Here is a 65,341-nt window from a genome sequence, read left to right as displayed (position 1 = left end):
ATAATTCTTATAGCTTCTTTTTATACCTTAAGGTAGTATCCTTAGTTAAATAAAGCTATATAGGCCCTATTAAAGACTATAGGGATAGCCTTATATATATATTAAATAGGGAGGAAGCTAAGGGAGTCTAGGCTAAGGGCTTTCTTCTTAAAAGAGCTAAAAATAGCCCTCCTAATCTTAGGGTCCTTTAGCTCTAACTAGTCTTACTTATCTATACCTTTACTACTTATATAGCCTAGAGGCTCTCCTTTTTCTAGGCTTTAAAGGGGGCTAAGGTAAGGGCTAGGGCTAGGGTCTAAGGTTAGGAAACGGGTCGTTAAAAAGGCCTTATATTTTTCTATAAAGGTATTAGCTCTTACCTCTATCCCTTTTTTTATATATAAGATACTAAGAAGGGTAGGGTTAGGTCTAGCCTTAGTATAGAAAAAGGCTATAAAATATCCTTTCCTATTACTTTTATTAAGAAACTCTCTTAGTATTACTTTTTAGTAGCTTTAATAGTATACTTAAAGCTATTTTAGGCTTTTATAAAGCTCCTTTAGCTCTCCTTATCTTAGGCTAGCTTATAAGCTTATTAGGCTAAGCTTAGGGCTTTTTAAAGGTAGGTTAGCTTATTAGTCTACTAAGGCTTAGATCTTTTATAAGGCCTCTTTTTTAGTATTACTATGTTTAAGGCCTCTATAAGGGTTCTTATTAAAAGGGAAGCTATTCCTTTTAAGTCGTTTCTTTTTATAGCCCTCTCTATAGCTTTAAGGAGGTTATATTCCTTCTTAGCTAAGTATTTTAAAAATACCTTTTAGTTTACTTTCCTATAATTATAAGTAGTAAGCTTAGCTAGTAAGGGTTTATTAGGGCCCTTTAAGCTAGCTTTAAAGGCTATAAGCTTATAATCTAAGCCTATAGCTTTTAGGAAGTAGAAGTTAGCCTAGGTTAGCTATTTAAAGGGGCTATAAAAAGTAAGGTCTATAACTAATACCTCTTTTAAGCCTTTTCTTTAATAGGTGCCTTTTATAGCTACCTTAAGGTCTATTAGTAAGGAAGCTTTATAGCGGTCGAGCTAGCTAATAAGGGCTTCTACCTTATAGGCCTTAAAGGGTTTTATAGATAGGTTCTACTAAGGGTAGTATAAGTTAAAGTCCCTTATTAATAGAAAGGGCTACTTTAAGAGCTAAGCTATTAATAGTAGCCTTTTTATTATAAGGGGCCCTTACTAGCCTTAGCTAGCTAAGGCCCCTTTAACTTCTTTTTTATTATATTAGTTAATAAAGGTAAATAGTTTAATACCTTTTACCTTTATATATTATAGAGTAGGTAGAGGCGTATATATAAGTACCGTTTATAAGATAATATTAATAAGCTATATAGAGCTCTTTTATATACGGCTAGCCCGCCCTTATATATATAAGATCCGGCCCTTTATATATAACTATATAGCTTAGGCTATAGCTTAAGCTTATTACCTATAATAGTTAAAGACTCTTATATAATACCCTCTCTTAAGTACGGTATAGGGCTGCCTTATTAATAGCTCTTATATAATTAAGCCTATACTACTAGCTCTTCCCTACCCTTTCCCGTTAATCGAGCTAGCCTTACTAGCCTTATTATCCTTACGCTTATTAGCCTAGGTAGCTAGAACCTAGCTTTATATTTATCGGCTAGCTAGCCGTTTAAATAAGGTCGTAACCTATTATATACGCCCTTAGGTAGCTAGCGGCCGGTCTAGACCTACGTAAGCCTTAGGTTGCCTATCCCTTTTACCTTAAGTAGTATCCTTTATTAAAGGGTATATAAAGCGGTATCCCTCCTATAAGAAGGTATAAGCAATAAGCATAGAATCGGGTAATTAATAACGTAAGCGGAAAGATCGGTCGAAGGAGTATAGGGTAGGATTTTATCTAGAGTTTATAACGAGTATATAAGGGGCCGAATAATATATTAAAAGAATAGCGTTATAAAAGATATATACGAACTTACTTTTTCTATCTACTACTCCTAGGGAAATCCTTCGTCTTTTATAGACTATTGCTCGCCTACTAGTAGACTAATTAGTTAGCTTTCTAGCATATTCTATAGTACTTAAAAAGCTCTATCTATAGTATATCTTCCTAACTTAGTAGGTGGTCTAATTATAGCGTGATAGTTAACGTAAGACTATAGGTTCTAGTATAAGTAGTAGATTTAACTAGAATGTTCTATGCCCTACCTATTCTTATATCGCGGATATCTTCGGAACCGCTAAGCTAAAATAGGCAATAGGGTATCCGTTCTACTTATAATTAATATATGTATTTTATATATATTCTTATTTATAAGGATAGGCTTATCCTAACCCGCTTTTCCTAGAGGAAGGTATAGATATCTAGTAGAGGTCTTTGTCTTTTAAGGGTTATTCCCTTAGACTATATTATAGAGCCTCTTTTTACTAGCTTATTCTATAAAGCCTCCCTATACCTATTATTTCTTTATAATAGTAAAATAAGAATATAAAGGTATATTCTTATACCTCCCTTTCCCCTTCCCTTCTTTTTCTCCCTTCTTTAACTATAGTAATAGTATTAATAGGTAAGTTCTACTCTACTTAAGGCGTTAGTTTATTCCTAGCTATATAGGCCGCTCTATTAATATATACTTATAGTAGTAGTAGTAGTAGTAGTAATAATAGCCTTAATAATAATAATAACTTTAACTAATAAGTTCCGCGCCCTATTAAGTAGGAGGCCGTATTTTATTATACTAACTTCCGTAATAGATATATCTACCTCTCCTTCTCCTACCTCCTCCTTCTTAGAGCGTATAGAGTTATTCGTCGACGCCGTGCTAGCCGCGGCTAATAACGACTCCGCTACTACTACCGCTTTTACCCGCGCTGCTACTACCGCTCCTACCGCCGCCGCCGCCGCCGCCTCTACTACGCTATTCGCCCTTACGTCGCCCCTTAGGGTAACGACGCCGTCCCCGCCGCTACCTATAATGCCCGGCCCCTTAGCCCCCGCCTCTATCTCCGCTACCTATATAAGTCTATAGTTAAGTAAGCGTAATAGACGTTATCCGCTAACCTCCTATAATATAAGCGCTAAGTATAGGCCGGCGCTACCTACTTAGCGCCCTATATACGTTATACGTCGTAGGAGCTTAACTACTCTAACTAGGCTAGGCGCTGCCGTAGCGGTAGCTACTACTAGTACGCGCGCGCTAGCCGCGCCTATAAGGCGGCGCCTCCTATCCTACTTACTACGGCGTTAGCTTAGAAGGCCGGCTTATATAAGTAAGCGTAGGGGGCTATTAAGAAGCGCCTTATTACCGCCGCCGCCGCCTACTATAACCTCTACGCCCTTAAGTAATAGGGCCTTATACTTAAGTAGGTCCTTACTCCTTTGCTCCCTTACTCCTACCTTTAATATACCCGGCGCTAGGGATACCGCCTCTATTACCTTATTAGCGGTCCCTTTAACCGTGCTTGCCTCCGCTACCGCCGCTGCCCTTACCGCTACCGCTAGCCGCCGCCCCTCTACCCTTAGAGCTACCGCCGCCGCTAACTAGCTTATAGGCTTAGAGGGCCGCCTTAGCGCCCTAGAGACCGCCGCCGCCGCTAGTAAAAAGGAGGAGGCTAACGAGGATAACGATAATAAAGATAATAATAAGGGTAACGATAATAATAAGGAATAGGCCTAGGTAATTTAAGGGCTTTACCTTATAATAAACGCTATTTTTATTTCCGCTTATACTATTACGCTTATATTACCTATATTATTATAACTACCCCTTTTACTTTACTTATTTTATAGTCTTAGCCTAAGCCGCTATTAGTAGTTTATTAGTTTATTATTCTTATCTATTAGTTTATATAAGGCATTAAACTTATCGAGGGCTATAGCTCCCGTAAACTTATATATAAGCTTTTATATAGGGTTAAGGTACTTATACTACTTAATAAGAACCTCTTAGCGTTTCCCTTAGCCTATATTCTTTTAGCGTATAGCCTATATCTTTTTAACCTTAAATTCGTTATCCCCCTCTACCTTAAATATAAGCGGTTAAGCGTCTACTAGTTCTTATTTAGGCAGCGGGTTAAAGGAGGCTTAGTAAAGGAGGTTAACGTTAACCTTATTATAAACCCTTATTAAGAGACTATTAAGCTTAACTACCTATAGGCTAACGACCCTTTATACTATAAACTTTATATATAATTAGTTTAGCTTCTTCTTTAGTCGCGCTAACCTATAATTATAAAGGTTAAGCTATACTTTATCTCTTACTATAAACCTATTTACTAACGCCTTAGTCTTATTAGCGTACTGCTTTTAATCTTATATTATAGCGGCTATTATAAATTAGTTATATTTTATAGTTTCTTATAGCTTTTATATAAACGCGGAAGCGCGGCTTTCTAGTAATATACTACTATACTACTATACTACTATATCCGCGGTAAATAAGATTAAGGAGGGCAGCTTAAAGCTATACGTTATAAAGAGGGGGGCTATTTTAATAGAGGTTTATAGTTTACTATTTAGCGTAAGCTAGGTAGTAGGGAGCTAGCGGTCTTAGTCTACTTAGTTATAGGCTATAACTACTTATAGGTATACCTATACTTCCTAGTTAACCCTCTTAGGTCCCTTATTAGTTTATAGGTAATAAGCTATACTAAGTAGCTATAGAATCTAAAGTAGCTAATATAAGTACTATTAAAAGTAGCTAGTTTAGTTTAACCCTCTATTACTTATAATAAAGGCTAGCTAGCTATATAAGCGGGCCTAGTACTAAAGGAAGCGCTTTATATAAGCTTTTATATCTATAAACGGTATTAGCTTTAATATTACTAATTTACTAAGTCGGTCCTTAATTACCTATATATAGCGGTTACCGCCCTTTATAAGCGGGAGGTCTATTATAAAGTCTATCTATATATATATATAGAACTAGTTTAGTATTAAAAGTTACTTTAATAGTACCTTAAGCTACGCCCTTTAGATCTTTATATAGCTATAAATATTATAGTTATAGAAAAAGTAATAAATATAGTACTATAAGAAGGGCTAGTAAAAGTCCCTTATAAGGCCTACTACTATACCTTATCTACTTAGGTAACCTATAACGCTAGAGTTATAGATAAGTTAGACTAGCCTCCCTTAAAGCTTATTCTATTTATCTAGCTTTAGTAGTCCCTCCTTCTCTTTAGCTTCTATAGTATATAGTACGCCTAGTACCTATAGTCTCCTACGCTAGCGTAGATGCTCCCGTAGGTCGATATAGTAGCTAGCTACCTATACCTTTAGCTTTAGCTTTAGATCTAAGCGTTAAGCGCTAGACTTAATAGCGCGGCGCACGCCGTCGTAGGTATAGTCTAGAGCCGCTATCCTATCTTATAAGCGTTAAAGGGCCTTATCTTAAAATACTCTCGCTACGCGCGCCCCTAGGCCGGTCTATCCCTCCTCGCTAGACTAAGGTAAGAGCGCGGAGGAAAGCTTATTTACTAGTACCGCGCCTTCCTTTACTAAGGAAGCTCCTATATAAGTCTATAGTACTTCCTATAAGATAAGCTATAAATCCTAGGCCTCGATATCTACTCCCGTTAGCCGGTCTTAATCTTTCTAGGAAAGCGCGTCTAGGACTATAAAGTCTTACTTAAGGCGGTACTTAATCGAGAAGTTAAAGCGTAAGAGATACTCCGCTTAGTAAGCTTACTACTCTAAGAGGTACTAATAAGTTATAAAGTACTTAAGGTTCCTATAGTCTATAAGAACCTTAAAGCTCTTATAGCTCTAGAGCTCTACTTACTATTACTTAAGGTAGCTAATAATTACTAGTATCTCCTTATTATAAATAATATAATTCTGCTTTACTAAGGTTAGCTTATAAGAGTAGAACGCTACTAGTTACTTCTACCTATCTACCTCTTAAGAGAGCGTTCCTTTAAGTACCTAGCCGCTATAGTCTACTTCGACTAACGTAGACCGGTTAAAGTCCTATTAAAGTAGTACTAAAGCTTAAGAGAATTAAGCGTATAGAACGCTCCTTCTTATATAGGCCCTTAGTAAAAGGCGGTCTACTTCCTAGTAATCTTATTTAATAGTATTATAATATAAGAGAAGCCCTTAATAAATATCTTATAATAGTTCGCGAACCTAAGGAAGCTCTATACGCCTATCTACGTAGTTAGGGCAGCCTAGTCCTAAATCGCCTAGATCTTTATAGGATCCGCCTATATACCTATACTTATATAGATAATAAAGCCTAAGTACTTAACCCTCTTAACTCTAAATTTATACTTATTTAGGTTAAGGTAGAGCCTATAAAGTTAAAGGCGCTCTAGGACCCTTTATACTTTCTATATATAGTCCTTATAAGAGCCGCTTATATAGATAAGGATATTATCTATATATATAGAAGCGAACTTATTAAGGAATCTTAAAGTACGTTATTAATATAATACTAAAAGGTAGCGGGCGCTCCTAAGAGGCTAAAGGGCGTTATAAGCTACTTAAATAAGCTATAGCGTATATAGAACGCTATCTTTTACTTATTACCCTCTAAGATCTATACCTTATAAAACGCTTATTTTATATCTAGCTTTATAAACTACTTTACCTTTAAAAGGTTATAAAGTATATCTAAGATTAAAGGTAAGGGGTAGCGGTCTAGCTTTATAATTACGTTTAAAGCCCTATAATCGTAATAGAACTATATCCCGCTTATTATAAGGTAAGTAGAAGGTTATACTATAGGTGCCTTCTGTTACGGCCAGGCACATACGAGCCTTGACGGCTATAAAGATGTATTGGCACTATGAACAAAGACTCAAAGCTAAGGAGCAAGAAAGGAAGACTAGACTACACGACCGAGCGGGCCCTTATATAGACACGAGGTCGCGCGTGGGCACGTGATGCTGCTTGGGCACGTGACACTGGTGAGGTGCTGCGCTGGCGGCTCTACGCTGGCGCCCAGGGTCGTGACACCTTCTATTATATTATAATAATAAGCTATATAGGATCTAACTATACGCCGCGCTTACTACTATTAAATACGCGTTTATACGTATAGCTTACCTTACCCTATAACGCTTATCGGCTAAGGTCTAGGCTAATACCTAGACCTATACTAAGGGTAAATACCCTTATATAAGGTCCTCGCCCCTCTCTCTATAGGCGGTCCCTTATAATATTAATCCTATACCTCGGCGTATAGCTAGGAGGTAAATAACTTACTAGTACGCTCTTATTACTCTTTCTTCTTATCTATACTATTATTATTATTATTAGTAGTAGTAGCCGTAACTATAACTATAAGTCTCCTAGCGCTTAGCTATACGCTACCGCCTATATATAAGCTAACCTATACCCCCGCTAGTTATTTAAATAATTTAATATATCCTCCCTTACCTTATCTTACTTCTCCGCCGAGATCGATAACTTCGTCGATCGCGCCCTTACCTCGCCTACTACCCCGCTTACTGCCCCCGCCGCCCTAGTCGCGCCTACCGCCGCTCCGCGCTACCCGCTACCTAGCTTCTTAGCCGTTAACTTTACTACCCGCGCCGCCGCCGCCCCTACTACGCTCTCCGCTACCGGCCGCCGCGGTAACGCCGACGATAACGACGATAATAATAAGCGCGGGTCCTCGCCGCCCTCCTCCGTAAGCCCCTCCGCCCCTATTCTCGTAAGTATTACTAACTCCCCGCATTAGTATAAGCGCGCTATAGCCCGGGGCGCTACCCGCGATTCCCCCTATATACGGTATACCTTATAGTCCCTCCCCTACGCCGACTAGGCCGGCCGCCCTTAGGGTAGCTACTTTTTATACGCCTAGGCTAGCCGCGTATATAAGGTTACGCCGCCCGTCCTTACCTATGCTACCGTAGCTTAGAGCGCCGCGGAGCTAGGCAAGGACTAAAATACGGCTAAGCGCGCCTTAACCGCCGCCGCCGCCGCCTACCGTAACTTACGGTTCCTCGAGCACGCCGCCCTTATACCTAAGTGCGTAAGCTCCCTTTCCCGTATTCTCTACGGCGCTAACTCTCTCTCTCTTAGGGGCACTATCGCCGCCGCCCTAGCTGCCCCCGCTACCTCTACCGCCGCCGCCTCTACTACTACCGGCACCGCCGCCGCCGCCGCCGCCGTCCTTAACGCCGCCGCCGTCGCCGCTTAGCTAGATAGCCTAGAGGGCCGGATCCGCGCCCTCGAGGCTAAGGCCGCGCCTTATACTAAGGAGGAGGACGAGGAGGAGGATAAGGAGGAGGATAAGGATAACCGTCTAGTAGTTAAGACCTTACTAATAAAGAAGGCCCTCTAGGCTTAGTCTATACGCCCTCGAGCGCGCTTATAAAGGCTAATACGATTTATTTATACTACCGCTAACTTAAGTACGCCCTGCTTATTATCTATAGTCGCGGTATCTATAACGTATACCTATAGCTTATACTAGCGTAGCGACCGCCGCGGGCCCGGTGCCTTACTACTTCCTTAAAGGCGGGGCGTAGTCTCCCCTGCGTTTTAGGGTACTAGCTACTTTACTACTAAGGGGGTAGCTTCTCTCGCCGGGCTATTATTTTCCTTTACTAGCCTATAAAGGGCCTTAAACTTATTTAGGGCTACTACGCCCTTAAACTTAAAAGCCGGCTCTTATATTAGGTCTTAGTAGCCGCGCTACTTAACGAGGACTTCGCGCTTCTTACTACGGCCTATATTTTTTTAATAGGCTACTTATAACTCCTTTATTAAGAACTCCTCCTTCCCTTTAACGAGGATAGCGGCTAGTTAAGGATCCGCTATCTCTTAGCTAGGTAAGGGGTCTATAGCGGTGCGATAAAGGAGGTCGATATTAATCGTACTATAAATACTAAAGGGTAGCCCCTCTAGCTCTATAGTTTATAGATTTAGCACCTTCTTTACTATATACTTAGTATATAGCTAGTTAAGCTTCTTCTTTAGCCTTATTAACCTATAGTTATAAAGGTCTAGCTAGACCTTATCCCCTACCGCGAACCTATTTATAAGATCCCGCGACTTATTAGCCTACCGCTCTTAGTCCTAGGCGGTAGACGCTATCGAAGATTAGTAGAACTCTAAAACTTATTATCGCTTCTATATAAAGGCGGACGCCCTACCTTCTAAGGAGCTAGCTAGGTAGCGCTCTATACTTATATCTACGGTAATAGGCTACGCTAACGGTAGTTTAAACCTATATAGCGTAAGGAAGAGGGATATACTAATAGATAAGTTCGACCTACCGTTAAGCGCTATTTAAGCTATAGGAAGCTACTTATCTTAGTTTACTTAGTTATAGGCTATTACCCTTTAAAGGTAGGCTTAGACTTCTTAGTTAAGGTATTTAGGCCCCTTATTAGTTTATAGGTAGTAGGCTATACTTAGTAACTAAGTAACTTAGAGTAGCTTATAGAGGTGCTACTAAAAGCGGCCGGTCTAATTAATACCCTTATTACTAGTAATTAAGGCTAGCTACTAATAAAAGCGGGCGTAGTACTAAAGGAAGCGCTTAGCGTAGGCCTCTGCTTTTATAAATAGTATCGGCTTTAGTACTACTTCCTTACTTAGACGGTCCTTAATTACCTAGAGATTACGGTTACCGCCTACTATAAAGGGGAGGTCTATAATAAAGTCTATCTATATATATATATAGAACCGGTTAAGGACCGGTAGAAACTTTAATAGCCCCCTCTTAAGCGCTCGCTAGATCTTCGAGCGGCCGTAGATATTATAGTTATAAAGGAAATAGCGGATATATAGTACTATAAGCGGCTAGTAAAAGTCCTAGCTAATCGCTACTAGCGTGCCCTCGTAGCTAGGATAGCTAATTACGCTTAAGTTATAGATTATCTATACGATCCGCCCTCTTAACCTATCCCGCTCCTTAACTTTTAAGGGGGCCGCCCTAGCTATAGCCTCTATTATTGCTAGCGCGCCTAGGACCTATAGCCTACCCTTATAGCGAAGGTAGCCGCGGGGGTCGATATAATAGTCGCCTACTTAGACTTTTAAACTAAGGCCGCGGTTAAGTAAGCGCGCCCCCGCCTCTATAGCGCGGCGTACGCTTATATATATACTATCTTATACCGCTAGCTAGTCTTATAGGCGTTAGAGCTCCTTATCTTAGAAGATATACTAAGGGACGTCGGGCGTACCCTTAGGAGGGGCCGGGACCCCGGCCGCTCCTAGGGGGTTACCCTCCGCCCTTAATAGAGTAGCGCCGAGGTAAGTCTAGAGCGCCTTATCTAAGATTATCTATATATCTCGCGTATCGAGGTCTATAGAAGTAGGCCGGTCCTACTCTCTTTATAAAAGGGCGTTTAGGACTATAGCTTCCTTACCTAGTCTATACTTAATATAAAACTAAAAGCGTAAGAGATACTCCGCTTAGCGCGCCTACTACTTTAAGAGATACTATTAGGTTATAAAGTATTTAAGGTTCTTATAGTCTATAAGGATCTTAAAGCTTTTATAGCTATAGAGCTCCGCTTACTATTACTTAAGGTAGCTAATAATTACTAATATCTCCTTATCGTAGAGTAGGTAGTTCCTCTCTACTAGGGTAAGCTTACGTGAGTAGAACGCTACTAGCCTCCTCTACCTTTCTACTTCTTAAGATAGGGTTCCCTTAAGTATATAGCCGCTATAGTCCGCTTTTATAGTTAAGGGATTGCTAAAGTCCTACTATAGTAGTACTAGGGCCTACGAAAATAAGTCCTTAAGGGTTTAGAACGCCTCTACCTATATAGGTCCCTAGGAGAAGGGGGCCCTATCCCTAGTTAGCTCGTTAAGCGATAGTACGATCCGCGAGAACTCCTTAATAAAGACCTAGTAGTAGTTAGCGAAGCCTAAGAAGCTCTATACGCCTCGTTATAATATTAAGGTCGCTTAGTCGCGGATAGCTTAAATCTTAGCTAGGTCCGCTTATATACTTATGCCCGAGATAATAATAAAGCTAAGGTATTTAACGCGCTTAACGCTAAATTCGTATTTATCTAGGTCTAGGTATAGGCCGTGCTCCGCTAGGCGGTTTAGTACTTTCTATACCTTCTATATATAGTCTCTATAGCTCTTACTTAAATAGATAAGAATATTATCTATATATACGGACGCGAACTTATTAAGGAAACCCTTAAGCACCTAGTTAATATAACGTTAGAACGTAGCTAGGGCACTTACTAGGCCGAAGGGGGTAACTATCTACTCGAATAAGCTATATCTTATATAAAACGCTATCTTCTACTCCTCCCTATACGCTATTTATACCTTATAGAACGCTTAGATAACGTCGAGCTTTATAAACTACTTTACCTTTACTAGGTTATAGAGGGTCTCTCCTATAAGCGGAAGGGGGTACTAGTCTAAGCGTATAATTACGTTTAACGCTTAGTAGTCTATATAGAAGCAAAGTCCCCCCCTTAGCTTCTATATAAATAGGACTAGAGCTACTGCCTTAAAGGAGCTAGCCTTAATAAATCCCTTATTAAGGAAGTCTATAAGGGTCTTCTTTAATACTAGTAGTTCCTCTTATAATATACTATATAGCGGCCCGAATAGTAAGGGAAGCTCTTTACCGTTATCCTTTATATAGAGCGGTATTAAGTAGTCTACGCCTAGCTTATAGGGGTTTAACTTATCGGCCTTACTCTTTTAGAAGAGCGGTAGTAGGTTATAGAACCGCGGCGGGATAGCCTACTATAGCTCCTCTTCTAATAAAGGGCGCTTTAGTCGTAGCGCTTTCTTAATATCCGCTAAGCTAACCGCGTAGATCGACGCTATAGCTATAGCCGGCCCCTTCTACCTATAGATTTACTATATCGTGCCTATAAATACCGAGGCTAAGACTTCCTAGGCGTCTTATAAGTTAGGTAGAGCGTCTAGCGCTCCCTCCTTACTACTATACTAGACCTAGGACTATATAGGGCTAAACTATAGCCTCCCCTTATACGGTACTAAATATAACTTTATATACGTTAACTATAGTTTCCTAAGAATTAAGGGAAACTTAAGCTAGGGGACTATATATACTACTAGTAGCCGTGGGAGGCCGTTAACCTCCGTAGCTACCTAAGCGACGCCTTTAATAACCGCGCCCTCTATAGCGGCCGAGGCGCCCCTTATACGCCTAAAGCGAATCTTTTTTACTAGTAAGCGTAGCTTAAGGGCTTTCGCTTCGTTAATTATAGCGTAATACTAATAACCCTTATCTATAAGGGTAAAGAAGAGGTAAGTCTAGTTAATAATAACTAATATTAAAGTAGGTTCTTTTTTAATACGCCTTACTAGGTCCTCCTTAGCTAGTATTAGCTTACTAGGCTCTAGGGCCCGTATTTATACTAGAGCTAAGCTTTTCCCTCTACTTTATATATAGCGGAGGTTCTCTTATCTCCCTTATCGTTAGATTCTAATAGGGCGCGGGTAACCTATATCTCTACTAGCCTCCTTACTAAGAGGTAGGGGTAAGACTTAACTATATACGTGCTTACGCCGTAACGTATATAGCGGCCCTCTTTATATCGTTTACTAATTTCCTTATAGGGCACCTACTTAGCCGTCTTACCGGACTACGCCGCTAGTAAAGCGGCCGGGGTCTTACTATTACCGCGCCCTTTAGGGCGTATAGCCGCTATCTAGACATCGCTATCTATATCGACTACCGACTTAAGAGCGGGCCTAGGTATAGACGGGTTAAGTAGGGAGGAGCTATCCGGCCCGTTAGTCTTACTCGAGGCTAAGCGCTTATATAGCTTTTAGAAGCATAGCGTCTACTTATATCCTTAGGCTACCTTTATAAGGCGGCTTATATAGCCCTTATAGGTAAAGGGTATTATAATAGGGATAAGTAGCTCCTAGAGCGCCGGGGAGATTAAGTTCCGTAGCTAGGTAAGCTTAGCGCTATTATCCTAGGCGGTATTACCCGCCGCTTAGGTTAGGGTCTCTTTGAATTCTAGTAAGAACTCCTTAAAGGACTGCCCTTTTTACTAAGTAAGGGTCTATAGCTTATCCTACGCTTTCTCTTATTCCTATACGTTGCTAAAGGCGTAAACTAAGTAGTTAAAGAATACTTAAGGGTCTTTCGTCCCCCTAGGACTACCCCGCTCTTAGAAGCCCGCTACTCGCTATATCTAGGGCTTCGGTAGCGTATAAAGGAGCGAGAACTAAGCCGTCTCCTTATAGCTATTAAGGCCCTATTTCTCGTTAATATAGTATTTCGCTATTAAGCGGTTAAGGAAGAAGTAAAAGGTCTCTAGCTTACCGTCCTAGGTAGGCTAAGGTAGTAGCTTCCGTTTACTAAGGGCCGCCTTACGCTCTAACCTCCTAGTAGCAGGGGGCGTATTTATCGGAGCTAGCGTTAAGAGGGTATTAAGGATCCGGCGTAAGGTTACTTATTAGTCTAGGTCTTATAATATCTAGTAGAATAGCTTTATAAACCGGGCTTATTCGTCCCGTTACTACTAGGCCTCTTCTTATAGGTATTACTAGTATAGCTCTTCTACTTATTATTATAGCTATTAGTACTAGGCTTCTTCTTATAGTAGCTGCTACTACTACTACTACCTTAGCTAGTACTACTAAGGTTTTAATATCGGGTCTAATATAATAATAGCTTATACTATTATAGGGTAGGTAGAGGGTTATACTATAGATACCTTCCGTTATATTATAATAATAAGCTATATAGGATCTAACTATATACCGCGCCTACTACTACTAAATATACGTTTATATATATAGCTTGCCCTACCCTATAACGCTTATTAGCTAAGGTCTAGGCTAATACCTAGACCTATACTAAGGGTAAATACCCTTATACCGCCCCTTAGTTTATATATAAATAGGACCGGCGCTCTTACTTTAAAGCTACTTACTTAAATAAAACCTTTATTTAGGAGGTCCCTTAGCGTCTTCTTTAATACTAGTAGCTCCGCGTATAATATACTATATAGCGGTCTAAATAGTATAGGTAGTTCCTACCCCTTCTTATCGGTATAGAGTACGATCCTATAGTCTACCCTTAGCTTATATAAGTTAAGCTTATTTACTTCTTAGGACTTAAATAGTAATAGGAGGTTATAAAAGCGCTCCGGTATCTACTATTATAGCTTAGAGGGCGACTTTAGCTTCTTCGCTTAAAGGGCCTTATTAATATCTACTAGGCTAACTATATAGACTACTATATTAGCCGCTACCTAGCCTTCCTCCTACTCTAACTATTATATAGTTCTTATAAAGATAGAGGTAAGGACTTCTTATACTAAGTATAAAGCTCGTACGCTTAGTCTTATACTTATAGAACCGTTATTATAGTAGACCTATTATTATATAAGCCTAAACTATAGCTTTATAGAACTAAGTATAACTCTATATATAATAACTAGGGTTTCCTAAGGATTAAGGGAAACTCTAGTTAAGGGATTATATAAGCTATAATAAGCTTATAGTAACCGTCGACCTCTATAGCTAACTATATAATGCCCTTAATTACTATACCCTCTATTATGCTTAAGGCACCCTTTACTTACCTTAAGGCGATCTTTTCTACTAATACTTATATCTCTTATATAAGCGCCTTATTAACTATAGCGTAGTACTAGTAGCCCTTATCTATAAGGGCAGCGATAGGTAAAGAGTTATTAACTATAACCTATATTAAAGTAGGCTCCTCTTTTATATAGGCGGATAATTCCTCCTTCTCCTTTACTAGTATTAGTAATTAAGGCTCTAAAGCCTATCTTTACTCTAGAGCTACTCTTTTTCCTTTAAGCCTAAGGGAGCGGAGTCTTCTTTATCGTTTAAGGTAAAGAGCGGTTCTATCTTCGCTACTTAAACTACTATAGGCTGCTTAGCTAAAAGGAAGGGGTATTTTAATATAAAGTATATAGATACGCCGTAACGTAGGTAGTAGCTATTAGCCTTTCTTTTCCCGATTTCCTTACTTATTACCTACTTTACCTACTACTTAAAGGGCAGGATAGTATAAGGGATATTTAATAACGACTTCCTACTACGTTTAGCTCGGTCTATATAAGTAGCCGATATTAAGGTATCTTTATTAATATCGATAGTTAGCTATTCCTTTTATAAAGGGGTAGTAATCTTATTACTATTATATAGCGTACGCTTATAAAGATTTTAGAAATATAGCGTTTACTTATAGCCCTATACTACCTTTATTAACTAGCTTATATACTTACTATAGTTAGTAGGTATAATTATAGGGATAAGTAGCTCTTATAGGGCTAGCGTAATTAAGTTCTATAACTATATAAGCTTCGCGCTATCTTCTTATACTATAGTTCCCGCCGCTTATAAGAGCGTCTCTTTAAAGTTAGGGAGGAATTCGCTAAAGGTCTACCCGTCCTTTTACTTAAGGGTCTATAGCCTATCTTATACTTTCTCCCGCTCTTATACGTTGCCGAACGTATATATAAGGTATTAAAAGAAGTCCTATAAGTCGCGTCTACCTCTAGGGCCGCCCTTATCTTAGAATCCGGAGATCCGCTATATCTAAGGCTCTAGTAGTATATAAAGAAGTAAATACCACGCTATATTATAATAGCAGTTTAAGCCCTATTTCCTATCTATTATAAACTTCGTCTATAGCTAGCTAAGGAAGAAGTAGAAGGACTTAAGCTTACTATCCTAAGTCGGCTAAGGAAGCGGCTTCTATATTAATAGTACCGCCGCTATAACCGGTATTACTAAGGTTATAGGGGTTAACGCTAGTCTTATAGACGGCTCCCTTAGTATAGCGAGAACCTTATTCTTCTTATTAGCCGTCGCGCTTTTAATTACTTCTAGGATAGCTATAATACTTCCTATCCGCTTAAGGGGTAGCAGGGTACTCCTTTAAGGAAGCGGTACCCTTTCTAAGGAGATATCTATTAAATCTATTAGTTAATAGCTTATACTATTATAGAGTAGGTAGAGGCGTATATATAGGTGCCGTCTATAGGATAATATTAATAAGCTATATAGAGCTCTTTTATAGGCGGCTAGCCCGCCCTTATATATATAGGATCCGGCCCTCTATATATAACTATATAGCTTAGGCTATAGCCTAAGCCTATTACTTATAATAGTTAAAGACTCTTATATATAGCCTATATATTAAGATTATAAAAGAGGTTAAAGCTAAGGCTAGCTTTTATTTAAGCTTCCCTCCTCTTATAAGCTATAACCTTAAGCCTCTTAATAAGCTTAGGAAAGTTAGTAAAAGGGATAAGGGTTATAACGTTATAGGCTAGATACTATATAAAGATATAGCTATTATTAATCTTATAAAGTTAAGGCTCTTATAATAAGATAAGGTCTACTCTTATTTCTAGGGCCTACTTTAAGATTAATAGGTTAGCTATTTCCTACCTATTAGTATTATACTATATAATACTAATAAGGTTATAGTTAAGCCTAGGGGGCTTAAAGGGCTTTAAGGGCCTTATAAGTATAAGGGAGCTAAGGCTATTAAGTATTAGTTATTCTTTTATAGACTTTATCTTATACCTTATTAGTTATAAAGTACTCTCCCTTATAGTTATAATATTAAACCTTAAAGTAAAAGTAGCCTTAGCTAGCCTTATAGCTAAGGTAGTTATAGTCCTTAGTTAAGTGCTTTTTTAAGTAAAAGGTATACTTAATAAGCTACTAATAGGTCTAAGGGTTATAGCTAAAAGAAAGGTACTTATAGTACTATATATATATAATATATTCCTTATAGGCCTTAACTTAAATCTATAGACTTATTATATAAAGGCCTTTTTTTTAGTATTTAGCCCTTATAGCCTTTAAAGGGACTATAAAGATAATAGATCCTACCTTTTATATTAGGCCTAAGGTACCTAGCTACTTAAGCTGCCTTAGGAATCGATCCCGCTAAAGGTTTTAGCTTTTATAGCGAAGATATTAAAGATAAGGGTCTCTAAGAGGTTAGGGACGCTCCGGGCTATTAGCTTAGTCTAGCTAATAAGAAGGTCGGCCGATTTAATAGGTAGCTCCTTAAAGTATAAGGACTACTTCTCTTACTACTTTAAAAGCTTATTTACTATATATAGGGCCTTTATTATTATAACTATATTACTTTTATTTAAAGTTAATAGAGCTAATATAGCTAGTTCCTTTATAGCTTTATTAAGCTTATTATAAAGAGTAATAAGGTTAATAGTTAGCGTTAGTAATTCCTTTTTTAGCTTTAAGATAAGTTAGAAGTCCTTTTTTATATTCCTTTTAGCTAGGGCCTTAGTTAAGGCTTTTACTAAGGCTTTTACTAAAGCCTTAGCTAAGGCCTTAGCTAGGGCCTTAGGCGCCTTCTTTATAATAACCTTAGCTTATAAGCTTACTTTAAGGTTTCCTTAAGTATCCTTAAGCTACTAAGTAGCCTTAGGCTAGTATAAGGGCTATTATAAGGCTATTAGCGGTCTAGGGTCTATATAGCTGCCTTATTAAGCCCTTTTATAAGGGTCTTATAAAAGGGTTCGATTTTTTAGGCTTCCTTAAGTGCTTAAAGGGCTTACTAAAAGAATCCCTAAGCCCGTTCCTTAAGGAAGAGGTGCTAGAGCTAGGGCTAGGTCTATTATAAGTATTAAAATAAAGTATTACTATTTATATAATAGTATATTACTATTTATATACTCGACCTATTTTTAAGATATATATTAAAGCTAGCCCGCCCTACTTATTTATACCGCGCGCGCTTAGTAAGTACTTATACCGCTTAAATGCCTATACCCGCGCCTACGCCCGCCTATATATATATATAACCTATATATATATAAGAGGCAATAAAGGCTATATAATATATACCTCTTAATTCGCTTAAATAATATATTTCTAGGCCTTAAGCTCGAAGTTATAATAATCGGCCTATTAATTAACTTAGCTCCTCCTTAGCCTTTATAGCTATATAAGCGGCGGCGACGTCGCCGCTTTAATTATATCCTACTTAATAATCCCTTTAACGCTTAACGAAGCCGGCTGCCTTAATAAAGCTAGCTGCCTTAATAAAGCTAGCGGCGCGCCCCTCCTACTACGTCCTCCTTTTAATCCCCTTCCCCTTATATTTCCTCGAGCTAATAATCCTTATTATAACGCTATAAGAGACCGCGGGCTATAGCTAAGTTTATTAATCTCGTTGCGCCCTTAGCGCCTTCGAACGCTTATATTAAGCCGCCTTAAGCTAGCCTAACTTAAATTAAGTAGCTAGGATGCCCTTATAGCTAGCTATAACTATAATACTATCTATAATACTATTTATAATACCCTCGCTATAAGGGAGCTTAGTATAGGTAGCTTATTATTATAGGGCCGGCCGCGTATAATAGTAATAACGTTAGGGTTATAGATTTATAGTAATAGCTCCTTAAGGTCCTAATAGTACTAATTAGTATTAAATTTACTTAAAAAAGGGGGGGGTCTTTACTAATAGCTTCTTAAGCTACTATCGCGAGAGAATATTATACTTTTTAAGCGTTAACCTAGCTTAAAAGTATTAAAGGATCGTATATATATAAGGTAGCCTAAGTTAGTATATAAATCGCTTACTATAAGGCTATAATAGCTATAGCTCCCGCGTTAGTAAAGGTATCGCGGTAAGGGTAAGCCTATATTATATAGTAAGTAGGTTAACTACTTTATAGGTAATTTTTATACTAAGATCCTTAAGCTAAGTTTACTTAAGGAACTAATACCTTTATTATATTTCTTACTAAGTAGCCGTTTATATATATATTATCTCTTTATTCTTAATTATTTATATAAGGGTATTATAAAGATATAAGAGGTTAAAGGTACTTATAACTAAATAAGACTTTATATCCTTATAGGCGGTCTTAACTAAGCTATTTACCTACTACCTAAAGTTACGATATTAGCTAATATAATAGCTTACTTACTACTTACGCTATAGTATATATTCGTTTAAAATATATATTATAATATACCCTTAGTATTAACTAAAGGTCTTATTAAGCTACCGCTATACCTTATAAAAATCCGCTTTAGTTTTTAAGTAAATAACGCGCGTTTAAGCTAGGAATACTCCTTTATAGCTAAATTTAACTTCCTTATTATCTAGACTAAATATAGTAGTAGTAGCGGCGTTAGTAGCTCCTTATTTAATAGCCTCTTAAGCGAGGATAGCTTTTACTTCCTAAGGGACCTTTATATTAATAGAGTTTTTAGGGCTATTAGGATCTACTAGGTCTTTCTAGTAGGACTAGATTCAAGCCTAAATATTACTATTAATATAGAATATATAGAGCTATTATTACGTTAAGGGGAAAATATAAAAGGGGGCGTTTTTAAGGGTAGCTTCTTTATCTATAATAACTATAAAGGGCTCTTATACCTTAACCTATATACTTTAATAAGGACGAGGGTATATACCTAAAGTATATATAGTATATAGCTAAGGATTAATAAAGTAATTAACTATATAATTATTTAATCGTCGGTCTTATATATAGCTCTAAGGGTCTTAGGTTATAAATATAAGTCTTAGAGATTTCTTTACTTTATACCTTTTTATCTTTACTAAAGTTACGTAACTAGTAGCTTTTACTTTAAAAGGGAAAAATAAAATTTTAAATTAACTATAATTAAGAAAGATACCTTATTAGATAATTAAGGTCTTTATAAAGCCTTTAAATATACTTAGAAGTAAGTTAAATAAGGAGTGCTAGGGGTCCTATCCCTTTAATAGGCTAATATTTATAGGGGTACGATCTTACCTATTAAACCCCTTTTTAGTAACTTTCTAACCTAAGATACTAATAGAAAAGGCGCAATAATAATAAGTAAGGCTCTCTTCCTAAGTATATAAGTAAGTAAATAAACTATCGATAGAACTTTTCTCCTTTACTATAATCCCTTCCCTTTATATTATTTATTCCTCCCTTTACTTATAAGCTACTTATTTAGCTCTTTCCTATCTTTACTTATAGACTTCCTTCTTTAAATAATTATCTACTACCCCTTATATACGCTCCTAAGTATTCGCGCTTATTATTCTTAAGGGCGTTAGGGAAATAAAGTAGTTAGCGTCTTTACTAGTTTATAGCTTTAGGTATAGCTAGATTAAATAAGCTATAAAGTCTTATTAACTAAGTATTATTACGTTATTAGTAGTTTTATATAAATATATAGAATTATAGTCGTTAATATCCTAGTAGTAGTTTTAATATATTTCTAGGTTTTTAACTCCTTTAACTTAAAAGGGTTTAAAGCTAAGTATAAACCTTATAAAGACTATAGCTAAAAAGGCTATTACTATACTTTATTTCTAAGGAGTAATAAAGCGCGCTATAAGCGTTACTAAAGTCTTTAGCCTTAAGGTAATTAACTAAGCGCTTAGTAACTTTAGAGTCCTAGGGCGAGTTAGTAGCTATACTATCTACCTTTCTTCCTTACTAGCTTCTTATTAAGCTATTAATAGGGGTATAGTTATAAGCTTTTTACTCCTTTATACGTTTAAAAGGGTCGTTAGTTGTCACGAAAAAGATATGGCCGCCTGTCAGATACAAGCGACAGCGTCAATTAACGCATATAGTATACGCGACACACCCCCTCAGGGATATCGGGTCAATTCGTCCCGGGATACCTGGATATCCTAGACCACAGCGGGAATTTTTATAGGCAGGCCCCATGCTGAAACCGCGCTTAATTGCGCTGGCGGGACTCGAACCACGGGCCTTCGGGTAATGCGCGCCAGGCTAGCCAGAAGTGCGTGCGCAGTCACCGGAAGTTCCGGAGGTAACCTCCGCCCGGGCTCATAACTCTCGCGAGAGATGCGAGAAGTGCATGAAAATGCACGAAGGTGAAATTAGAAGTAAGGGGTCGGACAGGTAGGGCAGAGATGTTTGAATCTTGCGGGGGCAGCAATTGCAGTAGGGGAGTGATTGTTGTATTGCCTTAATTTTCCTTCTTTCCTCTATCCAACGCCCCTCTTTATACCCTTCTAGTATCTCAATTAACAAAGAAGATCCTGCTTAAAGAAGCCACTAATGTCCTTTCGACTACCGAGCTTTTTGCCGGTTTTTCCCCTCCTTTCCAGCCGTTGCCGGCATATCCGTCTTATCTCTCGCCACCTCCATAGGAAGCCATCGCCACTTCTGCTTCCCCTCATGCCCCCACCCTCCTTTCTGCACCTCTTTTCAGCTCCTTCCTTAAAACCTGTTTTTCAGCTTCCTAGGTCCCTCGTGCCAAGGGATATCTCCGAGAACTGCGAAATCAGGCCACGCTTCGTGACACACCCCCTTAGCTATGGCCTGCCCCTTAAGGGCATAGCTAATACGGCTTCGGGCTGGTGAGCGTATAGAGGAGGTTCTTAGCTCTGCACTTCTCCCTTTACTCGAGGAAAGCAGGGGCCCTTTCGGGTCCCTAGGCTCTTTTAGACCTACTTAAGGAAAAGGGGCCTAAAGAGGGGAAAGTCCTATAAGAAAGGGGGCCTTCTTAGAAGGGAAAAACCTAATCAAAATAGGGGGCCCTCTAAAGGGAAAAACCTCTTCCTTTTCTTCGGCTGCAGACGTCACCTTCTCGTACGTGCCATTAGCTCCTCTCGTAGACTCTCAAGGCGGGCCTCTAAGGACAGCTTTTCTCGAACGTCTTCTAGCCCTATTTGCTGTAAAAAGACAGCCAGCTTCTGCTTCGGCAGGGGCTTCGTAAGACCGTCGGCTTTCATCGATGCCGTTGGAACCCAACGGACGGAAATAAGTCCCCTTTAGACCTCTTGGCGTAACCAATGCTGGTGGATATCGATATGCCGTAGCCGGGTCGACAGCTTGCTGTTTTCCTCCGTGAGAATTCGTATAGTCTGCGTGTTATCGCATTCTATAGCTAACGGGGACGGTATTTGCAGTCGTAACGATATTAGTAGCCGGCTAAGGAAAATCGCTTCTTTTGACGCTTCTGAAAGAGCTAGTAGCTCTGCCTCCGTACTAGAAGTCGTAACGGTAGCCTGCTTCGAAGCTCTCCAAGCAATAGTTCCTCTAAAAAGGGACATAATATACCCCTGTGAGCTCTTTCTGTCTAAGGAATTGTCCGCAAAGGACGAATCGCTCGAACAGAGGAAGATTTCGGCAGCTTGTTTCCTTCCCTGCCCTCCTAGGCGCAGACCATGTGATCTCGTTGAATAGAGATAAAGGATAGCTCTGTCTGCTGCTTCTTGATGCCTAGGGCTAGGATTCTGGTTGTGCCTAGCTAGCCGGGAGACCGTAAAAGAGATATCCGGTCTAGTAGAAATAGCTGAAAAAAGCAGGGAGCCCACCTTCTGTTGATATTGGTGTTTCTCTTGCTCCCTGGCTTAAAAGGACGGATCAGGTAAAAGCTCTTCGTCTGACATAGGCGTAGAGGGAAGCTTCTTATCGAGGGATTTAGGGAGGAATTTATAAGCTACCTTATCGATATAGGCGTCCTGGGTAAGCCAGATAGTCCGTTGGGACCTATTCCGAAGGATTCGTATCCCTAGGAACCACTTTGGCTCCCCTAGCCTGGTCATCTTATACCTTTGTTGCAGGCCTCGTATAGCCTCCCTAGCAGCAGCTTCTTCCTCTTTTGGGTAGGCCCAGATAATGTCGTCGACGTAGAAGAAGACCGTGATTTTACCCTTCTGCATTATACACGGTTCCTGAGGGACTTTCGTGAAGCCTAGGGCTTCGAGGGAACCTGTTAAATGCTGTTGCCAAAGAAGGGGTGATCTTCGTAGTCCGTATAGAGCTTTCCTAAGCCGTAGAACCTTTCCTGGCTGTTGGAAGCCTGGTGGAAGGCGCATGTAGATAACTTCTTCTTCTTCCTCGAGTGGACAGTTAACAAAGGCGTTGACTGCATCCATCTGTTCGAGCTCGAGGTCGAATTCTGCTGCTATAGCCATAAGGGTCCGAAAAGACATCCCTGCTAGGGTAGTTGCCCTAGTAGGAAGATCCCCTTTTTCCTGTTGATTCCCACAGACAACTAGCCGGGCTTTGCACTTTTGAAGGAAGCCGTGTTTATCAGTCTTATAGATAAAGACCCACTTGCAGCCAAGGACCTGTTTTCCTCTTGCCTTTTCCTTGAGGACCTCTTCAAAAGACCCCATCTCTTCGTGTGAGGCTAGGTGGTCTTTCTGGGCCTGGAAAAACTGGTCTCTAAAGGGGTGTTTTTCTAGCTGCTTCTGGTTTGCTGGTGGGTCCGTGAGGTCTCTTTTGTGTACCTTCCTTGCTGATAGCTGTGTCTTAAAGAGCCGGCCTGCTGTGAACGCTCCGTGGGAACCGTCTTCTATTGGCGTTGGGTAGAAGTCGGAATAACGATCGAAATAGGGGAGAAACTGGTCTTCTTTCGTATCCGTATCGGGCCCTATACCTTCCTTTGCTTCTCGAAGCAGGGATAAAAAGGCAGCCGGGTAATCCTTCGAGAGAGGTGCCTTTCCCACCCCCTTAGGGGTCGAGACGGGAAGACTGACTAAGAAAGCTGCTTCTAGATCTTCTTCTTCCGTAAGAGGAGGCGTAGGTAGGCAGGCGTATTCCAGCTCTACCGCTTTCCTATAGTCTCCTTCTTCGTCTAGATCATCTGATCTAGCTTCCTCTTCTTCTTCTTCCTCGAAGTCGGCGTTATCCTCTACTGCTTCGACGTCGGTTTCTTCTTCCGTTTCCTCGTCTAGGGCCTCTTCTTGAGACTGTTGGGAAGGGGGGATTTGGATCTTCTGAATTAGCTGACGTTGTGAGAGTAAGAGGGGCTGTTGATCCCTCTTTCCGTCGAAGAAGCTAGATTCGTCGAAAATCACATCCCTAGTCGAAATAACCTTTCGTAGAAGAGGAATCCAGATCCGGAAGATATTCGTAGAATTATAACCAACGAGGTAACCAACAAAGGCTCTAGGATCAAGCTTTCTTTTCTTCTTCCTTTTTAGCTGTGCATCGGCAGTCATAGCGTATGCCTTGCAGCCGTAGGCACGAAGGTGGGCTAGCGAGGCCCTCTTCTTCGTAAAGAGCTCGAGGGGGGATTTCCAGTCTGTTCCTTGGGTAGTCCCTCTAGGGGTCCGGTTCCGAAGGTAACAGGCGGTCTCAACGACTTCCCTCCAAAGGTCGTGTGGAAGCCTTGCAGCAAGTCTCATTGTACGGGCCCTTTCCATCACAGCACCCCTGATCTTTCTGCCCCTCCGTTCTGGGCCTGGGTATTCGGTGCTGACGGGAGGGTAAATGCCCCTTTTTCGAAGCCAATTTAAGATATCCTTCGTAAATAGCTCTCCGTCAGACCGTATCTTCTTTACCTCGTAGCCAAAGTGGGATTTCATCCAGTTAACGAAGTCCCGGAGGGCAGACCAGTTGTGCTTGCTTAGGTAGGTCCGTAAGAAATAGGGGAAAACCATCCCTGAAAAAGCGTCTGTGAAAAACATCACCCTGACGAAGCTTTCCTGATCCCTCGAGACGTCGGTCCAGTCGACCCAAATTTCCTCACACGGCTGGTCCGGCCGTAAAGGTGTTCGTCTGGAAATTCGTCTCCTGGTCTTTCCTTGGCCGCAGTGTTCGCATTCGACGGTCTTTGGTCCCCTTATTCGTACGCCCTGTTGTTGTCCTAGCTTATGTAAAGCTAAGGGGCCCGGGTGACCAAGTCGTGCGTGCCAAAGAATGCCGTCTCCTTGGGCTGCTGGAAGAGGGTCCTTAGATCCTACCCTCCTAGTAGGGAAAGCTGACTTCTCGAGAGATTCCTTCCTAAGGATAGGTCGGAATTCGAGAACAAATTGACCGAATTTTTCCTCGATAAGCCCAATAGTCTGATTCTTCTAGACTAGCCTCGTGGGCTCAGACGTCGTATCCCAGAAGATTCCTTCCTCTCGAAGAAGGCGGAAGGAAATCAGGCTCGTTGAAAATCGAGGGCAAAAAGCTACCCTTTTTCGTCGAAGAATTCGTATAGATCCGTTAGGTAATTTCATCGTGAAATTCACCCTTCCGTATCCCTCTATCCGTACGGTTGATTCCCCGGCAATAAGATATTCCCTTCGTGCCTTCTTAAAGGACCGGAATCGTGAGAGTGTATTGCATATGTCGAGGGAAGCACCAGAGTCAAGGATAGCTGATTTTCGTAGGGGATAGTCGGAGGGTTCTAACGGTTGGTCTTGGCCTTGTTGATCCGTAGGGAAGACGAAGGCCTGATTTGCTATACCAACGATTTTTCCTCGAATTTGCGGTAGCGGCGTTAGTTGCTATTTCTTAGCAACCCGAATCTCGTCTATCTTCTTCGGCAACGAGGGGTCCTCCTTAAGAGACTGTTGTACTATTTCTTGTAGCCTCTTTGAAGGGTTGACTCCTTTGGGTCGGTTTTCCTCGAAGACCTGCCAGCAGTCTTCTAGCCGATGGGGCTTTTTGCACGCTTGGCAGGTAGGTCGATTCCTCCTCGTACGTTGTTTCTTCGAGGAATCCTCGTCCCGGTCCGGAAGGTCTGCTTGAAAACCCCCCCTTTTTACCCCTTGTTGCTGATTTTGACGAGGTTCGATTTCGACTAGTTCCCTGATTTTTCGACTAACGGACTGAAAGGTCCATTGGGGGACTAGTCGGGCCGGTCTGACTGACGGGACCGGGGCCGGGCCCGGAGCAAGAGGCGGAGCCGGGGCCGGGCCTAGGGCAGCCGTTGATGACGGTGTTGATGCTCTCGAGGGAGGAGGAGCCGAAGGAGCAACAGCCGCAGCAGCAGCAGCAGCGGGAGCCGCAGCAATAGGGGCTGCAGCAGCTGCAGGGGCAGCAGGTCGAGCCGTCTGGGTCGAGTGCTGGCCACGAAGGAACAAGACTGCTTGCTGTTGTACTCTGGCAGCCTCTTCGTCTAGTTCCCGGCTAGCCTCTCGAAAGATAGTCGAGTAACCGTCACTAATAGGCTTTATTAGCAGAGATATATCCCGTAGCCACTGGCCGGAAAGAGCTTCTGTGAGGAAGTATTGGTTAGCTTCCTAGGATTTCTTCCCACTTAGCTAGCCACGAAGAAGCTAGCAGGTTCCTAGCAGAAAAGGCTCCTAGGTGGGCCGTATAGGTCTTCCTAATACGGTCAGTCATATAGCCCCTCGAGGAGCTGTCGAGGTCTCGAGCTTAAAAGCCACTGCCTAGGAGTCTCTTCTTCTCGAAGAGTGATTAACTTTGCGGCACTAACGGATTCCGTTATCGCCGTACGAGCAGCCGTTAGTAGCTTCGTTTCGTAGAGGTATTCCTTTCGGTGACTCTCGTAGTCGCCTAAGGCAGCAGAAAAAGCTCTCTGTTGTGCAGAGGTTAGCTCGGAGAAGAGGGTAGCTCCCTCTGCAAATTCCGTTGCCCTAGGACGAAGAGGGGGCTCGAGAGGGTCCTGCTTGTCAGAGAAGACCAAATTGTGGATGGTTCTGTCCACACGAGCCCGTAGCTCCTTTACCCACTTATCCCAATCTTGGGGCTCTGCAAGAATCGTCCTACGGACCGTAGGGACGGCAGAGGAGTCGATTTTCGTCATCGTTGCGAAAGAAGAGGGGGGCAGAAAAGTCGGTTAAAAATCGGCTTTTTTAGTAAGAGGGGTAAAAGGAAGCCACGAGGGATGCAAGAAAGGTGCCTTTTGCAGCAGCCGGAAGGTATAGGAATTCTATTCCTCCCGGGCTCATAACTCTCGCGAAAAAGATATGGCCGCCTGTCAGATACAAGCGACAGCGTCAATTAACGCATATAGTATACGCGACATTAGTAGCGGGTAAGGAATAGGCCTAATTAGCTATATATTTAAGGGGGAAAATAAAAGCATTGTTTTTATATAGATAAAGGGACTAGTAAGGGCGCCTCTCTCCTTTATAGATTCTAAGGTAGGGATCCTATCTTAAGGTTACTTAAGGAAAAGCTACTTAGTTTAGATAAGGAGCTTAATTTAGTTAATGCTTAAGGTAATAAAGGTCTAAGCTTATTCTCGATTCCTATTAGTGTAATTAAATAGTTAGGGGTCCTTTTAAAGAGGAGTTTTATAAAGAAACCGCGTATAGCTTAAGCGATTAAGTTAGGTTACTTTATAATAATAGCTAGCATAGTTAGCTCTTTTCTTACTCTCCTTACTATATAAGCTAGTTCTATATCTCTTTAAAGTAGTAGTTTCTATCCGCTAGGCCTATCTTAAAGGTTAACTACCTCTAAGACTTCTTAGAGGTCTTATTCTTCTTAATCTCCTAAAATAATATAGTTATATTAGTAAATCTATTTATACCTAGGAATCCTTATAAAAAAGACTCCGCTAAAAGTTATTAAACCTTAATTAAATAGTATCCTTTATAGTTATTTAACTTTAGTATTAAACTACTAAGAAACTCCGCTACCTTATAATATCGCTTATATATAATTAAGTTTATTTACCGCGATAGCTTAGATTCTATATACTAGCCTATCGATATAGCCTTTTATATTTATCCTCTTATCTAGCTTAAAGAAATACTAGTCTTAGTATAAGATTTTATTTATTTATAGGGCTTCTTATATTACCTTATACCTTTACTTTAAAATTACTTTAACCTTTAAGTATCGCTATTAAATTATCTTAAAGTATAGCTTAACTATACTTTTAACTTAGTATTAAATTATTATTAAAGCTAAGTAGCTATATTCCTACCCTTCTTCCTAAGTAGTATAAGGGACTAGTATATAAGTAAAGTTATAAGGAACTTAGAGGATATAAAGAAACTACCGCTATACTTCTAAGAATATATAGAGTCTAGTATACTATCCTTCTTTCTAAGTATTAAAAACGACTAAGTTTCTTTTCCTATAGTCTTAAAAGAACGCTCCTTAGTAAAGTCCCCCTTTATTTAGTCTTACTAAAAAGTCAGTAACTTTAGTTATATACCTTTATTTATATATAAAGTAACTAAGGTTAAAGGTAAGAGCGGTAAACTTAATTAAATACTCCTTATCGTTTAGGTATTTATAGTACTTTATATATCTATCTTTTATATCCTTAATAGGTTCCCCTTAATAGTTAGTATAAACCAATAGTAAGTAAAGTAAAAGGTATACTATATTTTTAATACCTCTTATTAAGATCTTAATTATCGCGCTAAGGCTAAAGCTCGTAGCCTATTATTAATCGATAGCTCTATAAAGAAAGTTATATATATCGACGATATACTTTTCTTAGTAGGCCTTATTCTTAGTAAATCCGTTTATCTTTTTAACGCTCTTATATATTATTTAAGCGTCTTTAAAAGTAATATCCTACTATTTAATAAGGCCCGTTAATATTAAGTACTAACGATCTCTATAAATATACTAAGGAGGTTACTTTTACTTATAAACGTCTCGTTAGTCTTAGTCTATAAACTTTTCCTTATCTTTAGTATAAAAGCACCCTTTACTACCTTTTACTTTAACTTTACTATAGTAAGTAAGTAAAATAAAGCTCCTACTCTTAAATAGTAGTATATTAAAGAAGATAACAGTATTCTTAAGGAGGTCTATAGCTAGGCCTAGGATATTATTTAGGTTCGCCGCTATATCTTAGGAAAGAGTAAAGTAAGCGAAAGAGAGGGAAAAGATAAGATTAAATAGCTAAGGTAAGTAGTTTTAAGTTATAATACTAAGAGGCTAAGAGGGTTATATATATATATATAATAGTTATATTAGTAAAGGGGATTGTTATAAGTAGGGAAGTATATAGAGTATATATATATATATATAAAAGAAAGAAGAAAGAAGAAAGAAAGAAGGTATAGCGAGAGGAATAAATAGTTATTAAAGCGCGCGGTTATTAGTTAGTTTAGCTAGCCTTTATAGCGGTAAGGTCTTAAGCGTATTTAAGGGTTATACTTAAATAGCTTCTTTTACTAGTTATCGATTAAGGAGCTATTTAATCTCCGCCCTTTTCTTCCCTTCTTTACTCTTTTTATTCTTCTTCTTCCTCTTTTCTTCTTTATTTACGACTACCTCTTCTTCCTTATTATATCTTATAAGACTGCTAAACTTAAAACTAAAGAGCTACTAGATATCGTTAACCTCTCTTTAACTACTCTTCTATAACCTTCTCTTATTACTACTACTCTTCTTACTTAGAATTATTATACTAAGGTCTTTCCTTTTTATATAAAGTACTTTTAAGTAATAACTATTTAACTTATTTAATCTCGCTTAGCTCGTTTTAACTATCTTCTTTTATAGATCTATAGTTACTTTAAGACCTAGGTCTATAGTAGAAATAATATTAGTTACTAAGGGTTTTTAATTTATATAGAAATTGCCTTTTAGTTATAGGTTCTATTAAAAGCTCTTAATATCGTTAGGATTAAAGTATACGGTCGCTCTCTTCTTTCTTACTTTCTTAAGAGTATACTAAGTTAGTATAATTAAATTGTTTTCTATACCCTTTATTATAAACGTTAGCTAGTAACTTATATCTTTATAGAAATCGCTTATTTATATAAATACTTCTTTTCTTAGCTTAGTTTAAGGTAGTAAGAATACTCTTAAGTAGTTTTAATTACTTTATATAGAACTTATAACCCTTACTTTTATTAAGGGTATATTAAAACTTATTAAACGACTATAACTTTTACTTATAAGTATATTATATTTCCTTTTTATAAGTATTTCTCTCTTTTAAGTACTATTAATAGCTCTTATATTAATTATATCTAGGATTTAACTAAAGCGCTTATTTATAAATAACGGTACTTCCTAAGATATTATAGGGCTACTTACGACCTTAATAGATTTACTAACTATATATATAATTATAATTTCTATACTAACCTTAAGACTAATAAATTTTATAATAAGTATATTAATAATAAGACCGCTCTTTATCTTCTTTATAATATCCTTAATCCCTTTAGTCCTACTAAGGATTTAAAGGAAGGGGAGGAAATTAACCTTATACTTATTTTACTTAAAAAGAGATTATATAGTTTTAATAAGCTCTCTCTTAAGTAATAATTAAATAGTCTTTAAGTTCTCTTTATAGTAGTTTATAATAAGTTTACTAAGAGTAAGTAGCTTTATTTAGTCGCTATCTTTAGTAGTAAAAGTATTTCTCTTAAGGTTATATACGTTTAATTTAATAAGTCGAAAATATATTAAAATTTATCTTATAAGCGCGTTTAATTTCGCTATAGTAAGTCTCCCTCTTTATAATAAAGAATAGATATCCCTATCTATAAAGTAAAAAATCCTATTCTTAAAGGAAGTAGGTAGTAAGAATATTCGATTTCTTACTTTATTATTTAATTATATCTTTATTTATCTTTTTAAAGGCAGTAAAGGGTAGGTTATTATTAAGAAAGGGTAGGAAATATTATCTTTATTTACTTAGGGAGCTTTAAGTAGAAAATTTAAAATAATAAGGTAGTAAGTAAGGCGCTTATAAATATCTTGGCTACTATAGTTATCCTTTAATTAAATAGTTAGATAGTACCTTAGTTACTAGTTAGGTTCTAGTATATTTCTTATAATAGTTATAGATTTTTATCTTTACTACCTTTTCCTTCTTAGCTCCTTTTTACCTCCTTCTTTTCTCTTTAAATTAGCGTCTTTAAGGCTCTTATATAAAGATCCTTTTTTACTTTACTAAGTTATAGTAGCTAAACCTTAATCGTATACCTTAGGCCTTTCTTAAGTATCTATAGTCGCTCTTTTTCTTCTTCTTAGCTTTAATCTTTCTAAGGTTTATTAAAAAGTTATTATAACTATAGTACTATTTAATCTAAGGCTTCTCTACTTAATAAAAGTAATAAATTATCTACTTTATTTATTATTTCTTCCTTCTTCTTCTTATTAAAAGTAATCTTATCTTAAAGTAACTAGTCGTCCTTAGTAAAGCACTATTAACCTTCTTTATCCTTTTTAAACTTCTTTAAATACTCTCTTAAGATTATCTTATTAAGCGCGATTCTATCTAAAGTCTTAATCCTATATACCTTAAACTACTTTAAGCGCGATATTACTTAAAAGGGACCGTTCTACCTTATTTAATACTTAGCTTACCTCCTTAGATTATTTAATCGTCTTATATTAAATAGTAAGATAAGGTCTCTAGGTTATAGGCTTTCGTTCCTTATTATATACTTATTAGCTTTATCTATCCTTTCTATTAATCGATTTTAATATCTTATTACTCTTTTCTTAGCTTCTTTTATATCTTTTTCTTTCCTTTTTAAAACTTATACTTATACTTTAAATAATTCTTCTCTTATCTTTACTTTATCTTAGTCGATTAATCGCTAAGTTAAGTATTTTACCTTAAAAGGTAGTACTAGTTCCTATCTATATAATAGGTAGAAAGCTAATATTCTATAAGACTCTTTAACTACTATTTAGTCTATAAGGATTACTTAGTTAAGGTATTTAATCTACTTACCTTTTTTCTTTACTATTCTTATAAGTACTATTATTAACCTTTAATACCCTTATTTTACTACTATATTTACCTTTAAATTATATATTAAAGTTTAAATAACTTTAATACCTATATCCTTTAAGATATACTTAAAGTCTTTCTTTATTTCGGGCCCTTTATTAGTTATAATATATAGTATTATACTATACCTATAAATAATAAAGAGTATAAATTTAGTTATAGCTCTTATAGTAATTTCTTTAACTAAGGTTACTTTTACTTATTTAGTAAGGTCGTTTTATACTTTTATAAGGTATAAATACCTATAATTAAATAGTATATATTAGCTATTAAAGTAAATCTTACTTATAGGGTAGCTAGGCGCGGTCGCGGTTATAACTTCTTAAGGTCTCTTAGTTATAAAGTATTAGTATTCTTTATAAAAAGAGATTATACTATAAATATCGTTTTAAAGGCTAGCTTACTAATACCTATTCTTTATAAATATATATATAACTTATCGTCCTTTATATCCTATTTATACGTAGTACTTTATAATATTCCTTTTTTTATTTTTTTAGGTTATCTATAACTAATATAGGTCCCCTTTCTTCCTTCTTAGGGAGTTACTAAAGCTTTTAATCTTTAACGTAGAATTTTAGACTCTTTAGATATAGCTTCCTATAGTCTTATTTAGAAAGGCCCTCTAGCCGTTTTAATATTTAAAGGAAGTCTATAATTATCCTCGATTCCTTTAAGTAGTCCCTTTATAGCTTAGTCCCTTATACTACGTTTAAGTAAAAGTCTATAAATTCTTTAATATCGCCTTCTATTTCCCTATTTTATATATTAAAAGGTCTTTTAGGCTTTCTTAAAAGTCCTTTAGCTATACTATTTTCTTTACCTTTAACGTATTATATAGTAAAGTTAAAGAGGAAAATATAGCTTATTTAGCGAGTTACTATAGCTTTAAGGACGTCTTTAAAGGCACCTTTTAGTTAATCGACTAAGACCTATATATTAGTTTCTAGGATAAAATATACGCTATATAAGTATATTCTTAGTCTTTTAAGCGCACTTAATATAGCTCTATACCCCCTTTTTATTATATTATATTTAGTTTTTACTAGTAACTATGTTTTACTTTCGAAGCTTATAGGGCGCCTCTTTCTATTAACGATTTATATTAAGACTGCCCCCTAGCTAAGTAGACTAGTATTATATATTAAAATAATATCTCCTCTTCCTAGGCTAACGTCGAGGGATACTAAAAAGACTAAATTAATAATAGCTTCCTTAAAAGTAGCTATTACTTTTACTTATTTATCTCCTTATTCCTAATAGACTTCTTTCTTTAATAGGTCTATAAAGGGTTTTACTAAGATAGCGAATTATTTAATTTAGATTCGATAGTATCTTATAATACTAAGGAAAGCTTTAATATATATTATATTAAGGTATCTTATTTATTCCTTAATTTTAATAACTTTTGCTTTTATAAGGTACTTTTTATTTATTTTATAGATATAACTAATAACTTTAATTAATTACTAGTAGAATTTTAATTTAGCTCTTATAATCGTATAACTAAAGAGTTCGACGTTAACTAAGACTTTATTAAGGTTAATAAGGTATTTAAAGATAAATCTCCTTACTATTAACGCTACCTCTTTATTATTATACGTTATATTAAGCCCCTTAATACCTATATTATTAAGGAAATTCTTATAGATATTTAATATAAAGTCTTATAGGATTCTTTATATTATCCTTATAAATTAACCGACTAAGTTTATAGCCGTTTAAGGGAGTATATATATATATAAAAGGCTAATAGGTATCGCGAATATCGTTAAGTTATAGCTTTTAATATTAAGAGGGATCTAATTATAGCTTAAAAAAAGGTCTAAGAAGGAAAGGATCTTATATATCGAGAAGTAGTCGCTAAACTTATTTATATTTAATAGTAGGTTTATATCTCTTATTATAACGGTATTTATATATATAACGGAATTAATTAAGCGTAGTCCTTTATCTTTCTTTACTACTAGGAAAAAGGGGTTCTTATAGGGTAGGTGCCCTTCTTTAAGGACTCCTATTTTTAGTTTAATTTTAAGGATATCGATAACTTTCTACTCTATCGCTTTTAAGATTAAGATTAAGGCTACTTACTACGCCTTATATTTTATTATCCGAATAACCTATAGTAGGGCTATAGCTAGGTCGACTTTACCTTTTTTTATAAAGTCTTAGGATAACGCTACTTTCTTATTAAATAGAATACTATTAAAGATCTAGATTTCTACCTTTATAAGAAAGCCCTTAAATTATTCGTAAATTACTTTAAGTCTCTCTTTTATTAGCTACTTTCCTTTCTATATACTTAAGAATTTTCTTATTAAGTATTCTAAGTAGGGTCTAGGCTATATCTTATCTTTAACGGTGTTTTATTTAGTCTTCTTTTAGTTAAGGTCCCCTTTTAGCGTCGAGCTATTTAATAAAGTATCGTTAATAAGGTTAATCTTATTTATTTTTCTTTTAAAGAGAGTATTAACTCTTAGATTATATAATATAATAGGTCGTTTCCTCCTTATCTTAACTTTAACCTTTTAAATCTTTCTAAACTTCTTTCTAGCTCTAATAATATTTTCTTAAATTCTCTTATAGCCTTTATAACTATAACTTTAATAATCTCTTTTATTATTTTAGATCTAATAGTTAGAATCGCCTTATCTCCTTTATCTATAATTAATTACTATTATACTAATACTATTAAGAGCTTATTTACGCTAATATAAGCTAGGTTAAGGACTTAGTTAGCGCCCCCTTTATAACTAAGGATCTTACTTTTTAGTAAGAGAATTATAGCTATTAAGGTATATATAAGGGGTTCTCTCTATAATTATTAGGTAGCTCCTAGGTTATCTTCTTTAACTTTTATTACTAAAGCTTAAAAAGATTTCTTAGGAGCTAGGTAGCTATTTCTTATATAGTCTCCTCGAGCTTTAGTCTTTTATATATATCTTTATTAACTAGTAAGGTTATAGTCTAAAAGGATTTTACTATATTAACCTTATCTAAAAGCTCCTATTTAATAGCTCCTACCGCTAGCGTAACTACCTAGATAGTACCGATCTAGTATTTAACCTATATATCGCCGTTCCTTAGGAAATAATTAAATAATATATATAAGGCTCTAATAAATAGTATGCTTAAGATAAAAGGGACTAAGACTCTATCTAGCGTAATATAAGGATAGATTAGTATCTAAGCTATACCTAGATAGAGATTAGTTTCTACCTCCTTAACTATATCTATAAGGGATATAGTATACGCCGTTATTAATACTCTTATTAATAGGATTTTAAGCCTATATATATTTATATATCTTTTAGTAATAAGGTTTCTTTTAAACTTAGTATTAATTAAAACGCTTAGAACTTTAGCTTTCTAGCTACTAAGCCGTACTTAAATATAGGGTAGGTCTTATATATACTTAAATAAGCGGAAGGGTATAAGGACTATATTTATATATATTATAGGAATTACTATAAGGTTTTCTAGAGTTATTTCCTAGTATCTTATTAAGAGTATTACTTCTTATATAATAAATTTATCTTTCCTTAGTTTTATTACCTTAGAGTTTATTAATTAAATAGTCCTTAAGCTAGTTATATTATACTAATTATATTAATTATAAACCTAACTTCCTTTAATACTTATTAGACTTTAAGGCACTTATAATCCGATTCTTTATAAGTAGGGTAAGTAAGCTTAATCGGTTCGACCTAGTATTCTTTATTCTATTCTTTAACTTATACTAAAGCTACCGTAAGGTACCCTTATAGATATTTAAGGAGGGGTAAACTACTCTCTATATTATTTTTAGCTACTTTTATAACCGTTATTATAGCTCTATAAGGTCTTATATTACTCTTTACTTTCTCTAAAGTCTAGAATTTAGTATTTTCTATACCTTAGGCTATATTTATATATCTTATACTAAGTCTCTCGCTTAGTTAAGGAATAAAGTTAATTAAGTAATTTAAAGTAATTAGGATTCTTTTATATATTATTTCTCTAACGATTTTATCTATAAGTCTATTAAACTTCTTATTTAGATCTACTCTATATCTATAGTATATAAGGATAATCTTTAGGCTAGTTTTTACTATTCTTATTATCTTAATTTCCTCTATATCCTCTTCGACTCTTTATCTTTTCCCCTTATAAGTATTAATCCCTATTATTATCGCGAAGCGTAGCTAGATTTCGTAGTTCTTAGAGATATCCCTTAGTATAAGGGACCTAGGAAGCTAAAAAATAGGTTTTAAGGAAGGAGCTAAAAGGAGCTATAAAGAGGAGGGTAGGGGTAAGAAGGGAAGTAAAAGTAGCGATAGCTTCTTATAAAGGTAGCGAAAGATAAGATAGATATACTAGTAACGGCTAGAAAAGAGGGGAAAAACTAGTAAAAAGCTTAGTAGTTAAAAGGATATTAGTAGCTTCTTTAAGTAGGATCTTCTTTATTAATTAAGATACTAGATAGGTATAAAGAGGGGCGTTAGATAGAGGAAAGAAAGAGAATTAAGGTAATATAATAATTAATCCCTTACTATAATTACTGCCCCTATAAGATTTAAATATCTCTACCTTACCTATCCGACCCCTTACTTTTAATTTTACCTTTATATATTTTATATATACTTCTTATATCTCTCTTTATAAGAGTTATAAGCCTAGGAGGAATAGTATTCCTATACCTTCTAGCTACTATAAAAGGCACCTTTCTTATATCTATTATAGCTTCCTTTTACCCTTCTTACTAAAAAAGACGATTTTTAACTAACTTTTCTATCCCCTCTCTCTATAATAATATTAAAAAACGACTCCTCTACCGCCCTTATAGTCTATAGGACGATTCTTATAAAGCCTTAAGATTAAGATAAGTAAGTAAAAGAGCTATAGGCTCCTATAAATAGAACTATATATAATTTAGTCTTCTTTAATAAGTAGGACCTTCTTAAGCCCCCTCTTTATCTAAGGGCAACGGAATTTATTAAGGGAGCTTCCCTCTTCTCCGAGCTAACCTTTATATAATAGAGAGCTTTTTCTACTACCTTAGGTAACTATAAAAGTTACTATAAGGAGTACCTCTATAAGATAAAGCTACTAACTACTATATATATAGCGATAACGGAATCCGTTAATACTATAAAGCTAATCTCTTTTTAAGAGGAAGAGACTCTTAGGTAGTAGCTTTTAAAGCTCGAGACCTTAATAGCTCCCTTAAGGGCCTATATAACTAACTATATTATAAAGACCTATACGGCCTACTTAAGAGCCTTTTCTACTAGGAACCTACTAGCTTCTTCGTACCTAGCTAAGTAGGAAGAAATCCTTAAGGAAGCTAATTAATACTTCCTTATAAAAGCTCTTTCCGGCTAGTAGCTATAGGATATATCTCTACTAATAAAACCTATTAGTAACGGTTACTTAACTATCTTTTAAGAAGCTAGCTAGGAACTAAATAAAGAGGCTACTAGAGTATAATAGTAAGTAGTCTTATTCCTTTGTAGCTAGTACTCGACCTAGACGGCTCGACCTACTGCCCCTATAGCTGCTATAGCCCCTATTACTACGGTTCCTACTACTGCTGCTATAGCTATTGCCCCTCTAGCTCCTCCTCCCTCGAGAGCCTTAACACCGTCTTTAACGGCTGCCTTAGTCCCGGCCCTAGCTCCGCCTTCTACTCTAGGCCCGGTCCCGTTAGTCCGTCTAGCCTAACTAGTCCCCTAATAGACCTTTTAGTCCGTTAGTCGAAAATTTAAGGAACTAGTCGAAATCGAACCTCGTTAATATTAGTAATAAGGAGTAAAGAGGGGAGGTTTTTAAGTAGACCTTTTAGATTAAGACAAGGATTCCTCGAAGAAATAAAAGACTAAATAAAACAGCTACCTAGCCTATAAATTACTAGGCTATCGATTATTATAATACTAGTAGGTCTTCGAGGAAAACCGACCTAAAGGATTTAACCCTTTAAAGAAGCTATAAGAAATAATATAATAGTCTCTTAAGAAGGACCCTTTATTATAAAAGAAGATAGACGAGATTCGGGTTACTAAGAAATAGTAACTAACGCCGCTGCCCTTATTCGAGCCGTAAATTTAAGGAAAAATCGTTAGTATAGTAAATCTAGTCTTTATCTTCCTTATAGATTAATAAGGCTAAAACTAACTATTAGAGCCCTCCGATTATCCCCTACGAAAATCAGCTATCCTTAACTCTAGTACTTCTCTTAATATTTATAATATACTCTCTTAATTCTAGTCCTTTAAGAAGGTATAAAGGGAATACCTTATTACTAAGGAATTAACCGTATAGATAGAGAGATATAAAAGGGTGATTTTTACAATAAAATTACCTAATAGGTCTATATAAATTCTTCGATAAAAAAGGGTAGCTTTTTACCTTTAATTTTTAACGAGCTTAATTTCCTTCCGCTTTCTTTAAAAGGAAGGAATCTTCTAGGATATAACGTTAGAGCCTACGAGGCTAGTCTAAAAGAATTAGACTATTAGGCTTATCAAGGAAAAATTCGGTTAATTTATTCTTAAATTCCGACTTATTTATAAGAAGGAAATACTTAAGAAGTTAGCTTTCCTTACTAAGAGGAATAGGTCTACTATAAAGGACCCTCTTTTAATAGCCTAAGGAGATAGACTTCTTTAGTATATACGACTTAGTTACCTAGGCCCCCTAGCTTTATATAAGCTAGGTCTATAATAAGGCGTACGAATAAGGGGCCTAAAGACCGCTAAATATAAATACTATAGCTAAGGAAAGACTAAGAGATAAATTTCTAGACGAACCCCTTTACGGCCGCACTAGCTATATAAGGAAATTTAGGTCGACTAAACTAACGTCTCTAGGGATTAAGAAAGCTTTATTAAGGTAATAACCTTTATAGATGCCTTTTTAGGGATGGTTTTCCCTTATTTCTTATAGACCTACTTAAGTAAGTATAACTAGTCTACCCTCTAAGACTTCGTTAACTAGATAAAATCCTACTTTAGCTATAAGGTAAAGAAGATACGGTCTAACGGAGAGCTATTTACGAAGGATATCTTAAAATAGCTTTAAAAAAGGGGCATTTTACCCCTCCTATTAGCACCGAATACCTAGGCCTAGAATAGAGGGGCAGAAAGATTAGGGGGTGCTATAATAGAAAGGGCCCGTATAATAAGACTTATTATAAAGCTTCTATACGGCCTTTAGAGGGAAGTTATTAAGACCGCCTATTACTTATAGAACCGGACCCTTAGAGGGACTACCTAAGGAATAGACTAGAAATCCCCCTTTAAGCTCTTTATAAAGAAGAGGGCCTTACTAGAGCTACGAAGAAGCTAGTAAGTTCCTAGTAGAAAAGGCTCCTAGGTAAGCTATATAGGTCTTCCTAATATAGTTAGTTCTATAGCCCCTTAAGGGAGCTATTAAGGTCTCGAGCTTTAAAAGCTACTACCTAGGAGTCTCTTCCTCTTAAAGATAGATTAGCTTTACGGTACTAATTATCGCGAAGCGTAGCCTAATTTCGTAGTTCTTAGAGATATCCCTTAGTATAAGGGACTAAGGAAGCTAAAAACACCTAGTATAAAAGAAAGAAGAAGTAGCTAAAAAGAGGTATAGAAAGGAGGGTAGGGGTATAAGGGGAAGTAGAAGTAGCGATAGCTTCTTATAGAGGTAGCGAGAGATAAGACGGATATACCGGCAGCGGCTAAAAAGGAGGGGAAAAACTAGTAAAAAGCTTAGTAGTCGAAAGGATATTAGTAGCTTCTTTAAGTAGGATCTTCTTTATTAATTAAAAGGCTAGATAGGTATAAAAGGGGGCGTTAGATAGAGGAAAGAAGGATAATTAAGGCAATATAATAATTACTCCCTTACCTTTATTACTACTTCTATAAGAATTAAATCTCTCTGCCCTACCTATCTAACCCCTTACTTTTAATTTTACCTTTATATATTTTTATATACTTCTTATATCTCTCTTCGCGAGAGTTATAAGCCCGGGAGGAATAGAATTCCTATACCTTCTAGCTACTATAAAAGGCATATTTCTTATATCCCTCGTAGCTCCCTTTTACCCCTCTTACTAGAAAAGCTGATTTTTAACCGACTTTTCTACCCTCTCTCTCGCAACGATATTAAAAAACGACTCCTTTACCGCCCCTACGGTCTATAGGACGATTCTAATATAGCCCTAAGATTAGGATAAGTAGGTAAAGGAGCTACGGGCTCGTATAGATAGGACTATCTATAGTTTAGTCTTCTCTAATAAGTAGGACCCTCTTAAGCCCCCTTTTTATCCTAAGGTAATAGAATTTATAAAGGGAGCTTCCCTTTTCTCTAAGCTTACCTCTATATAATAGAGAGCTTTTTCTACTACCTTAGGCGACTACGAGAGTCACTAAAAGGAGTACCTCTATAAGACGAAGCTACTAACTACTATACGTATAGCGATAACGGAATCTATTAGTACCGTAAAGCTAATCTCTCTTTAAGAGGAAGAGACTCCTAGTTTAACGGTAGCTGCGGCACACACCTAAAGACACACCCACGCCAACGGCAATAGCAGCAGCTAGATACCGAAGGACGAGGGGGTCTAAGGGGGACGAAGGAAACGAGAAAGCGCTAGGCAGGGCAAGGTAAAGGCAAAGAGGGCCAAAAAGGTATATTAGTAAAAGAGGATATAGAAGAAGATAATGCTGATAGAAGAAGATGCTGTCTGCTAGCTAAGGAGGAAAAGAGACCTCTTTTATAGACCGAATTTTCCCTCCTTCTTCCCTAGACGAACAGGGGCCAAGGGATCATCTAATTAAGAAGAGGGCTAGCTAGAGACTCTGCCAAGGATCCTACCAAGGACCCTGCTAAGGACCCTGCCAAGGACCCTGCTAAAGACTCTGCTGCGCGGGCTATGTGTTCCTTAGGGTATAGATGCCCCCGTTAAACTAGGCAGTAGCTTTTAAAGCTCGAGACCTCGATAGCTCCTTTAAGGGGCTATATAACTAACCGTATTAAGAAGACCTATATAGCTTACCTAAGAGCCTTTTCTACTAGGAACCTACTAGCCTCTTCGTAGCTAGCTAAGTAGGAAGAAATCCTTAAGGAAGCTAACTAATACTTCCTTATAAAAGCTCTTTCCGGCTAATAGCTATAGGATATATCTCTACTAATAAAGCCTATTAATAACGGTTACTCGACTATCTTTTAAGAAGCTAGCTAAGAACTAAACGAAGAGGCTACTAGAGTATAATAGCAAGCAGTCTTATTCCTTCGTAGCTAGCACTCGACCTAGACAGCTCGACCTATAGCTGCTATAGCCCCTATTGCTACGGCCCCCGCTACTGCTGCTGCTGCGGCTATTGCTCCTTCGGCTCCTCCTCCCTCGAGAGTCTTAACGCCGTCGTTAACTATAGCTACTGCCCCGGCCCCGGCTACGTATCTTATTCCGAGTCCGGCCCCGGTCCCGTTAGTTAGACCGGCCTAACTAGTCCCTTAATAGACCTTTTAGTCCGTTAGTCGAAAAATTAAGGAACTAGTCGAAATCGAACCTCTTCGTTAAAATTAGTAATAAGGGGTAAAAAGGGGGGGTTTTTAAGCAGACCTTCCGGACCGGGATAAGGATTCCTCGAAGAAATAATATATAAGGAGGAATCGACCTACCTACTAAGTATATAAAAAGCCCTATCGGCTAGAAGACTGCTAGTAGGTCTTTAAGGAAAACCGACTTAAAGGAATTAACCCTTTAAAGAGGCTATAAGAAATAGTATAATAGTCTCTTAAGGAGGACCCCTCGTTATAGAAGTAGATAGACGAGTTTTAGGTTACTAAGAAATAGTAACTAACGCTACTGCCCTTATTCGAGCTGTAAATTTAAGGAAAAATCGTTAGTATAGTAAATCTAGTATTCGTCTTCCCTACGAATTAGTAAGACCACCCGTTAGGACCCTCCGACTATCCCCTATAAAAATTAGCTATTCTTAACTTTAGTACTTCCCTCGATATCTATAATATACTCTTACGATTCCGGTCCTTTAAGAAGGCATAGAGGGAATATCTTATTGCTAGGGAATTAACCGTATAGATAGAGGGATATAGAAGGGTGAATTTTACGATAAAACTATCTAATAGGTCTATATAAATTCTTCGACGAAAAAGGGTAGCTTTTTACCCTCGATTTTTAACGAGCCTAATTTTATTCCGCTTTCTTTAAGAGGAAGGAATCTTCTAAGATATAACGTCTAAGCCTATAAGGCTAGTCTAGAAGAATTAGACTATTAGGCTTATCGAGGAAAAATTCGGTTAATTTATTCTCGAATTCTAACCTATTTATAGGAAGGAACTACTTAAGAAGTTAGCTTTCCCTACTAGGAGGAATAGGTCTACTATAAAGGACCCTCTTCCGGCATAACCTCCTTTCCGTCTTAGCGCGTACGCCCCGTTATTACTTAGAGTATATTTACCCGCGCTTCTTAGCGCGGGCACTTTAAAAACTAATAGGATTTACTACTATAGCTTATATAGCGACCTTTTTATCGCTACCTCTTCCTATTCTTAGTCCTTAAGGTAGAGATAGAGATATCTATAGTATTACTAGCGTTATCCTCTTCTTATACTATAAAAGAAAACGAAAAAAGAAACTTATTACTACTAAGCTTACGAAAAAGGTAAACGAGATCGGTATATATATCTAGTAATATAGATCTTTTACTTAAATAGGTACGCTAATTTATATTTAACCTTATAATAAAGCAACTATACTCTATTACTTTAGGCTAGCTCTATATATTTACTTAATAAAGTACCTCTTTAAACTATATAAGGTAATCTAGAATAGCTTTACTTAGCTTTTAATAAAGCGTTATAAGCTCTTAGCCTACCGACTTAGCTATATTAAGTACGCTATAATTAATATAAAGCTTTAAGAGGGGGTTAGCTAGTCCGTTTATACTAATACGCGTAAATAGTAAAAGATACCTTTATAAGTATAAGGATAGGCTTATATAAAAATAGTCGAATTAAGTATAGATATCCCTTATTATAGCGCTATTAGTATAAAGCTTTACTTTTATATAAAGCAGCTTTAGCTTAAGCTCTATAAAAGAGCTATTAAACTTACTAAGGTCTAGTAGTACCGCTCTTAGTCGTGCGGAGCCCTACTATTATAAGAGCTCTTAATTACCCGGGCGAACTAAGTATTATATTCGCTTTAATTTTATAACTATAAGAGTATAGATATTTTACGTATATATATACTAGCGTAAGCGGTTTAACTAGACTAAGTAATTAAACGTTAGCTTTAAAGGTAGCTAAAAATAGCTATTTTATATATAGGGATATAAAGAGGGTAAAATAAAAGGTAGATTATACTATTACGGAGTAGTTAAAGGTATAGGCTTAGGTACGGTCTATTAAAAGAAGGTTAATAATCTATAAGGGGGAAAAGGAAGAGAAGTATAGGCCTAGCCTATATAAGCATAGAAGCCGCTTATATATAGACTTAGCCTAGACCTTAGTCTAGGCTAATATAGGGTAAAAGCCCTTATACTTTCTCTATACTAACTTTATAATAACTCTTTTATACTTTAAGGGTTTTAGCTTTAAGTAGATTATTAGCTAGCCTAATACTAGCGACTTAGTAGCGACTAGGTCCTAGGCAGCGAGTATAGGGCCCGCCCTACTAGCCTTAGCCGCTCTATCCTACCGCTTATATAGTTAGTAGTAACTTACTAGCGCGCGCTTCCTATTATAATTTTAGTATCTTTTATATATTAGCTTATAGTTAGTCCTTTAGTCTTATTAGTTATCTTAATTATTATAGGGTTATTAGTTCTTTTATTATCTTATAGCTAGTTATAGTAAAAGTTATAATAGTAATTATTTTATTAGTTATTTTACTAATTCTCTTATAGGTAATTATTATAGTAAAAGTCTTAAGGCTACTTATTATATTAGTCTTACTATCTATAATAATCTTTATTATTAACTTAGTTATAATTTTTATATTATAGTCCTTACTTTAAGAACTAAGCTAAGTAGGCTATAATTAGTAATTAGTATTTATTAATTTCTTAGATTTATTTATTAATTATAATCTTTCTAGTAAGAATTAAAAGTAAGCTTATAATTTCTATAGTAATAAGTAAGTAAACTACCTTATTAATTTAGTAGTTAGCTTTCATTTTTAGCTAGTATACCAAGGATACTTTATACTAGATTTATAAAGTAAGTAGGAGTTCTCTAAAGCAAGAGGGTTCCTAGCCTCGGGCCGTGCCTAGACGGCCGGACTCGGTAGGATTTGCTGCTGTCAGAGACGGAGCCGCCATCGCCTTGGTACGACACGACGTCCAGCACCACCTCCCCGGCCGGCGACCAGGGGGCGTGGCAGTCGGCGCTAGTCCCGGGAATGTACGCGCCCGAGGCCACGGCCGAGGCCCTGCGCCGGCTCGGCCGCGGGTTCGCCCGTTCGCCGGCACCTTCGAGGGCTTTGTCGCCACATCGGACCGCATCATCCACAGTTCCCTCCGACAGCGGACGTGGCCGCCGGAAGAGATGCAGTGCGGCCATCCGGTGCTGCTGGGCGACGCCGCCAGGCTCATGCTCCCGGCAAAAGGCTATGGCACCGGGTTCGCTGTCGAAGGCGCCACCGTGCTCTCCGGCGCGTTGCTCGACCGGATTGCGGCTCCGAGCAGCGCCGGCGGCGTGAGGGCGGCGCTGGAAGTGTACGCCCGTTTGCGATATCCGAGGTCGGCGGGGATCGCGACCCTGGCAAAGTGGACGGCAACGATGAGCGTGGGCAGCACCTGGTATTGGCGGGCGTTGCGTCACGGCACGGCGCGGTGGCAGCCGGGCCGAGGCAAGGAGGTGTAAGTGCCCACCACTTCTTCGTTCCCCATGGCCTCTAGGAAAGGGAGCTTGCGTGTCGTGAAAGCTCAGAGCTACTACTGACGAGTAGTGCAGGTCTAGGCTGGAAAAGCAGAGCGATCCGTGGCCTTCGAAGGGGCGCTTCGGCAGACCGAAGCGCCGAGGAGCGTGAAGCACGCACGCAGCAGCGTCTCGCTCACACACGCTGTCCTGTTCTTACTTCTTCGACACCCTTCCGTTGCATCCACTTTCGGCGGTCTTGGGGTAAGGTGGCAACCAGTCAACAAAGGTAACATGTAATCCCATCTCCAAAGCAAAAACCTAAATCTTGGTATCATTGTTCGTTATCCATCGACTATACCTGTTCGTTGCGACACCATGAGCACTTCCCATCCTCTACCCACTCCACCCTGCCTTAAATGGCTGCAGTCTCCAAAGAATTTTCCGCATCAAATGAGTGTGATGACCGCGCAACCCCATGCCCCCTGTTCTTCGCTGCAGCAGCATCAGGTGCACGACGCCGCCAGTCCGCCTCGATTTGGCGGGTGAAAACAAAGGTTGCCATCAGAACCTGTAAGAGAAGCCCGATGAGTATCAAGAGAATCGAATGAGCCCGCGGCATAGCCTCAATACATATACGAAGTCGCCTGAGGCCGTGGGGCCAACTCCCTGGATTCGTCATGGGCCGGCAACTCGGCGGCGAAGCCGTGCCGGACAAAACCGGGCGACGTGAGCCCGGTGGCGCTGACGGTGGAGCCGACGCTGTCGCGATGTCCGTCCGAGAAGGATGGGCTCAGGGACCAGCGAGGGTCGGATGAGGTCGAAGTTATGTCGGAGACGGGGCGGGCGAGGTACTTGGACCCCGGCGACGGATCCTGGGACGAGTCGCCGGGCAGCTCGACGGGGAAAGAGGGGGCAGCGGGAGATAGATGTGAGGACATGTATCGAGCCTTGTTGTCCGTGTCTTGAACCTTGTAGTGGTAGTGGCCTGCGCTGGGCGATGGCGAGGAACGCAGAGGCGAGGCGACAAGGGAGGGCGATGGAGGGCCCGGATAGGGGGGGGCGTGGATCGGGGGCGGGCGGGAGCGATCATTTGGGTTGATGGTCTTGAGCTTTCCGTTCTCCATCATGGCCTGGAGGACGCCGGCGTCGAGCAGCTCCGCCTTCTTGATGAAGCGGTCGAGCATCTGGCGGCTGGCGGCGCGGAGCTGCGCCTTGACAAAGGAGACCATGGCAATGTTGCACTTGATCTCAATGTCCTCACGCAGATAGAGGCCGTCGCGGGGGGCGCCGAGCTCCTCGAGGCCGAGCTCGCGCTGCTCGTCGGGGCCCTCGACGCCCGGCTGGTTGCCGGCGACGCGGTAGCGATGGCGCAGGTCGATGTTAAGGGGAGCATGGACGTGTGTTTGCAGTCCCCAGGGCAGGTCGTGGAAGCAGCCGCAAAAGGTGATTTGGCCCGAGCCGGCGCGGCCGATGCCCGGGACGTACTGGATACGCTCGACAATCTCGTACCAGGTGCTGTAGAACTCGTCGGCGGCGGCGGTGCGCGGCGCGGGGATGGGCCGGTGCGAGAGCACGAGCGGGTTGAGCATGATGACCTCGCTGTGTGCGTGCAGAATGTCGATGGCCAGCTGGCGCGGGATGAAGCCCGGGATGGGTGTCACCACCGTGTACGCCTCCTTTTTGCGGAGCATCGCCCCTCCTTTCTTTATCCCTTCATGTGTCTGCCTCTAGATCCCGCACTCGCCCGGTATCTGTCTCCAAGTCTGTATCTTAACTCTTTTCCGCCCGTTGACACGAGAGGATAAGAGTCGAGGCTGGAGAAAGAGGCAGAGACAGGCTAGGATGGATGGCCCTGGTACGGCTTGTTGGCTGCTTGCTTTGTCACCGCGGCGCCGGCAGCTTCGTCTGCTGTGGCGGCCGTTTCGGGGGCTCGCGTCGTGGAGATGGACCGCGGTTCTCCGGACCGGTTCGGTGAAAAGGAGGGAGAATGGGCTTGCCGCACTCGTCACAGCATGGACGCACGAAGTTGGGCGGGAGAGGGCCGCAGTGCGTGCTGGCTGTCGGTTTCGGTGTGTTAAATTATTTGAGGTTGTACTCCGTCGCTGTTGGGGACGGGGGAGTGGACGAGAGACGGAATGCCAGGTAAGGCAGCGGCAGGGTCAAAACAAAACAGCCAAGCGTCTCCTGTTTCGGTTTCTTTTCCCCGGAGGTTGTTGTGATTTAAAAGGACTAAAAAGAAGGGGGGGGGGAATTAGAGCATTAAGGGCTGAGATTCATCCCCCCATCAAACCTCACACAGCCAGGGAAAAGCCCGGCTGGTCAAATGGTGATCCACATTATCGTCCTATGAGAGCATACCTGATGTCTCTGCCGACCCTCGCCTGCTGGTGGAGAAGGCCAGATGACACACTATCGCCGGTGGACCCAGGCGGTGGATTCCGCGGCGATCGAGTCCCCGCCCCCTGTCTCGCCCGTCTCCGGCACCGTCGTCGCCAGAAGCGCAGCATGGCGTGTGCTATCAGACAGCCCAGCGAATCACGGGCAAGACTGCCAGAAAAGCAAGCAGCCTCTACGGAGTGGCTTGGAGCTAGCAACGCAGCCAGAACCCCCCTGTGACCTATTACATAGGGATGTCCCCCCCCGGATGGCCTTGGAACTAGGCGTTGACGTCAGCTGACGGGCAGCTACCGTGCGGGGAGCGTCGTCCAGATGCTCTGCTATTCACGTGGCAAAGGCTGTCAAGGGTTCAGATGTCAAGAGATGTGTGAGCAGCCGCGGCTCTAAGATGTCGATCTGGAGAAAGCGTGAGAGATGGCAACCATGTTAGTGTCGTTAGTAACGGTGCCCTGCTGTCGACGTCCGCGACGTTGGAAAAGGGGGGAAGGCGAAAGGGGAGGGGAGGAGTGTAAACGGCTGACGTGATGGCGATTGCGCGGCTTATACATATCACCCGGGCCTTGGCCAACGTTTCGTGGCCAGCGACGGCAAACGTATGTATGACGGGGCCCGGGTGGCCGCCTCGGAAGCAACGGAGTCTTGACTGATGATTCATCAGTCCTTTCATCCTTCAGCTACTCCCTCTCCCTTCTCCTGTTTCTATTCAACTTGTCTCCCAGACATACAGTGCTTCAATTAACTTACACCTCTCACCTCTATTGAGCATCGGTGTCATTGCCATTGCCGTCCTCTGCCCTCGTCGTTGCTCTGCTTGTACAGAGTGTCTTGGCCCAGAAAGGCGTTATATATAACGCAAAGGTGCTATTATAAAACAAAGGTACATTTAGTTCGGCTCTCACCGCCTGTCGACAGACTCGGCTCTCTCCCTCCACGCCACCCTCTGCCATGAGACTCGTCCTCACCACCGTCGTCGGCGCCGCTCTCTCCGGAGCTGCCGCCGTCCTAGACCCGCACCAGATCACCCTCGCCGCATCGCCGCCTTCCCCTGATGCCGGCCGAGCCGCCGACGACGGCCCCTGGCCCGGCTCGCTGCCCTCCAGCGTCGCCTCCCTCCTCGGGCACGCCGTCGACCGCCTCGCGGGCACCGCTGAGGCCGCCCAAGAACTAGCCACTGCCCTCGCCGGCGGCCGCAGCAGCGACGATGACGAGCGCCCGCGCGGCACCATCTACGAGCTCATCCGCGGCTGCGGGCACACGTCGCGGTTCGCAAAGCTCGTCGACCACCACCCGGACCTAGTCGAGCTGCTCAACTCGTCCCGCGCCGAGTACACCCTCTTCGTCCCCACCAACGAGGCCTTCCGCCACATCCCCGATCATCACGACGGCCACAACGATAAGCCCAGCAAGGAGCTTGTCGAGAACTTCCTCCGTTACCATGTCGGCCTCGGCCAGTACCCGGCCGGCCGCATCCTCCACACGCACACGCTGCCGACGGCGCTGCACGAAAGATTTCTCGGCGGCGAGCCCCAGCGACTGCGCACCAGCATCGGCTTCCACGGCGTCGAGGTCAACTTTTACAGCACAGTCGTTGCTGCCGACATTGTACGAGCCACGGCCACCCCTATGGTCTCCTCGTGCCCTTCTTGCTAATGGTGCCTTTACCGTATAGAAAGCATCAAATGGCATTATCCACGCCGTCGATCATATTCTTGTGCCCCCCTTTATGGCCGGGCAGATCCTCACACTCTTCCCAGGCCACTTCTCGACACTCTTGCTCGCGTATGAAAAGACAGACTTTATCAAGTACATCCACGGCGTCAAGATGGTCGGTAGCACTGTCCTCGCCCCCAGCAACTACGCCTTCAAGCGGCTGGGCGTCCGGGCAAACGCCTTCCTCTTCAACACGGAAACCGGGCGCAAATATCTGCGAGCCCTGCTCAAGTACCACATCACCCCCAATGCCACCTTCTACACCGACTCGTACTACGACAAGACGGACTCGGGCCGGCAGCAGCCCGGCGCCGAGGGGCTGGAGCGCCGCCACTACGAGCTTCCCACGCTGCTCGGTGACGCCCGCGTCGCCGTCGATGTCGTCAGCCTTGGCGGCCTCTCGGCCATCCGCATCAACGGCTTTGCGCACATTTCGATCCGCGACGGCGTCGCCAAGAACGGCGTGATCCAGGTGCTCGACCAGGTGTTGATTCCGCCGTGCAGCAAGGGCGGCTCGGAGCACGCTGGCGACATAGACGTGGAGGATCTGAAGACCAGGCTGGAGCCGTACTTGTGATTAACCCTTAAAGCACTACGCTGGCAGTCTGAAACTCGCCTCTTCCAACAGTCATTACATCCAGTACATGGAGCGCTTAAGTCGTTGTTCTTGCCCTCTTGCCATACTACCCAAGTTTGGTAAGGATTCCAAGCCAATGGTGTCAACACCATGTGAGTTCGCCGCTAGACGATTGGAACGAGCCGTGCCGGGCAGGAGTTACAAGGCCCTGCGTTGACCTGAAAAAATACGCCTTCTGTAAATAAACAAAAGCTGCTTAAAATATATAGATATGGATCTATTGCGCTCGAAGACAGCGCAGGTACAGCTTTGTGTTCTCAGCACATTGCTGTAGCATCCAGTGTGAGAATAGTCAATCGTCAACGCCACTAGTGGAAGGGGAGTCTGGCTCGCACCCGGTACTTATATCCTCCTTGCGCATACGTACCGGAAACCGTCATTCGAGTTGAAGCCATCGGGTAGCCCAAAGCGGAGGCTGCTCCGCGGAGGAAGATGGTCATCATATGTTTTGCTTAGCCATAAACAAGCGTCGCCTGACGATGTGCCTGTTAATTTTAAGATAGTGGACTCACATGTGAGCAGCGTGAAACTACAGTATCGTGGCGAGAGTGAACACCCATGCCCCGTTTGGTTGTTGGGTTCTGGAAGCTTCCTGCAGCCCATAGTGGCCAGTTCCCCCTAATATCACCAAGCCTTTAAGACACAATCGACTGCCCTCTCTGATGGAGTGCGACCTAAAATCGAGCGTTCACATGCACATACACTGACGAAAGGTTGGCACCTTCGTGGCGTCGTGCTGCACATGCCGAGACTGACAATGCACAGAGACAGTGCATGTATGTGTGATGCCCAGGGGAAACGGGGACGGTCATTCAGCTACTGCTTGATTGGAGAGAGACTGTTTTGGCTCGAGGTTCCATTCTGCATTAGGGTTTGAACTTGTCATGTAGATGCCGTAAGGGGAAGTAGAGAAGAGAAGCAAAGAGCGTGCACCGACATTCACGTACCGTGAGCCCCTCTCGTTCATCAAATGCCATCCACTGCGGATGCTTTTTTGGTATCAGAATCTTCGCGGCATTGTCGTACATATATGGCTCGGGAGCATCAACCCAAGCTGCGGCGCTCTCTTTCTCCCTCTTTCGTCACCGGCTACGCTCAGTGTTCAGGCCTTGATTGTCTATATACCTCATGTGCACCATGGGTGGTGTTTTGAGCTCGGCTGAAACTCTATTTATGAGCTCATGAAAGGCGACGCTTCCGTAACTCAGAGAGGCCAACGGCCGAGGGTGTTGAAAATCCACGGCCCCCACCTCGGCCAGGCATATCACACCGTTGATCGGCTTGCCTGCTCCGGTGGTGAGCGGCATGCCCATGTGCAGGGTACTATCATATGTACTGTACACAAGCATCGAGGATATCTTGATCTTGCCGTGTGGAGACTCCAGTGTCGACGAACCATGACATGGCCCGGTGGCCGGCATGCTCACTCGATGCGCACAGGCAAACGTTAATGTACCGGGCATCATCGTGGTCATGTTTGCTATGCGTGTATCTTTGCATATGTATGAGGACGCGTCGGATGCGCTCCTAGGCCTTGAGTCCCGGTAAACCTTAAAAGCATCGAGCCTTGGCTTCATGTTTGCGTACTGGCGAGCCGAGGGCTGGGTATGTAAGCCTCATTGATCAGAGATGAAGAGAAGCAACGATCACATTACTCACTGGCCCCGAAGCGTGCCAAAGTGACGGTGTCTATACTGTAACCTGTCTTCCTGTCTTTATGGCATGCGAGGGCGCGTCTCACATATTTGAACAACGAGCTGACTAGAAGGCTGTCCGTGCCCACTGAAGCCTCTCAGCCCGTCGATGTGCATCAGCTGCCGAAACTTGAGCCTGAACCTTGATCTCAACAGCACCCTCGCTCACACTCTATTTCATATACATATGTACGTTCGTCCATCCATCTCTTTAAAACCCAGGACAAGTGCCCTCCGTTTGTGGGGGTCCCACCGAGAGAGAGAGGGCGAGTCAGGATCAACAGGGCTGTGGGTCGCGCCCCCGAATGTTTCCCATTGCCGTGCTCCAGGATTTCTCTCGCTTGTCTGTCTCTCCCAACATTTTCGTATTGCAGAGCGACGCCGCGACCGGCAGCCACGTTCCCCGCTCGTTCCCCTTGTCCTGCTCTTGCGCTGTGGGCTCTCTCTTCTCATTGTGTCTCTCCCCGAGAGAGGAGCGATTCTGCTACCACGGTACATTCTGCGGGCGGAAAACACCAAACAAACATCATACACGCCGGCTCTGGCCCAGGGAGACATCCAAAAAGGGGGACTAATCAACGAGACAGAGGCGGAAGAAAAAAGGCCCCGGCCTGGGGATCTGCCCTCGTCGAGGTGCTGCCCCCCCTTCCCACCGCCGGCGATCAGCGTCTACGAAGCAAACTCGAGCGCAGACCGTGCCCATGCACGCTTGGCGCCTCGGCGGCTGAACAGCTCCATGATCCGGGTCATGCCCATCATCCGGAGCCGGTCCGGCTGCTTCACCTGCCGGCGCCGCAAGAAAAAGTGCAACGAGGAGAAGCCGCTCTGCTCCGGCTGCCGCCGCAACAAGCTCGACTGTCGCTGGCCGGCCGAGTCGTCGTCATCGTCGATCGCCCGGCAGAGTCGCGATAGGACCTGTTCCCCCTCTCCGTCGTTGGCCCATGCCTCTCCGACCGACCCCGGGCGCCGCCCTCCGCTCGACAAGGTGCCGTCGGTGGTTGTCACATTGTCCGGGCCTTCCGACCAGCGGCATCGTCACAGCCTCCCGTCGCCGCCAAAGCCCCAGGCCATGGAGCCAGCAACAGAGCCCACGGCTCGCGACGAGTCTCTAAAGCCCCGACCCGACCCGCTACCAGCTGCTCTCTATCGCTCGTTGGTGACAGACATCGGATCGGAATCCAGCGTCGGTGCCGCCGTGGACGTGAGTGACGACAGCCAGGGCTCTCCGTCAGTCTCGCCCCTTCCGATGCCCTCGGCCTCTGCGCTCGCCGCGACATCGACTTGCTCCAACGACCCGTGCCAGCTGGAATACGACAACAAGGCCCCGGACCAGCTCTCGGACGGCCAGGTCCGCGCCCTTTGCCAACAAGTCGGCAACAGTCTGCGGCCCCTCGTGGCCGCGCCCATGGCGCTGCTGCCGTCGCACGGGCCCAACTCGTACGAACTGCTGAGCTACTACCTATCCCGGACAGCAAACAGCATGGGCAACGGCTCGACGGACGTGAATCCCTTTATTGTCAAGCTCGTCCCGCTCGCCTTCTCCAACCCCTTGGTCCTGCAGCTCCTCCTCGCCCAGAGCGCGGCGCATCGCCAGGCCTCCAGCTTGCAGGCCGGCAATGAGATTGCGCAGCAGTACTACACCGACTCCCTCCGCTTGTTTAGGAATGTCGTGGGCGAGTATGTCTCGGGCAAGGACGAAAACCCCCTGACGTTGACCGTGGGAAGCCTTATACTTTGTCTCACCGAGGTCTGTAGCCCCCCTGCTAGCTTTGCTCCGCATTTGCTGAACCGCCGCTGACTGCCATTGAGAGCACCAGGTCGCGCGCGGCGATGTCTACGGCACCATCTTCGACCACCTGGCCGCCTCTCGCTCGCTGCTTACGACACTGCTCGACCGCCCTGAGTCACAGGCCTTCGTCGGCGACCTCGCCGACTTCCTTGTCGAGTACTACATGCACACGGCGGCCTCAAGCATCATTTCGACCGACCCCCACGGCAACTGGCAGCCGCTGCTCAGCCCCAGCATTGAGCGCATGGCTCGCGTCCTCGTCGCCCGAAAGTACATGGGCCAGCTCTGCGGCTGCTGGCTCGAGCTGCTCTTGCTCATCCCCCAGGTTTTCCAGCTGGGCAAGACGATGCTGCCTTGCATCGACTCCAAGCCCCCGCCGCCGTCGGCCGACGACATCATCACCTTTGGATTCCTGCAGTCGCAGATTCTCGCCTTCTTTCCACCGCCCTCGGCGAGCCCATACAGCCAGCTCGCCGGCCTTGTGTTCAAGCAGGCCGCACTGCTCTATCTCTGGAGCATCTTGGGCCCGCCGCCGCAGTCTTCTCCCTGCGGCGCGCACGCGGACCTCGTCCAAGGCGCCGTCGCCGAGGCAGTCTCGATTCTGGGCCAGTTTCCCGCGTCGGCTCGGGTCAACACCAGTCTCTGCTGGCCACTGGCCGTCATCGGCTGCTGCACGGCGGACCCGGGCGTGCGGGACGTCCTCAGGGCGCGGCTGGAGACCATGATTGACTCGATTGGCCTGGGCAATATGAGGGAGACGCTGGTGCTGCTCGAGCGCATTTGGCGTCAGCCCGCGGAGGCGACGAGCCCCTGGCTGCTGCACATGGCGATGCAGGAGCATCGGATATGGATATCATTTGCCTGATGAGATCGCCTCAGCACTCGCGACTTGTCACATCGAACGCTCCAATCAGCCACGAGCAGCCCGGCACTACTTGCTGTGAGTGTCGGCAATCGCTGAGCACAGTCTGTCTCTTGCCATCCTAGAATAAGCCCCCATGACCACGTAGGGCACAGCAGTACGCCATGGACCTCCCTGAGACCGGATCGCACAACTACGCGTGTTACCTGAGGCACCCTTGACACTGAGGTGGCGGACGCGGAGCAACGGACGATTGTACAGGACTGGGCGGTGAAATACCGCTCTGCTCCATCGAAGCTGCTTGTAGCATGAGAGCACCACCATCGATAAATGCACGGCTGACGAGCGAGTCCTGCGGGAGTGGATAGGGACATCAATGGGGACATTGAAGAAACTGCCAGCCACGAACGCCTTACCCATCTGGAGAAGACGTTTCTTGGTCGAAACCTCGGAAGCAGCACGTCGAAAGGGGCTTCGGGTTGGCAGCAGGGAGGAAGGATGATGCACCGGTTCTTGGAAAGGAAGAGCAAACATTGAAGCTTGGGATGAATTGTCAAGATAAACGACCCCGGTAAGCCCAAGCCCTTTGCAGTTTGCCGGGCTGAATTTCCTCGGGAACTGGAGCCGACATGCCGCATGGGAACGACGCGACGACCGAGCCGACACGGAGAGATGACGAGTGATCCCGACGTTTGGGCGAAACGATTACACGTCTTGATGCATTCAACTGCCCATGTTCCATGTTAAGCGGGCATGAGACAGGGTTTGGGAAAGTGAAGGCGTACAAAACATTTAACTTATTGATAGCTTGCGTGCATGACGGGTCGAATCTCCATTTTAAGACAAAACCGAGCCCCTGCCCGGCAACTCGGCCTTTTACCTGACGCAGCAGCTCAAATGGAATATATATATATATATATATACAGGATGACAGACTGGCGGAGAAAGAAAAAAGTTGGGTTAAGTGGGATAAAGCGGTGTGCAGTGGCTCCAGATCTGCCACGCCCTATGATTCCAAGGTCGGTGTGCTCCGGTCTCACAGTCATGGCCAAGCCGTCGCTCTTCGCTGCGAGCTCGTCTTGCTGATAGCCTCGTTTTTTATAGTTGGATTGCCAAATGTACCCAATCACTCTGTATTGTGCTGTACCTGTGGCATGACTTCAATGACCATTGCCGATTGTGATGTCCTCTGAGACCGCACCAGGCGTCTGGGAACCTGGGGATAGGAGAGGGAGGTATCGAAGTTAGGGTGACGAGAGAACAGTCGATTGATCATGATGGTTTACTTCCAGTTGACTCGTGGTCTGTTGTGACTTCATGTTGCACACTCATCTCGCCATCCTCGGCTGCCCTCTTCTTGTCTTTGCGACAGGCCAGATACGACAAGCCCGCCGTCCAGATTGCCAAGACCACGGAGCAGGCAATCATGGCCCACATACCATTCTGAAGATACATTATCGTCAGCGTGCGCGGCAATATAGAAAACGCTGGGGCAAGTGAAAGGGCCGTTTGTTAAAGGGGTTTGTAGCCCGTGAGACAGGAGAGATAAATAGCCATCGACCAAGCCTTTGCTCACCAACCGCATCTGAAACTCACAGTAAACCAAGGCGCCATGGATGCCCCATAAAAGAGGATGCTCCACCAGGCACTGACGGCATTGTTGCCGAGGTTCATGCCCGCAAGGACGACGGCGCGAAAGGTGGCCTGCTCGAAGCGCATGGCATCGTTGCACCAGGCGAAGAAGGTGGCCTGGCAGGCATAGACGGCCCCGGCCCAGTAGTACGCGGCAAAGACGACAGTCGTCGAGGCCGAGCTGGTAGGGTTCCGAGACGCGACGAGGATCATGGCCGAGGTCGCGATGCCGGTCACGGCGATGAAGTAGCCGACGAGATAGCGCTTGCCGCCAAGGAGATCCGTCAGAGATGCCCAGAAGAGCGTCGACACGATCCCCGCACCCGCGACGCCCGTGGGATAGTTGTTGAGCTGCGCGACGGTGTACTTGACATCCGGGTGGCTCTGCATGTAGAGGGCGAGGAGCGAGTTTGAACCAAACGACTCGGTCTCGCCGGCAACAACCCAGAGGCCGACGAAGCCCCACCAGTACCAGCTCGCCAGGACCTTTTTGAGGAAGTGCATCGTCAGAGGGGACTGGTGCTCCGTGTCGTGGGCGGCGGGGACGCGCGAGACGGCTAGCTCCCGCTCGGCCGGGGTCAGGTAAAAAGCCGTCGTGGTACGCGGCGTGTCCGGGAACAGAAGGAAGCCGTAGAGGGCGACGGGGAGCGTGAGCAGCCCGTCGATGATGAAGAGCCAGCGCCAGCCGCTGAGGCCGCGGCGGCCGTCTAGGCCCCGATGGATGCCCGTCTGGATGAAGCCGCCGACCATGGTCCCCGCGAGCCCGGACGAGGTGAAGATGCCGCTCCGCTTACCCAGCTCGCGCTCCGTGTACCACGCACCGAGGACGTAGTGGGTGCCGACAAAGGTCGAGGCCTCGCACATGCCCTGGAAGAAGCGGATGGCCATGATGGCCTGCGGGCTGTGCGCCGAGGCCGTCACCGTAGTCAGCCCGCCCCAGAGCAGCATCATGAGGGGGAACCAGAGCCGGGGCCTGACATAGTGGAGCGACAGGTTGGACGGGATCTGACCCAAGATGTATCTGGCAGGGCCAGCTGGTCAGCGGTGGATGCAAACTGAAGACGCGCGGTATTGGGGGACATGAATGAGTGGACAAATCCAGGGCGTCATCATCAGTGCTCCGAGGCTCCCTACCCGACTGTAAAGCAAGTGTTGATCTCATTGAGCTGGTTCCCGACGAATCCCAGCTCGTCCCGCATCCCGGACACGTAGGCATTGGCGAGGTTGGAGCGATCGAGCTGCGGGAATGATTCAACCTGTCAGCGAATTCATTGTCGACTCGACTGGCCGACAAGGGCCGCAACCCAAAGGCTCAGGTCGATGCGTGGCGGCCCGAGTCTTACGTAGTTGACGAAGTAGCTCAGACAGCAGAAGGTGAGGATGAAGAAGTCAATCTTTTGCACCAAGGCTCGCTCCCCGGGACCAAGGCTAATGCACAGATCGTCGCGAGGCCGCAAAGGCATTGTGGGAGCTGGCGGGTTTGTATCGACAAGTGCAGAGCCGTATATCTCTTCATCGCCGGTGTTTGCAGGACGTAGAGGCACCTGATGATACGGATGGCATGGAATAGGGCGTGACTGGCATCAGCTTCAACTGACAGGTGCGTCCGCATTGATGGCGACTGGAGACTGATTAAACAGCACGATCAGGCCCCTTTGACTCGCTTCTTTGCAAGGAGGAGGTGATCGAGAGACGGCTTTTGCCCCTGAGCCTTCCGCGGTGAAGAAAAGGCTTGGATGGTTTGACGATGATATGTCGGCAGGCTTTTTCCTTCTTCCGGCACGCGCAGCCGCGGCTTTGCAGAAAAAGAATCCGACAAGTACCCGCCGTCGGCGATTTGCACTGGGCTCTGCCGGTGCCACCTATTGGCCAGAATAATCGTTCTTCGCATCTGCCCAGTGGCGGGCGTTCCTCGAGCATCGACGCGGATTTCTTCACTAGCATTGCCCGTATCTTTCGCGACCGTGGAGCAGCAGCGTTCCTGTGGTGTAGTGATGGCTTGCCAGGCGGTGGCATGAGGCTTCGGTGGTGCCATTAAACAACAAGGGGAGCGTTGTGACCAATGCCAAGGCCATGGCGGACACAATGTAGCCAGCGATGGAGCCCGACTTTCCACAGATGGTCTCCAGGGAGTATTCATACTTGTGTCTCTCCACCTCACGTCTCGGTCCCAATCGAGATCCACTCGGCCGACTGTATTATAGATGTTCCCCCTTGGCACGCCTCTCATCTTTTAGAGTATTCAAGAGCTTCGGCGCCGCGCCTGAATTGACGGGGACGTGGAACCTGGCGACGGACGTCCACGCCACGGTCGCTCTCGCTCAGCTGCTGACAGCTCGTGCAAGCCTCAAAACCACACGCCTGCATGGCGCTACAAAGGACTTCACATTGGGCTTGACGGAATAGCGGAGTGGCGGCCCGTCGTGCCGTCCAGCCGGAAATGGGACTCGTCATAGTTACTCTGTGACCCTGAAAGCGAAGCATGGATCTAACAGTGACTTCACCCGATGCCGCACACTCACGCAAGCAAGCCGATGCCGGCCAAGCAGGAGGTTCTGGCTGCATGCATGTACAGTATGCGAGGAGGCAACGGTAGTATTGGTACTGTCAAGTCGGTAAAATACCGACCGCTACACCAGACAAAATAGGGGCACTCCCTGTGGAGGTGCTGTTAACGCGTATCACAAGTCCCTTTCTGTCGTGACAAGTAATAATACCCACTCATATGTTGCCCGACATGCATGCAGTCGCCCTCGAGGCCATATGAGTCCTGCCATTGGTTTCCATGACGACTTGCAAGCAACCCCCCGCACTCGCAACCAGACCGACCTCGGTATGATCAGAGGCAAAAGTGCAGCACGGGGGTACGTGGAACCAAGAACAGAGCATAGTCACTGCCCGTGTCGACGTTGACGTCCGGTACCGCACGGCTTTGTGACCGTCCAGCCAAGACCCAGCGGATTCCGTCCATTCTTGAGCCTAGTCCACAGAGTTTACTTCAATGGCGCCCAGCGGTCAAGATCTGCCCTGGGAGGAAATCGGCGCAAGGAAGAGGGAAGCACTCTTGGCGTCTATCCCCCCGGAGTGGCGCATCCCGGCCGATTTGCTTCCCCCGGAGACCCAAGACAGCGTCATCGACTGGCCAGAGACCTCAGGCTGGCTCACGACTGACGAACTGGTTGTGACCAGCCTGACGGCCTCTGAGCTTGTAGCCAAGCTTGCCGCCGGGCACCTCAAATCCGAAGCCGTTACAACCGCGTTCTGTAAGCGCGCCGCGGCTGCGCACCAGCTGGTAAGTTTCCGCAAAGGGAAAACCGGGTTCGAACCGCGGCGATCTATCAACTCCTCGGTGCTTATAGTCAAGTGCTGCTTATCCAGACAAACTGTCTTTCGGAAACTTGCTTCGATCGCGCCATCGCGGCGGCCCGGGCCCGCGATGAGCACCTTGCCCGCACCGGAAAGCCCATCGGCCCTTTCCACGGCCTGCCAATCTCGCTCAAAGACAGCTTCTATCTTCGCGGACTGGACGCCACCCTCGGCTTCGCGTCGCACGTCGGTGACGCTGCAGAGTCCGACTCGGCCCTCGCCGAGCTGCTTGAGGGCGCCGGCGCAGTCTTGTACGTAAAGACAAACGTCTCGACAGCCATGATGATTGGCGAGTCGGTCAACAACGTCTTTGGGCGGACGGTGAATCCGCGAAACAGGCAGACGACGAGTGGCGGGAGTTCGGGCGGAGAGTCGGCCCTCATTGCCTTCAGAGGCAGCCCTCTTGGCGTCGGCACAGACATAGGTACCGCATTTCGTTGGCTCTCTGCAAGCCAGGCGCTCACATGAAGAAACAGGGGGCTCGCTCCGCGTGCCTGCCGCGTGCACGGGCATCTTCACCCTCCGTCCCTCGGTCGGCCGGTTTCCGGTCCGGTCGACCCGCTCGGGCATGCCGGGCCAGGAGGCGGTGCATTCGGTCAACGGCCCCATGGCCGGGACGCTCCGGGACTTGGAGCTGTACTGCCGGGGCGTCTTGGGTGAGAAGCCGTGGCTCCGTGACCCGCGTTGCCTCCCCTTTCCCTGGCGGTCTATCGAGCTTGCGGAACGACTGAGAATTGCCGTCATGTGGCACGACGGTATGGTCCGGCCCACGCCTCCGGTTTCGCGGGTATTGAAGGAGGTTGCCAGCAAGCTGAGATCAGCCGGCCACGACATTGTGGAATGGGACCCGGTGGACCAGAGACACGGCGCTGACTTGTTGGGCCGCATGTTCGTGGCCGACGGCGGCACCGCGATCCGCCGGGAGGTTGAGCGCACCGGCGAGCCATGGAGGCCGGAACTCGAGGCATACAGAATTGCCAAAGAGCTGGGCGTCTTCGATATGTGGAAGCTGCATGCTGAGCGAACAGAGTTCCAGAACCGCTACCTGGACCGCTGGAACACGGCTAGCATCGACGCCATCCTTTGCCCGACCATGGCCTTTAACACAGTCAGGAACGGCTACTTTAAGCACGGTGAGTTTTAGTCTGACTTGTCGTGAGCTGAACTGCCGCGTTTGAAGCGCACTGACGGTGGAAAAGTGGGATATACTGGAGTGTTCAACGTCCTGGACTACTCGTGTCTCTCCTTCGTGACCGGCTTAGCTGTAGACAAGGACATTGACACGTCGGATTTTACCCACCAGCCATTGAGCCCCGAGTGCAAGGCTATTCACGAAGAATGTGAGTCGACAATCCGAGCATCGTCAATGACAAGGCGCTCCCGGGCGTCGGTGCCAAGTGCACATGCATACTGACGGCACTTTCTGGCAATTCAAGACGATGCCGCCCTGATGCATGGATTGCCAGTCAGTCTCCAGCTGGTCGCGCGAAGACTCGAGGAAGAAAAGGTGCTTGCCATGGGCCAGTGTGTGCTCGAGGCCCTGTCCTCGGGCACGACTGGCGGGACAGGCGCGTAAGTGTCACCGCCAGCTATGCCTGCTGGCGCCCAACCAAGTCTTGGAATTGACTCGAACTAACAGTTATGCTCGAGCGGAATCGGCTACGGCGGGCAATGAGCTGGGAGTAAGCAGTTCGCGTTGATTGAACGGGGATCATGTGCGCCCAAGCGAACCTCTCCAAGGTGATCTGCCCAACACCATACTCAAGTGCCACGAACCCTTCGCAATAGCCCTTCGCGATACCAGCCGACAAATTGACGATTTTCACCAATCTGCTGGCACATTGTTCCTTTGCCTCCAGTGCTTTCAGCTAAACACTGGCTTCCACGCCGCGAAGTAGGACGTATCCCAACAGAGATAACACGGGGCTGAAGAATGCCCTCATTCCTTATAAGTGCGCTGTGGTTGTTCGTACCGACCTTGGGTGATTTCGTAGGCCGCCAGCTTGAGGACAAGGTGGAGGGCGATGACGCTGGTCTGCGGTGCCTAGTGCTTATATGAATTGTGGACCGTCGATGGTTATAACATGCAAGTTGACGCCATCGAGGGTTGAGAAGATGGGATGAACGCCTCAGGACTCACACAAGAGACAGCAGTCACCGCCTGACCAAGGCCTCCTCTCTTCCATTCCTCGATTAGAGTATTCCCAGATTTCTGATATCTTCAGGCAATTAAAACAGCATTGAAGGGCTAGGAACGCTGCTGTGCTGTTGAATGAGGCCTTGAGTCCGCCTTCAACTCTCGGTCCACCTCTGCTCCTCGATTTCTTTGCCGGTTATCGTAGGTATCGCGGAGCTCCCTGGTAGAGTCGGTGAGTTCTTTGAGTTCCTCGCAATTCTTTTTCGCTTTGTTCTGTTGTGTCGAGCTAATGTAAGGCCCATAGTCAAGTTTTCGGACTTTCCTCTTCTCAGCAGCAAGAACTTCCACAAGCTGGCATTCAGAAAGACACTCGGGTCCGCTGGCTGGGATCTCTCTGCAGGAGAATTTCCGGATTTTTTCCAATGCTTAAGAACGGCCACGTTGAGTTAAACGAGCCGCTGACAATGTCCCTCCTCTCCGAACTCCAAGAAAGAAGTACGGCAAGGCACGTTACTTTCAAGTACGTCGGTCGTTTATTCTTCATGAGAAGCAATAGTTTTCATTTTCTCACATGCGCTTAGTCCATCGGACACCCGTTCTTGGCCCTTTACGTCTGCAATAGAACAGGCGGAAACCACCAGTCTAAGAACAAGGGTCAGGGGGCAGGCAGTTGAGGCCTTCATTGTAGAAACGAGATCTGTGTGGTAATCATGTAGTGCGGCATGATGGCGATTGAGAGATCTAGTTGAAACTGGATAAAGCGTTACCTTAGATATAGGAATTTCGGCTGGTCTTATACCTCGGACGACTAGGGTCATAAGGACTCCCATAACGAGACAAATAGTCTCGTCTTCTATGGTAGGCCGACCTATATATAGCATGTATCTATTTTTCGTATAGCAAGCTTACTTAGGTAAACGGCCTTGTAATATTGCGCATCATAATGATCGACACCTTGATCGATGGGCATAAATGCGTAACCGAGTTAAATTTCCTAAGAGATTTGACTCGAGCCTATATTACAGCCGGCCATCCCACGCTCCGAGCCTATACACTCCGCCCCTGTTTGTTTATAAATAGGTGACTTGCCCCTCTCTCGAGCCGGCTTAGCAGCCCCTTTTACAGCTAAAAGCTAGTCAACGCTAAGGATTAAGGGGGATTAAAGATATAGCAGGATATAAAAAGAGTATTAATTTAAGCTGTAAAAATAAGGAAAAGATAGTAGCTTAATATTACTTAAAACCTTATATATCCTCCCTTTACCTAGATAATAGCTATAAGTCTTTTTAGTATTAAGTATAATTACTAACCGCTATAAAAAGATTATTAAGAATAGCGTTCTAAGCTTGAATTACGGCTCCTTTAAGCACCTTACTTATAGGCTAGCTAGTATAGTTTATAAGGGCTTTTGCCCTATATAAGCCTAGACTAAGGTCTAAGCTAAGTCTATATATAAGCGGCCTCCGCGCTTATATAAGCTATGCCTATACTTCTCCTTCTTTTCCCCCTTATAGATTATTAACCTTCTTTTAACGGACCGCACCTAAGCCTACGCCTCTACCTACTCTATAATAGTATAATCTACCTTTTATTTTATCCTCTCTATATCTATATATACGGAATAGCTATTTTTAGCTACCTTTAAAGCCGACGTTTAATTACCTAGTCTAGTTAAACTACCTACGCCGGTATATACGCACGTAAAATGTCCGTACTCCTATAGTCGTAAAATAAGTAGAACTAATCGCACTTATACGTAACTCTAATAGTACTTACGCCCTATTTTTAAGATACGTACTAACGCTAGTCCCCCCCGCCTACTTATACCGCGTAGGCCTAGTAAGTAGCCGTACCGCCTAAATGCCCGCACCCGCGCCTATACCCGCCTATATATTTATATTATAACGCACTTTTAGCTATATAATATTAGACCCTCCCCCTTATATATATATATAACCTTTAAAGCTCTCGCTAATACTATAATAGGCCCTCTTCTCTCTTTTTTTAATACCCCTATACCTTAGAGCGACTTAAATAAAGCTTATAATCTTAGTAATAATATCCCTTAAGCTACGATTCCGCCCCTACTACCTTCCCTAGGCTTTAAAACCTACGATAAGGTATATACCTTTATTTAAGGCTTCTTTTACGAGAATAAAGCTATTATTATTAAGCGGTTAAGTTCCTATAAGTAAGATATTAATAAAATCGCCCTTACGACCTAAGTTATATTTATCTATAATCGTAGGCTATAAAGAGCTTCTATAAGCGTAGGGCTATATAAGTCTTCTATATAAAAGCTTAACTACCCTTTTTATTATAAGATACCCTATAGTCGATAATCTAGGTACGTATAACGATATCTACTTCCTTTATAGAAGTTACCCCTAACTTTTTAAGACTCCCTATAAAAGAAAGAACGTAAAAGCTACCGGGTAAACTCTAGGAAATTACCTAGAAATCCTAGAAATAATAACCTAGCGGATAATATAGATATTTTATAGAGATTCCCCTTATAGATATTTTATAGAGATTCCCCTTATAGATATAATATATAGGGAATATACTACGATTTACTAAGTAATAATAGCTCCTTAGGGATTATACTAATATTTACCTAAAAGGTTACTATAAGATTATAGTAGGGAAATTATAGAGAAATACCTATAATTACCTAAGGAAAATACTAGAAAATACTACTAATATACTATGCTAACGTTATATAATTATATAGTTAAGATATTACTTAGTTAAAGCCTTAAGTAAGGTCTTATACTTACTATAGTATATATAGAAGATAGAGAACCCGCTAAATCTTAGGTAGGTAAAGAAAAACTTAGATAGTTATTACTACTCTTACTTTAACTTATAAAACTAATAGCTAGTCTATATTTAATATATATAATAATATATAGTAGCTAGTTTACTTAGTTACTTATTAGACCTATATTAAATCTTAGTAAATAGTATAGTTAAGTACTAGCCTTATACTTCTTATAAAGAGAGAAATAAGAAGTTAATATAAAATATATAAAGGTAAAATTAAAAGTAAGGGGTCGGATAAGTAGGGCAAAGATATTTAATTCTTATAAGGGTAGTAATTATAGTAAGAGAGTAATTATTATATTACCTTAATTATCTTTCTTTCCTCTATTTAACGCCCTTCTTTATACCTATCTAGTATCTTAATTAATAAAGAAGATCCTACTTAAAGAAGCTACTAATATTCTATTAACTACTAAGCTTTTTACTAGTTTTTCCTTTCTTTTCTAGCCGTTACTAGTATATCTATTCTTAAGGTTTATAAGCAAAAGCGGAATTTTAGGAAATTAAGGAATCACGTAAGACTAAGTAATAAAGGGGAAGAAGGAGTATAAGGTAGGATTTTCAATAGAATTTATTAGTAATATATTAGTATATAGAAGAGGTGTTAAAGTTAATAATCCTATATCTATCTACTAGCGGACATGCTGTCTTATATAGACAAATGTAGCTGAACGGAAGAACCTTTTAGGACTAGATTTAGGCTGCCGTATAGCCTTAAGACTAAGGAATTTAGTGATACCTCGAGTATATTAGGAAGTGTCTTGGTTCCACTAATATTCGTGTTTAAAGGAGGTTGGTCGTGCCGGTGTTCTTAAGAGGTCTTAGCTAGTATTCTAAGCTAGCTCTATTTCTTCGATTCCCGATTATATAATAACCGGCACCCCGTTTAATGCATAATAGCATGCAAAATAACGAGCGATTCTTGCTCTATAATATAGGATTTTGTCTATAATTAATATACTACTTATTAGCTTATATAATCGGGAGAGTATGTTATAGCTGCTTTATTTATAGTATGAACACCGTTCCTTATATCTATCTTATCTCTCGCTACCTCTATAAGAAGCTATCGCTACTTTTGCTTCCCTTTATATCCTTACTCTCTTCTCTATACCTCCTTTTAGCTCCTTCTTCCTTTTTTTATACTAGGTGTTTTTAGCTTCCTAGGTCCCTCTTACTAAGGGATATCTCTAAGAACTATAAAATTAAGCTATGCTTTATAATATACCCCCTTAGCTATAGCCTGCCCTTATAGAAAGGGTAAAACTAAATAATTAAGCTAGTAAGCGTATAAAGGAGCTCTTAGTTTATACTTATCCCTTACTTAAGAAATCCGGGTTTTAGCCCTAGGCTCTTTTAGACCTACTTTAGGAAAAGGGGCCTAAGGAGGAATTAAGTCCTATAAGAAAGGGGGTCTTCCTTTTTAGAAGAATAAGTCCTAATTAAGCTAAGGGCCCTACTTTAAGATAAGTCCTAGTTCCTTTCTTTAGCTATAGACGTCTCCTTCCTTATATATACTGTTAGCTCCTCTTATAAACTCTTAAGGTAAGCTTCTAAGGATAGCTTTTCTTAAACGTTTTCTAGCCTAATTTACTATAAAAAGGTAGCTAGCTTTTACTTTAGTAAGGGCTTTATAAGATCGTTAGCTTTTATTAATACTATTAAAACCTAATAAATAGAAATAAGTCCCCTTTAAACCTCTTAGTATAACTAATACTAATAAATATCGATATATTATAGCTAGGTTAATAGCTTACTATTTTCCTCTATAAGTATTTATATAGTCTATATATTATTGCATTCTATAGATAATAAGGTCGGAATTTATAGTCGTAAAGATATAAGTAGCCGGCTAAGGAAAATCGCTTCTTTTAATACTTTTAAAAGAGCTAGTAGCTTTGCCTTTATACTTAATATCGTAATAGTAGCTTACCTTAAAGCTCTCTAAGTAATAGTTCCTTTAAAAAGGTATATAATATACCCTTATAAGCTCTTTCTATATAAGGAATTATCTATAAAGGATAAATAGCTTAAATAAAGAAAGATTTTAGTAGCTAGTTTCTTTCCCTACCCTCTTAAGTATAAACTATATAATCTCGTTAAAT

General features: G+C 42.5%; 6 protein-coding genes across 6 annotated transcripts; 4 read left to right on the top strand and 2 right to left on the bottom strand.

The window, feature by feature from the left end:
• Positions 1–43,725: 43,725 nt before the first annotated feature.
• On the top strand, positions 43,726–44,189 carry HRG_02784 (uncharacterized protein; the record flags this gene model as incomplete). The annotated part of the gene is made up of 2 exons (XM_044861255.1): positions 43,726–43,775; positions 43,838–44,189. 2 exons carry the CDS (start codon positions 43,726–43,728, stop codon positions 44,187–44,189), a joined length of 402 nt encoding a protein of 133 aa, XP_044722281.1.
• A 620-nt stretch (positions 44,190–44,809) lies between these two features.
• HRG_02783 (uncharacterized protein) lies at positions 44,810–45,877 on the bottom strand (the record flags this gene model as incomplete). Its single annotated transcript, XM_044861254.1, has 1 exon — positions 44,810–45,877. One exon carries the CDS (start codon positions 45,875–45,877, stop codon positions 44,810–44,812), a length of 1,068 nt encoding a protein of 355 aa, XP_044722280.1.
• Positions 45,878–47,528: 1,651 nt separating this feature from the next.
• On the top strand, positions 47,529–48,870 carry HRG_02782 (fasciclin domain-containing protein; the record flags this gene model as incomplete). Its single annotated transcript, XM_044861253.1, has 2 exons — positions 47,529–48,185; positions 48,253–48,870. The coding sequence occupies 2 exons, from the start codon at positions 47,529–47,531 to the stop codon at positions 48,868–48,870; spliced, it is 1,275 nt and encodes a 424-aa protein (XP_044722279.1).
• Positions 48,871–51,360: 2,490 nt separating this feature from the next.
• On the top strand, positions 51,361–53,278 carry HRG_02781 (fungal specific transcription factor domain-containing protein; the record flags this gene model as incomplete). The annotated part of the gene is made up of 2 exons (XM_044861252.1): positions 51,361–52,371; positions 52,442–53,278. 2 exons carry the CDS (start codon positions 51,361–51,363, stop codon positions 53,276–53,278), a joined length of 1,848 nt encoding a protein of 615 aa, XP_044722278.1.
• A 1,269-nt stretch (positions 53,279–54,547) lies between these two features.
• HRG_02780 (major facilitator superfamily domain-containing protein) lies at positions 54,548–56,370 on the bottom strand (the record flags this gene model as incomplete). The annotated part of the gene is made up of 4 exons (XM_044861251.1): positions 54,548–54,718; positions 54,872–55,928; positions 56,042–56,145; positions 56,251–56,370. The coding sequence occupies 4 exons, from the start codon at positions 56,368–56,370 to the stop codon at positions 54,548–54,550; spliced, it is 1,452 nt and encodes a 483-aa protein (XP_044722277.1).
• Positions 56,371–57,908: 1,538 nt separating this feature from the next.
• On the top strand, positions 57,909–59,849 carry HRG_02779 (amidase domain-containing protein; the record flags this gene model as incomplete). Its single annotated transcript, XM_044861250.1, has 5 exons — positions 57,909–58,199; positions 58,286–58,697; positions 58,750–59,406; positions 59,473–59,613; positions 59,710–59,849. The coding sequence occupies 5 exons, from the start codon at positions 57,909–57,911 to the stop codon at positions 59,847–59,849; spliced, it is 1,641 nt and encodes a 546-aa protein (XP_044722276.1).
• Between the last annotated feature and the right edge of the window lie 5,492 nt (positions 59,850–65,341).

The sequence above is a fragment of the Hirsutella rhossiliensis genome, assembly GCF_020360975.1.
Source record: "Hirsutella rhossiliensis strain HR02 chromosome Unknown scaffold00003, whole genome shotgun sequence".
Lineage (NCBI taxonomy): Eukaryota > Fungi > Ascomycota > Sordariomycetes > Hypocreales > Ophiocordycipitaceae > Hirsutella > Hirsutella rhossiliensis.
This window is presented reverse-complemented; position numbering and strand designations above follow the sequence as displayed.